The sequence below is a fragment of the Trachemys scripta genome, chromosome 2, assembly GCF_013100865.1.
Source record: "Trachemys scripta elegans isolate TJP31775 chromosome 2, CAS_Tse_1.0, whole genome shotgun sequence".
Lineage (NCBI taxonomy): Eukaryota > Metazoa > Chordata > Testudines > Emydidae > Trachemys > Trachemys scripta.
In genome coordinates, this window is record NC_048299.1 from 49927693 (window position 1) to 49999781 (window position 72089).

General features: G+C 42.0%; 1 protein-coding gene across 1 annotated transcript; it reads right to left on the reverse strand.

The window, feature by feature from the left end:
- Positions 1-42382: 42382 nt before the first annotated feature.
- On the reverse strand, positions 42383-47607 carry NDUFA4 (NDUFA4 mitochondrial complex associated). Its single transcript, XM_034760531.1, has 4 exons — positions 47450-47607; positions 46151-46239; positions 45735-45795; positions 42383-42612 (listed from the first exon to the last, which is right to left on the reverse strand). The coding sequence occupies exons 1-4, from the start codon at positions 47489-47491 to the stop codon at positions 42556-42558; spliced, it is 249 nt and encodes an 82-aa protein (XP_034616422.1). The 5' UTR covers positions 47492-47607; the 3' UTR covers positions 42383-42555.
- Between the last annotated feature and the right edge of the window lie 24482 nt (positions 47608-72089).

Below are 72089 nucleotides of genomic sequence, written 5' to 3' on the forward strand. Positions count from 1 at the left end.
ATATAGTAAGCAGAGATACAAGTATTAGGGAAACTAAAAAGGGGAGAAAGGTGCTTGTTTGTTAGTTTTAGATTTGTAAAACTAGTAAATATTTTAAGTAAAGAGCACATTATAACCATTGAAAACAGACTTTCAGAGAACAATACAACTGAAAATGCATATAAACCATTTTTTTAAAAAACATCTAAGAACTTTCAAATTATCAACCCATCCTAACTTTTTAAAACTACACTTCTGATCTATACTATTGCAGGATGGCTGAAGGACAAGTACTTAGAAAAGTTACATATAAACACATTGATACCCATTTTCAGATGTATGGTCTCTAAGAGCTGCATCCAATAAAAATATATTCAGCTTCTGCACCAAGTTTTATCAGCCTTGCCCTGTCTTCCAAGGTGTGCCAACTGAACATATTTTTTACTAAACCTTCCATAGAGGGTTTCTTACATTATTCTTCAGATCATTCAGACAAACATCAAATGTGCTGTGTATAAAACGCTAATATAAAACTATTTTTGATTTTGTTTTAGAGTTAATTCAATGACCATAGATAAAAAGCCTGTAATAAGTTCTAAATATAAATGGTATTGGCACTGACTGACTTTAAGCACAAGCAGTCTCACTGAAATCAGTTGGACTACTTGCATTTAGAGTCAGGCATGTGCTTCAGTACCTTGTAGCTACTTATGATTTTGCATGATATAATATGGCATAATCTAGTATATTTTTACAATACAAAATACATACATGTGTGTATTTCCCAGACACATTAATACCAAAGTGCAAAAGGTGCTCTACCATTCAGAATTAACTGAGAAATAAATTCTTATTCGAGATTAGATTAGATTTGAATATTTATTAATTTGGTAACTTGGATGCTGGTCAAGACTGATTTCCATATTCAGCTAGCAACCAAGAACTATTTTCCTAATCTTAAACAGTGAACTAGTTTATAGAGCTGCTTCAGATGATCCATAGAATAACTTAAAGCAGTTCAGCTAAAGATGTGTCTCTGCAATTTTGAACCCCTTTAAAAAAGGGCTGTTCTACCCAAAATGTGTGCACATAACAGCTATTAAGTTTAATGAGAGTTAGATGTGTATTAAGGGGGGAATATAAGAAATTTTAAGATTAATGCAATATTTAACAGGAAGTCAATGCAATACATTATGAAAGATTGGAGTAACATAGAAACACAGGGTCTGCACTGGTTCACTGGCACAAAGAAGCCATACACATGTAGATACAGTGTAGGGGATCTTCTAGTGCAGTGGTTCCCAAACTTTTTCCACAGCTTGTGCAGGGAAAGCCCCTGGCGGGCCAGGCCAGTTTGTTTACCTGCTGCATCCACAGGTTTGGCCGATCGTGACTCCCAGTGGCCGCGGTTCGCTGCTCCAGGCCAATGGGAACTGCTGGAAGCGACGCTGCTCCAGGCCAATGGGAGCTGCACAAGTGGCGGAACAAGTTTGGGAACCACTGTTCTAATGGTATAAAGATCCCATAGCAGTTCCAATGCCATTCCCACTCCAGTCCCCCATATATGGGGTGTGGCTGGGGGGAAGAAAGGTGCTCTACTTTAGGCCAATCCACAGTAGGGTGACCAGATATCCCGATTTTATAGGGACAGTCCCGATTTTGGGGACTTTTTCTTATATAGGCTCCTATTAACCCCCACCCCTCTCCTGATTTTTCACACTTGCTGTCTGGTCACCCTAATCCACTGGCAGCTGGACACTCCATGACTGGAGCTGAGGCCATAAAAGTGGCTTGAAACCCCCTTAGCCACCTCTTCTCTTGATGCTGCTGTTCAATCTGTGCCATAATTGCAAATAGAGGGTTTTGGTCACTATATTCCTTTCTTGTTGTTCATTTTCTATATACAGTTCTCCCCTTTCAGTAAATTGTTAAAAAAAAATAACAGTTTCTGTCCCTTGTAGATTACTTGGAGTCCTATAGGGGATAGAGCCACAAATTTTTGTTCTTGTTGCAGCTCTGGGTTTTTGATCCTTCCTCTCTCTTTCAAGATTCACTGAAAATTTCTGGGGTGAAAAATGTAATTTTTATCCATGGCACAGTATGTTGGGCTGTAGAATCTCCCTCTATTGCCGAAGTTTTTAAAAAATAATAATGATGACCGCACACGGGTTTTTACCATAGCCAGGATTCCATAGTTCAGAACACTGCAAGCCCAATTAGTACTAGGAATCAGGAAAATGCTGTAGACTCAGGTGGACCAAGTGGTTCTCTAAATTATCTACTTCTTTTGCTAGGTGAGGATAGTTCTCCATCTGTGTCTCACAGCCCTTGCTGACTCTGGTCTCCATTTCCTCAGAGCTGCTGACCCTGTTCTCTATATCAGATGGCCATTGGGTGCTAGCTGCCTCAAAGACGGACCAAGAAAACTGAAAACTTCATCTTTGTGTCATTAACTGCTTGCATAATCCCTCATCCAAGTGATAAGTATCCCATACAATGCTTATAACTACTTATGACTAAGTACGAAAGTCTTTAGCAGGGTGAGCTGCTCCAATGCAGAAGGAAAGCCTCACGTATTCAGTGATGTCCATTAAACAAAGCGCATATTTGTTTATTTGCTCTTTTCTGTAGCACCTATTGCTATAGTAGCTAGGCAAAGATTAAAAACTAATTAGGCATGGCAAGGACAAAAACAAATGCAGTCATTCAAATGATAAACAAAATAAGTGCCCTGCATTATGTCCTGAAGGTCAATATACTCAAGTTCTGTTCGACTTTCAAGGGAAGAAAATTCCAAAGCCAATGACAGCTCTCCACTAAGGAACTTACTTCAGGAATTAATATCAAGAGTCTCCCATTTTTTCTGAACTTTTATGATGGGGCTTCAGGTGACAGACAATCTTCCAGATGATTAGATCTCACCCCACCCAGGACTTTGAAGATCACAACCAAGAGTTTCAATTCCATCTGGAATAAATAGGAAGCTAACACAGAGATTTGAGCACAGGCTTTAAGAACTCAAGGTAGCTGAAATCACTTAGGTGGCAGGCAGCTGTGTTCTGCCCCAGATGGACCTTCTGGGTGAACTTCAAGTTTTCCCTAAGTAGAGATAATTGCAGTAACAACAGTACAGATGACTATTGTGAGGTCATCACAGAGAGGAATAGACACAATCTCCTGACCACCCACAGACCATGACAGATATTATAAGTCATTGCTAATGAGAATATAGAATCAGAAATAGATCTAATAGGTCCCTGAGGCAGCACACCATTTTGGCAGAAGTGAGTATGTTCCCTCAATCAATGCTGCAGACACTACTTCTGTCAATTCTTTTTTATACTTCCCCTTGTTGACAAGTATTGCCTTGGTCTTATCCTGGCTGGGATAGCCAGTTTGTTTTTATCCAGCTCCCTATTTCTGCCAGATCATGGGAGAGGCTCCTGGAAACTACACTAGAGGCTTCATATATACATTAAACAGGAGAGGGAATAAGACAGAATCCTGCAGTATCTGGCATATGTAGGCCCACAGAGAGAAAGAGCAATTCATCATTCAGCACTGACCTGGAAAGTAACAAATGAACCCACTGATGGGCCAGTCCATTCACTTGTGCAAAATCTTGCAGATGAGTCAGTAAAGACCTCATGGTCAATGATATCAAAAGCACTAGCGAGATCCAATCAAATCACCACAGACACATTTTGTCCATTACAACTACAAAATTATTAGACAAAAATATCTGTATAGTCTCAGTTCTGAACTTGCACTGCTAGAGGTAAAACAAATGTGTGGAATCTAACTCTAGCTGGAGATGACCCATTACCACCTTTTCATCCTTCCCAAAAAACTGGGGTCCAAGTGGGTGACTGGTGAGGTGTTAACATCTAAAGGTGGGTTTTTTGGAAGGGACTAACTGCTGCTTGTTTCAGTGTGATTGGCAGCTTGTCCTCTTGCAGAGCATTATTAACAGTCCTCATTCATGATGTTCCCCGGGTCTCTCCACTAGCTTCAGTCAGTCACAAAGGACAGGAATCTATATCATAGTTGATTGGTTACAATTCCCCAACCACACCCCAAAATTTAGTAAATGAAACTGGCTGAAGTCCAAGCAGTACAGGTGGGACATTTCTTACCTCCTGTTCCAACACAATGGTCCAGATCCTTAACTAGTGTAGATCAGCATTACTCTATTGAAATTTCCAGATGAGGATCTGGCCCATAGCTCTTATCCTTTCTCAACCTGGAACAAAGACCACAGCCAGAAAATTTTTTATTCTCCAGGGAAGCAAATGCATATTCATGATTATTTAGATTATTTGGAGCAGGGCTTGTGTCTTCCTTTGTGTTTTGCACAGTGCAAGCTTGCCGTTGGTGTTTAACAAATAATAAATAACAATGATGCAACCAAAATATGCTAGTCATTCTACAAACAAATGCAGAGAAAAGGCTGTTGACCCAAGGAGCTTATACTCTAAATAGGTAATGTACAGATGAAGGATGGGAGAAGGGATATAACAAAAACACAGCAATTGTGTGGTAGTTGAGCTCATCTTGCTTGGCTGGGTCATTCCCATTTGGACTGCTCTAGCTTCTTTAATAATGTATGTATAAAATAAATGATTATTTTATTTATTTATTTACTAACATGGATTTTGTTAACACTTGAATGAAGGGAAGGAAGGTGTCTATAAGGCTATAAGCCTTTTGGAAAGGTGTGTGTTTTAAGGAAGAACTTCAAGGAGGATTTGGGATGAAATTGTGTGACTCAGGGACACAAGGTTGTGAAATATGTTTCCAAGGAAAGGATAAGAGTAAAAGGCAGGAGAATTCCTGCAATGCATGATCTACAAGTCCATTATTGTAAAATCAAAGTATACATGCACTAAGTACAAATTCTGGGAGCCACTTATATACATACAATTTGACCCCAAGGTCTCTGTAAAAGATACCATCTGACCTTGATTCACTGGAGCCAGCGTAGAAAGTTTCCAGAAGTAGAAAGCCCACCTGCAGAAGGCTGAAGCTGTGCAAGATTTCTGAAACTCCCACTATGTCAGAGAACCCAAATGTGGTCAGAGTGACTCAGAAGTGGATGATGAAGGTGTCATGGCTAGGTAACCCTGGCACAGCCATGCACTGTTTCCATCTCTCTCCTGTGTAGCCTCTGCCAGCAGGGATTCATAGAAGCCCCAGCTGCAACTTAAAGCTGCCCTTCCCCGGTAGAGCCTGTGAGATAGGGCAGCACAGCAAACACTCCTTGCCCTCCCTTGCCATTAAATCCCCTAGAGGGTGCAGCAGCTGTTACTTGTGCAAGAGGTGAAATCTGCACTGCCCTGCTGAGGAGAAGCAAGCCCAGTGTCTCCAATCTTAACCTTGTGATTGGGCTTCCTCTGCTGCAGTGGTTCTTACTGTCACCACACCGAGGGCTTGTCTTCACTACGGGGAGATCGACACTGCTGCAATAAATGCAGCAGGGGCAAGGCAGAGCACTCTCCAGTCGACCTCGGTACTCCAGTTCTCCGAGAAGAGTAAAGGAAGCCTACCGGAGAGCGTCTCCTGTTGATGCAGTGCAGTGAAGACACCATTGTAAGTCGACATAAGCTATGTTGTCTCCAGCTACATTATTCAAGTAGCTAGAGTAACGTAACTTAGGTCGACTTAACCCGTTAGTGAAGACAAGCTTTTAGTATGCTCTCCAAGGACCTGTTGATAGACAAAGATGAAAGGATCTCACTGAGGGAAAGAAGCTAGAGCAGTCCAAATGGGAAAGACCCAGCCAAATAGCAATTTCTGTCTTTCTCATCATACAACTTATCCCATGGACTCCAGCAAGTAAAATAAATAGCAGCTGGGACCAGCCGCTGTGGACCAGGTAAATGGAAGAGCATCCCCCTTACTTTGCAGCCACTCCAAGGATGTCTAAGGCATCAATAATTCCTTCTTGCTTAGTAATGAGAACTGTAGATATCAAGATCTCCTATAGGCTATTAGCTGACACATTTTAAATAGTCATAGGCAGAATATTATGCACAAGCCATACAGTGCAGAACAGCCAAGTAAAACACCAGTATATTAGCCAATAAGAAGAAAAATTATTAGGCATGTGTGTAAATGTGCTACCCTTAATTGCATATAGAAGATTTACTTCCCTGTCATTTTCAGGGCTGCTGCTGCATATCTAGGCTTAGTATCTAATACAATGGGTAGAATATTGTGTAGACAAGTACACAACAATACAGCATATATTTTTCTCACAACTTTTTCATGAGGATGAAAGTTACTAAAAAATGAATAAACAAAAAAAAAGAGAATTGAACAGAGCAAAGTTTTTTGCCGTATGGTTCTGGAAGCAAAGTAAGAAAAATCAGGGAATCTTTGTTAATCCTGATGTTTTATAAATCTAGGTAATCACCTTGTTCCTCCCATCCTAAAGTTAATAAAATAAAGCTTCATTCAATGTATTTTAAAACAAAAATACTTTCTTATCAACAGAAAGAATTGTTTTGCTTAAAATGAAAAATGAATTGCTTAGATCATACATCCCGTAGACATTGACAAGTCTAATCTTCCTGATTATCTCTTCAATAAATCTTAATTTCAGAAGAAACTGCTATTACAAAGATTTCCTTTTAGCTATAAGGGGGCGGAAAAAGGATGATGGAGTCCTTATTTCATAAATCATATTGCAGAACATATAACAAACTCGAAAATAATGTTTTGAGGAAGATCTCACTAACCTTGTTTAAGATGGATGCATCCTTTTAAGACATTAGTGTATCCAATAATATATTTTGTGGTTTGCCCTTATATGTTTAATCATAAGTATATATGGAGCTGCTTTTAAAAGCAAAGTTCCTTTTTTTCTGCGGAAGTAAAAGAATCACATTTTAAATCTGAAAATAACAATGCTCTCAACAGATTGTAGTTCACGTTTTGAAGTCTCGAGGTTAGGTTACTGCACTGCCTTATATTCCTTTGTTACCGCGTTCCTGAAAATCTTAGTGTAAGAATCAGGCTGTGCAAAATTGTGCCATTAAAATATACCTCTCAAATGGCCCCCATTTGGAGGGTTATCCCTCATTTTAGTCCCAAAATTCCCTAAATCCCACCCTAATTTATCATGCCCTCACTTTTGTAGTTGAAAACTATTTATATCAGAAATAAAGAATCATGAAACTAAGAATATAGAGAGACTTATTTACACTACAGATATGAATCACTCAGTACTTTGTTTCCAGTATGAATAGATTTTTTTTCTTTCCCTCACTTTGGGCCATTCTTTCACATTGCATCTCACATTAGCTGATTGAAAGGTATGGCTAGAATCTTAACGCTTAGGGAGCTAGATCCTGGGATGCATTCAAACTGCTTGGCAAAGCAAGGCAGCAGGGAATATTTACAAAATAATTATCTTTGTACCACTTTAAAATGATCTGGAGTATTCAATAATAACTAGCAATCAGAAGCCAGTAAGCTACTTTGAGCTTGATTCTGCTTCCACACTGGTGTACACCTCTGACTTAATTGGTATTAATCCTGATTTGCCCTCATGTAATGAAGCTCAGATTCAGTCCTCTGTTGTCCAGGATAGTGTCTGAAGGATGAGCAATGGGACGCCACAATCAGTACTGAACCTGAATGAAAGACATGTACAAATTGTTGGAAAGCCTCAGCCGGGCAGATCTCTTCCTTGTGAAACACAGAGGTTTCCTTGGGAAAGTCAATTCAGTATAGCAACAGAACCTCACTAATACACACACCTCGTGAACCTCACACAGTCTCTCCTCGCCTCACAGAAAATGTTTAATATTACTAAGGCATCAATATTTTTACAAAAACATACTATCCAATATTTACTCCTAGAGGAAGTGTTATAATATACAAGTAAAACTGAACTATGATTGTCAAAATAAATGAACAAAGTCTATGTAGTAATGCAATATCCTTGCCTTTTTATGATGTCTATTCATTGACTTACTGGTTTGTAAATTTATGTTGGTTCTCCCCATCAGTGAAATTTTTCTTTATTTAAAATCTATGTATTAATAATTTACAGTACATAAACAAATAATCACCAGCTACAGTAAAATATCTACAATCTCATTTTCAGGCAACTGCTCATTTTAATAGACTACCCCAAAATTTCACCAAAGACAGCAATTACCAACTAGTGCCCCAGTCCTGCAAATGACTCTTCATGAGCAGACTCTTGCCCCCATGAAGAGTCACTTGCAAGATTGGTCATGTCCTGGAAACATAATCCACATGCACAAACCCTTGTACCTATGTGGAGGAGCTCCACTGACTTCAGTGATAATCTGTGGTACTCTCCTACAGATTCAATTGTAGGATCAGAGCCTAAGAGAGACAAGACAAATGGATCCAAGACCAGACACAGCTATGGGAAGGGTGAGGAAGAAGAGATTCTTTTTGAAGAGAATGGGCTTCTAGACTAAGTGGGCTAAAAGGGGAAAGTGAAGAAAGGGGTGTCATGTAACAATGCTAGAGAATCACAGAATCATTATTACCACTGAACATGGAATATGGAACTATAAAATTAGAAAAAGGGAAATAACTACTCTTATCCCTAAAACAGCTCTATCTATATCTTTCCACCTTACTGTAGAGCTTCTGACTACAACCTTTCCCAGCCCTTCCTCCTCTTGCCTGGCTTTTTGCAACTATATTAACATGGTCTGAATCTGGCTGATCCAATCCTTTAACAGGAAAATCCTTTGGGAGGAATTTGACATTTGGGGGAAGAAGGAAAAAGCCCTCTATTAGGGCTTTTAGTTTTTGTTTTGTTTTGAATTGCTGGCTGGGTGAAGCTAGTTGAAATGGTAGAATAAGTCCTGGGGAGATGCATTAATTGGCATATGAGGCACTCAGTGGTGCATAATAAATTTATTTTCACATGGTTCTGCAATTTATTGTATGGCTGTGCAATTTATCACATGGATATAACCTCCACGTATGTAGTATGCCTGTGTACATGCATAGAAACACACATGCTTCCTTATGTTGCAATCCTGACTGATTTCATTGCTTCTTAGTTCCCTTATAAATTTGTGGAGATTTTTGATGGGTCTATACATTCTAATCTATCCCATCATGATCATCCATTAACAATACCAACAATTCTCTATTTTAGCCCCTAAACTTTCAAATAGCTGCGTGGGATTTAGAAACACAATACCCATGGACTTTTATAGGCTTATTGAGATTCTACTGTGTGTAAATCTTTGGAAATTTAGGTGGAACAGTTAAACATTAATGACTAGCCACGAGTAAATTGAACAATTCAACTAATAATATTAAAATGACCCTTCAGAATTTTAAAATTTAAAAAAAGGTGGTTTTTTTTCTCAAAAAATAACTTAAGGATTTTCTCTTCCTTTCTCAGTATTTTCCTGTTTGATCTCCTGTCAGCCCTGAGAAATAATTCCCACAGAAACATTCTTTGCAGTATTTGTGCTCATATAAATATATATTTAAGACTCAGTAAATACTGGGGGGGGGGTATTTGTGTTGTTTACTCAGTAAACTGCAACAAATCCTTTATAGCTATTACAGTCTGCTGCTTAAGTGTGTATTATTGTAGTATAAACTGAGTTCCAGATGATATGCATATCTTGAGCTCTGAGAGGCCAGCAGAAATGAGACAGGAACTGAAACTGTTGAGGGGATTCTCACAACTTGAATGTTCACATTAATGATAACGTCTACATTGGAGATAGAAGGGGGAGAACTAGAGGGAGTGTAGTACTAATTGGCAATCTATTTATAAAAACCAATAAGGTTTGATAATGAAAAAGGCACTCCGAAAATACTTTGAGGAAGAAGCACTCAATTATAGAAAAGAAAAAAGAAACTGCAACAGGGTGAAAAAACCTCCACTATGAGGGTGGAGAGAACAAGACAGACAGTTCGAGGGCTAGTTATAAAGGAGCCAGAAATAAAGGATTCTGTACTCAGGGGAGATTTGAACTTTCCTGGGTGACACATACGTCAAAAAAGGGATCATTTAAGTGAGTCATAGGTATGTAGAAGCCAACATAATGATCCATAAAACTGAGAATCTAACCAAAGGAAAAGCCATCCAGAGATACAGATGACTTAAATTTCTGGAAAATGCTGATGGTGAAAGTGACATCAGCACCTCTATTTCTGCTGCTTCAAGAAGAACCTGGGCCAAGCCCGAGTAGCTGAGATAGTAGGAAGGAGCAGAAGGAGATAAGAATGGGAGAATGAGGAGCAGGAGAAAGCATCTGAGAAAGGGAATGTAGATGTTGCCCATAGTCCTCTCTCTGATCTTTTCTCCAACACGCAAATTTACCTAATGTGCCCTTCATGAGTTCATTTTCTTCTCTGACAGGGATATTGGCCTAGTGGATGGGGGGAAGCAGTAGATGTGGTATATCTGAATATTTAAAAGGCTTTTGATACAGTCCCAGATGACATTCTCATAAGCAAACTAGGGAAATGTGGTCTAGATCAGTGGCTCTCAACCTTTCCAAACTACTGTACCGCTTTCAGGAGCCTGATTTGTCTTGTGTACCCCAAGTTTCACCCCACTTAAAAATTACTTGTTTACAAAATCAAATCTAAAAATATAAAAGTGTCTCGCAGCACACTATTACTGAAAAATTGCTTACTTTCTCATTTTATCATGTAATTATAAAATAAATCAATTGGAATATAAATATTATATTTGCATTTCAGTGTATAGTATATAGAGCAGTATAAACAAGTCATTGTATGAAATTTTATTTTTTACTGACCTGGCTAGTGGTTTTTATGTAGCCTGTTGAAAAACTAGGAAAATATCTAGATAAGTTGTTGTATCCCTTGGAAGACCTCTGCGTATCCCAGGGGTACATGTACCCTGTTTAATCTATAACCCTGTTATAGACTAAATTACTATAAGGTGGGTGTACAACTGATTGAGAGACCCAGGGGTGGTTATCAATGGTTCACTGTCAAATTAGGGGGACGTATCTAGTGGGGTCCTGCAATGGTCTTTCCTGGGTCTGGTATTATTCAATATTTTCATTAATGACTTGAATAATGGAGTGGAAAGTATTTTTATAAATTTTGTACATGACCCCAAACTGGGAGGGGTTGCAAGCACTTTGGAAGACAGGATTAGAATTCAAAGTCATCTTCACAAATTGGAGAATTGGTCTGAAATCTACAAGATGAAATCCAATGAAGACAAGAGAAAAGTTCTATACTTAGGAAGAAAAAAATCAAATGCACAACTACAAAATGGAGAATAACTGTCTAGTAGTAGTACTGCTGAAAAAGATCTGGGGTCCCGTGGATCACTAATTGAATATGAGTCAACAGTGGGATGCCATTGAGAAAAAGGCTAATATGATTCTGGGGTGTATTAACAGGACTGTCATATGTAAGACACAGGCGATATTGTCCCACTCTACACAGCACTGGTGAGGCCTCCACTGGATACTGGATACCGTTCTGGCCACCATACTTTCAGAAATATGTGGAAAAATTGGAGAGAGTCCAGAGGAGAGCAACAAAAATGATTAAAGGCTTAGAAAACATGACCTATGAGGAAAGGTTAAAAATACTGGGCATGTTTAGTCTGGAAAAAAGAAAACTAAGTGGGGGACCTGATAACAGTCTTCAAATACATTAAGAGCAGTTATAAAGATGATGGTGCTCAATTGTTCTCTATGTCCACTGAAGACAGGGCAAGAAGTAATGGGCTTAATCTGCAGGAAGGAAGATTTAGGTTAGATATTAGGAAAAACTTCTAACTCTAGGGATAGTTGAGCCCTGTAATAGGCTTCCATGGGAGATATGTACCATCTTTGGAGGTTTTTAAGAATAGGTTAGACAACAGCTGTCAGCGATTGTTTACATGTATTTAGTCCTTCCTCAGCACAGACGATTTGATTAGATGACCTCTAGAGGTCCTTTCAGCCCAACATTTCTATGATTCTGTTATTCTGACACAATAGCTCACTCTGAAGGGAGGAGGTTAGACACATCTCTTCATGGTTTGAGCCATGGCATGTGATGCCACATACTTTCCTGCATCTGAGAGTAAATCAAAAGCCAGTAGCAGTCTCTGGACTACATGATGACAACAACTGGGGAGGAGGTTGAGCAGGTGCATATGTGTCTCTACTATCTTTCTGTATAGTACTGGTGAGAACACATAGAAATCTATAAAATACCTAAATACCTAAAAGCTTCTGGGTTCCAGGAAGCTCAATACATGGAAGGGAAAACAGAAAAGAGCAAAGGGCGGAAAGGACTCATTTATGATGAACTAAATTTGTACCTAACTTGGATAAATTCTAGACAAAAAAATGACTTTTGTATGTATGCATTTGAAATATGTAAACACCAAAAAGGGGGGAGAGTCATTACAATTAGAAGTACCAGTTTGTTCCCAGTGCTCTGCTCTCTTCTCTGGCTTCATGCTGAACATCACATATAATTCAAGGTTTTGATTCTCTTCAAAGCCTTACATGGCACTGGCCCAATTTACCTACAGGATTGACTCACCTGCATGATCATGACCTCCCACAATCACTATGCCCCACTGAAACAGTGGGACTGTCAGCCTTAAGGATGAAATTTGTGTGTGTGCAGAGGAGAGAGAGCTTTCTTGGTATCGGCCCATGAATCTGGAACTCATTCCTAGAAGAGATCAGGACAATTACAAACTACACCATCTTCAGAGCAAAATGCAAATCCTACTTCTTTGGTCCAACCTTCCCACAAAAATACTGTATTGGCAAAAGATTTTAAAATATTCATAAGCAAAATACACACAACAAACAAATGTTAAAGAAAATCCAGTCCCTACTGACTGTAGGCAAGAAGGAGTCAGAAAAACGTTATGTGTGGTGGTTCTAGGTGTTTATAAGTTTGGTAGATGCTCAGATATATCACTAATGATGGTTGTTTAAGAACCAAGGCAGAGAACTGGACAGGAAAACAAATGTAGGTTGAATAGTAGAAAAGATTCACAACTCAGTAATGAAGTCTATTAGACTTTTTGGTGTTTATTGTCTATATCCCCAATCATGCAATTTGCTGCACCTGCACAGAGACTCACTGAATGGGGATCAGTATAAGCACAACAGTGAGCCTGCATAGAGTGAACTGCAGGATCTGGAGTCATAGACTCTATGGGACGATGTTTAAAACAGGTCACTTTTACTCAGTGCTTTGCAGTTGTTATAGTTCACTGAGTAAATCCATATAGCCACTTTTTAATATGTAGTTATTTCTCCCATACATTTCTTTGTGTCAGTAAATCTACTTTCCATATGCAAATAACTGCCATCAATTTTTGGCTGAAAACAGTTTTTAATTTCCATAGTAACCATAGATTCACACATACAACTTCATTCAGGTGAGTCTAAAGTTATTTTTGTCAGCTTCAGTGGGCCTGCTCATGTGATTAAAATTACCACATGTATGAAAATGCTTACAGGATTGGGCTCCATGTCCGTATTTCAGTCATTTTCTCTGTCTTTATTTGCCAATATAACCATGTTTAATAACAGCTTTGAATTATACAAGCACAAAGCATTTCAACAGGTAAACCTCTTTATATTATTTATGTATTTATTTTTAAATACACACCTAACTTTAAAGCAGCCAAACTTCTTCTTCTTCTATTTTTTAACAAAAAATCTGATCAACAATATTGCTTCTGGACTGCGATCTTTTCTGTCACATTTCATTGTGAAACAAATCTTTACAAATGGGTTATAAACAAAAAGGATTTATACCAGAAGTGCCTACACAACCTTAACTATAGGTATGCACACCTACATTCTAATTGAAACAGATGGATAGCCACAAAGAAGTTGGTTTGGCTCCACAGAAATCACTTAAAAAGACAGCACAGCTTATTTATCAACTATATTATTTCTCCTTAAAATTGATTTCTACAGTGTAACATTTCATTTTTATTTGCACACAGTTTGTTTCTCACTGATTAAATAATTTCCCAAATTACCTTGATTCTGTCATCCCTGTTTATAGCTAAGCATAACAACCAAATTGTTTTTGCTCTATTTACATATTTAATGCAGTGCAATATCTTATTCCATAAGAAGTAACAAATATGGCTTTATTTTAATCCCCTTTCAAAGTATCTAAAAATGATTAATCCTGTATAAGTTTCTACATTCAAAAATAGGATCAGCTGTGTCAATGAGGCATTTTCTAGCTAGTTTAAATATGCTGATATTTATATTTCTGTCCTATTCAGTTTTTAAAGCACATGATAATCATTTACTCTTCAAATTCATTATTTACATGTAGGATTTCTGTTTTGCTAAAATTAATTTTCATGATGTTTTGGCCAAAGAACATCCATGGGTCTCTTCCTTCTCTTGGTTCCAGCATAGGTGCATCTTGGGTTAATTAAGTAGCAATCTAGGGCACAACATCTAAAGAGCTGCCAGACTACTGTTGGGACCACTTGGTCACTCACCACCAGGTAAGTTCCTAAATCACTCATCTTCAGCTGAGGATTTACATCCTGTCCCACATCACCTCCCTCCTGCTTAGCTATGTGCTGTGCAGTGGGAGCCTTTGAGACTCAAATGTGTCCCTGAATTTTTTATGTGTCTTGGCAAACCCTCCCTAGAATCAGTGCTATGCTTTGGTGAAGAGGATTCTGGAGTGCCTTTGGAAAGCACAGGTGTTTCGACTGATGGCATTGGAGAACAAGAGACATACTTTGGAGATAGAAATGACATAGAAAAGACAAAGACAAAGAGTTGTAGATCTGGACGAGTATATTGAAAGATATGTAGAACGATAGGGGGCTCTAAATGCTTTGTCTATGGTGCCAATGTACGTAGAACTCACTACAATCCCACAGGCTAAACTGGCTAAGTTAAAACAGGAGCACAACCATTTTCATACTAGGGATATATGAACTTGTTTTACTAAAACAAGGTTCCCTCCTTTCCACCACCCTCAAACCTTCACCCATTTTTAGAACCAAAATTTACTTTAACCTTTTTTGAGGTTCTGAAATGTTTTGATGAGTTCTCTTTTTCCCCATTGGTACTTCTAGCTGCTTTTCTACATTCTGGCTAGGGGTTGGATGCTGTGATTTGCTTAAACTCCTTGAAGACTTTAAGGCCATAAGGTACTATCATGAGCATCTAGTCTGACCTCCTGTACACTGCAGGCCACAGAATCTCACCCACCGAGTCCTGTATTAGGCTCATAACCCCTAGCTGAGTTCAGAGGCCATGAACACACTGCAATCCTGAAAATAAAATGAAACTTTATTTCCTGGCCCTATTCACATGACCTGGGCAGAGTTCCAAAAAGGAATACATTTATCCCATGTCAGGAGTCAGTGTTGACTCGAGTGGCTACTGTTATTTATGGAAGGGGCTGAACACCTTCCAGTCCCATTGTCTTTAATAATTTCATTTGTTTTTTAGGTTCTCCCATTGCTTGTTTGTGTGACCATGTGCAAAGATATAGGATGAAACTTTACTCAGTATCTATGGTGGTAACTTGAAAGTTCTGATTGTGATTATTTTGGCATTTTGGCATTTTTGCACAAATCTATTCAATTTAAGATCAGCTGCAAAAAAATAAAATATTTGGTATTTTAGGCTTTTTGAGTTCTACTGCATTGTTCTGTTTATAGTTTGTTATCATGTACCTTTCTTATTCTTTTTATCCCCAGTCTAACTGCATTGCTGAGTTGAGGGTTTGAGGTCATTTTAATTTTTGTCATCAGTACTAAGAATAAATAGGGTCAATTTGATATTTTCAGCTGCAAGAGTCCAAAGGTGAGAATTATAACCCACTGTGCTAGAGACAAGAGATTCAGTGAACTCTAAGCTTCCTTCAGGCAGAGGAAACTACACTCATGCTCGTCAAGGAGATTAACAAGAAATCTGATCGAGTCTGGAATACTATTGCTGCAGTGGATTACAAGTCTGATCTCCCTTTTTTCCTGAATAAATAAGCTCCAGGGCTAGGACAATGGTACAGAAAAATCAAATAGCATCACTGGCTATGAAGACAAAGTGTGTCTACGTAGCAGACCCAATAAAATGAAGATGAAGAAGTCTACTGAATATAATTATAAAACATATTATTGTATATAATATTTATAGCAATATTTTTCATTTTATATTATTCATTATCTATTATAATATATAATTTTATCCAACCCTTTGTCGGTCTTGTCTATTTAGACTGTATGATCTTTGGGATAGGCCAGTCTCTTACTAAGTGCATGTATAGTGGCATAATGGGGCCCTGATCTCAGTTGGAGTTTGTAATGTGCCACAAATAATTCATTAAAATTACACCATTGGAAAATATAAACCATTGCACCATATAAACATATGATAGTTACTGGATGTACCAACCAAGGGTTAAAGATTTCAAGGCATTTATGGAGTGTGGAATTTTTGAGACTGAACATAGAGAAAGGCGTCATACAAGTGGAAAGAGAATGCAGGATAATATAGTTTGCTGACAAAAGAGATTTAGGATGCTGATAATCTAATTGTTTGATCTTCAAGACAAGAAAAGAATTCTGGAGTTACTTGCTAAAATAAGATTTTATGTAGAAACCTTGGGATTCTCACCACTTGGACTGTTTCACCCCAGATTGTATGTGCTTCTAAAACAGAGCAGACCTTTCATAATGAGAAAATAGTTAATGTTCAGATACATCCAGGCTCTGTTGAATGCCTCTTTTTTTCCTCTCTGGTTTATTGTATCCAAGAGTCATAATAAGAAGGGGGGTGGGAGAGGAGAAAGCACAGCTCACTGTACATATGCATAGACTATGTACCTGTCCTAAGGTTACCTATTACCTGAAAAAGTACAGTACGATAGCAGTATCTGGAAAATGTACATTTCACTGACAGCAATTAAATCTACATTGACTGCAACTTTCTCCCTCCCTATTGAATGCCTTTTGAATAAAATCAAGAAAGATTCTGGTGACACCGACTCTGTCCTGGAGCAAGATGATTGCTGAGATGGATAAACTATAATCTGTTTAAAGCTTGTGATTTTTGTTTTTGCCATGGCTGCAATTCTTTGCAGCAGAGAGCAGCTGGGATGTTTCCTGCCAGTAACCAGACATCTCATGCATGTTTCATAAATATGTCTTGCTACTGAAACAGAAAGTATTAAAAGGAAGTTAGTGCAAGTTTGAAATGGTTTGCCCTTATAAACATGGTTGCCATTTTAAAGTAGCCTAGGATGAAATTCTGGCTCCACTGGAGTCAACAACAAAACTCCCAATGATTCCAATAGGTCAAGGCTTTCACCCCTAATCTTTAACCATGATGTAAACCCTTTCAATTTTAAATCAAAGTAGTTGTGGATGATACAAGTGAAACAAAATATGTCGTGGCTATTTTGTTACACTCATCTAATTTTAAAATGGTCAAACTGTTGACTTGTCATTCATTTAGGAAGTGCCCCAAGGACTGGACTTTATATGTCAAATTTAAACCTAGCTTAAATGTTTATGGTCAATTTATAACCCAAAGAAGATAGGGTTTATAATGGAAGTGCTGGAACAACTTAACTTGAACTATGTCATTAATGTTGCAGTAATACTGGTATATAGCAGAAATATTCTTAATATAGTACAGCAGCCCTCAGTAATGGAAGCATGTTTTAAAAAGGATAAATTCAATAATCCCAGCAGACATGTCAGCTATATTACATTAGCAGAAAATCCTTCCTAATAAGAGTATTGTTTCCCACTTTATTAAGCAATTCACAAACTATGGCAGAGAATTAAGAAATGCATATACACATGTATTCTGTTTAACTTGTATTGTTGTGGATTTTTCACTGTATTTTGTATGCTAAGTAAATCTTGCTTTATTTAAGATAACTTGGATTTATGATTTTTCCATAGGATAATTAGTGTGTGCCACTTCCAAGAGAGAAGAAAAACGAACTCCTGACTTCTGTGAGCTGTGGAAGGATGGTGTCAGAGACACCAGCTCAAGCAGCCAGTCAAAGGACCAAGGGCTCTATTTCAAATGGTGCTGCTGTTATCTTGGTTTATAGCCAGGTTAGAGCATCGAGAATGTTCAGAAGGCTGGATTTTCAAGCATACAGGAACAATGAGATGCAATATTAAGCATACCAAGAAATAGTTATTTCATGAAGAGCACTTAGAGTGAAATCATCTTCCCAGCACCCAGCTCAGGTAACTGGGCTGAGCACTGAAGAACTGAACTGGCAGAAATAAAGAAGGACTCTTTCCTTTAAGGCAACAGAATGGCTGCAGATCTGTTCACAAACAGCAATGGTGTGACTGTAGTAAGGGTTTGTGCAGTGGCAGATTATGTAGTCTTGTCCCACTTCCAACTCCAAGCTGTGCAGAGGAAGTGCATATCCACAAATCCTGCCTGCCCCTTGCATAGCATAACTGGTTCTACTACAAAGATTGGTTTTTCAGCATTGATTCTGCTGTAAGAAGACCCTCCACACTCATGGAGCAGGGAGAACTATGTGCCCGTAAGCACTACTAGAAGCAAGAGATTAGTATGCAACATAGCACCTGATTTCCAAAATATTCAGAGAAACCATTTTGTGCTCACAGTTGCATATTGATCAGTGGCCTTTTACCCATCATAACACGCATGTTTCCTTCCTGTTTGTGCTCTAATTTGCAGTATGTAAACAACTTCCCAGAGCACCATCTTCTCTGCAGGCAAGCAAAGACTGGCTTTTGGAACTGTCTCTTTAGATCCCTCAGTCTCAGCTTCCTTTTTTAGTTTTCAGCATTCTTAGGGTTACCATATCTCATAAATAAAAAAAGAGGACCCTCCACGGGCCATGGCCCCGCCCCTTTCCCCACCCCTAGCCCCGCCCCAACTCCGCCCCTTCCCCCACCCTAACTCCGCCCCCTCTTCCCTCCCACTCCCAGCCAGGGGGAAAGGGCTGCCCCAGTGCTACCAGCATCACGGTTTCCCGGGCAGCCCCCAGACCCTGCGCCCCCAGCCGGCGCTTCCCCAGCGCAGCTGGTGCCCGGGAGGGGAAGCGCCCAGCCGGGGCGCAGGGTCTGGAGGCTGCCCAGCAAACCGTGAAGCCGGTAGCGCTCGGGCTTTGGGCAGCCCCCATGCCTCCGGACCCTGTGCCCCCAGCCGGGCACTTCCCCTCCGGGGCTCCGACGGCTCTGCGTAACTTACACTGTATAAGTTACACAGAGCCGAAGAGGAGCAGAGCCCCCGCAGCTGGAGGCTCTGCTCCTCTTAGGCTCTGTTTAAGAGCCGGGCTGCCCCAGCGCTACCGGCTTTGGGCAGCCCCCGTGCCTCCGGACCCTGCACTGCTGGAGCCCGGGAGGGGAAATGCCCGGCTGGGGGCGCAGAGTCCGGAGGCAAGGGGGCTGCCCGAAGCCGGTAGCTCTCGGGCAGCCCAGTTCTTAAACAGAGCCTCCAGCGGCTGGGGCTCTGTGTAACTGACACTGTGTCAGTTACACACAGCCCCTGCGGCTGGAGGCTCTTCTCCTCTTTTGCTCTGTGTAACTGACACTGGGTCAGTTACACAGAGCCCCGGGGGCTGGAGGCTCCAGCCGCCCCCGCTCTGTTTAAGAGCCGGGCTGCCCAAGCGCTACCGGCTTCGGGCAGCCCCCGTGCCTCCAGATCCTGCACCCCCAGCCGGGCACTTCCCGTCCCGGGCTCCGGCGGCGCAGGGTCTCCAGGCACGGGGCTGCCCGAAGCCGGTAGCTCTGGGGCAGCCCGGCTCTTAAACAGAGCCTCCAGCCGCTGGGGCTCTGTGTAACTGACACTGTGTCAGTTACACACAGCCCCGGCGGCTGGAGGCTCCAGCCGCCCCCGCTCTGTTTAAGAACCGGGCTGCCCGAGCGCTACCGGCTTCGGGCAGCCTCGGTGCCTCCAGACTCTGCGCCCCCAGCCGGGCACTTCCCCTCCCGGGCTCCGGCGGCGCAGGGTCTCCAGGCACGGGGCTGCCCGAAGCCGGTAGCGTTCAGGCAGCCGGGCTCTTAAACAGAGCCGCCATTTTCCCGGACATGTTCCGCTTTTTGGCAATTCCCCCCGGACGGGGGTTTGACTGCCGAAAAGCCGGACATGTCCGGGAAAAAGAGGACGTATGGTAACCCTAGCATTCTACATGCTCCAGCCTGGCCATAAACTGAGATATCAGCAGCACTACTTAAAATGGAGCCCTTGGTCCTTTGACTAACTGATTGAGCTGGTGCCTCTCAGACTACCTTTCCACATCTCACACCAGAAATCAGAAATTCATTTTCCCTCTCTCTTGGAAGTGGCACACAGTAATTATCCCATGGAAAAATCATAAATCCAAGTCATTTCAAGTAGAGCAAGATTTACTTAGCATACAAAATAGAGAGAAAAATACAGAATGATACAATTAAACAGAATAAATGTAGCTGAGTCTAGAGACTACACAAAAACAGAACTTGCCAGGCTTAAATCTGTCAGTGTGAAAATATGAAATGGTACCTATAGTAAATATCTATAAAACTCCTCTCTGGTCCCCTGTACTTGGTGAAGCTGCCTGCTTGCCTGCCCAATGTCCTTGTGTCTGTGTGATCTGTCTATCTTAAGGCAATCACAGATTGTGTCTTCTTAGGGTTGCCAACCCTCCAAGATTGGCCTGGGGTCCCCCGGAATCTGCATCGATCTCCTGGTGACTATTGAAATCAATCCAAGAGATTTTAATTGGATATTTTAGGAAAATGACATTATGTCATGTTGGGGGGGGGGCGGAAATCTCAGAATACATTCAGTCAGAGTTGGCAACCCTATGTCTTATAGGTGAGTGAAATCCTGCCCCATTGAAGTCAATGGCCACACCCCAAGTGTTTTTGTTCTTCCTCTTTTTGCTCCAATTTCTTTCTGGCTGGTCCAAATTTATTTTACACATTATGAGCCTGATCCAAAGCCCACTGAAATTAGTTATCACTCTCTACAAAATTAGTTTGGAGCAAGCAAAACTCCAAAAACTGTTGACAAGTCATAGCCCATCTCACTGCCTCACATCTGTGAGGCCTACTTTAGTGATCATAAAAGAAAGAAGTACATAAGCCTATTTTTCCTTTTGCGGGTGCCTTTTAAAAATAAATCTGTTTTTGTGAGAGTCTTTTTTCCCATATATTTGGTGTTGACTTTGCTTGGTAATAAGAAATCATTAATTCTAAAAACTTCAACCAACAGAATCAGATTACAGTTTCAGGAATTCCATTTGTTGAATATTTTGCTTTGTCCATGGTATGATTTTTTTCTGCAGATTTTTTTTCAAAGAAGATCAGCTTCCACAATGTTCATTGTTTAGATGCCAGCTATTGTTTATATTCAGTCAGCCATTTATTTCAATTCCTGGAAAGCTTTACTTTGATCAGTTTGCTTTCTTGCCTATTTAAAAAGTTGGTGTCACAACTGTCATGACAGTTTGATGGGGAAGGTGCCATCTCTCTAACACAAAAGCAGCCAGTGGTCCTAACATGCCAGGAAATCAGGAAACAGCATAATCCAGCATGAGAAAGCATGCTGACAAGCAGAAGATGTATGAGTGAAGACTTCCCAGCCTCGTAAGCAGAAACTCCAGCTATCTAAATGAGGAGGGGATGAAGGAATAAAGACTGAAGACAAGAAAAATGGAGACCTCAGGAAACATAGCTAAACAGTTTTATATACTGCTGTCATTGAGTTCTCCTCATTTTCAATGGATGTAACACACAAGTAAAAATCCATCCAATTGTCAATGTTGACATTCATATGCAAAAACATTTTCCTATGCCACTAATTTACAATGCATGAATTTATTATACTTCCGCTGTACATTTTACAGCTTTCCATTCTTGAGTGAGTAGGGCCACTTGTCTCTGTCTCTTCACACTCCCTGTCTTGGGTATAACAAATCTCTGCCTTTTAGGCTTCCAAAAGGGCACTCTTCTTTCTCACCCAGTCATCTACAATCAAAAGGCAATGCAATAACATATATCTATACAGATTTGCAGATATATTGTTAGATTGATCATTTTGTATTGCAGGTATGTACGTGCATATGTACTGCAGTTAACTTAAAGATGGAATAGTCCCGTCAAATCAAATCCATTCTTCCTCAGCATTTCCTCAGTAGCGCAACCTTTTCCTTTTTTGGAACATTCTCACTTCAAACATCACATTTTTACTCTCTTACCCATTCTCCTTTTCATTATAAATTTAGTAGGAGTATTAAATTGTAAAACATGTTAAAGGACATATTTTATATTAAAAAATACATAATTGCCCTGGGTTCATGTATGTATAATTGGTTCATGTTTTTAGAACAAATAACGACTGAAGGTATGCCATAATTCATAAAGAACCAATGATTTATATGGACCAAAATTAAGAATTTGTTTTCAAGGTAAATCATTAACACATTTTTAATTTTTATTTCACACTTTTCCAAGCATGCAAAATTGGCATTAGTATTGAGAAATTTTGTACCGGAGTCACCAGTCCTTCTCCAAATATTAGTCACTCACATCTGTCACAGTTGTTGTTTTTAAGAAATAACCTCAATCAGTAGGAATATTGCACTCTTTTCTTTCCAGTGACCTAATTCTCACTGCATCCTAATAGGACAAAACCAGATGAACAACAGTTGTATCTAGTTACTGTGCATGGATTGAGGTGGCTTTTGCATTTGTCAAATATGTGTACAAACTGACAGACGTAAGCAGACTCCCATGGTACTAGTGCTAGAGAAGGTGGGGTGCTTATACCTGCTGCTGCTGTGGAACAAAGCACAGGCTACTGCTGCTCTGGGGCTTCCCTAACTTGCACCTCTGCTGTTATAGCCTCTATACATGGCTTCCATCAGCTGAAAATCACTGATCAACTGCAGCCATACCTATTTCTGCCTACTCTGTCTCTTCCATCCTCTGGCCTGCCCTTTCTACTAGAATAGCCCATGCACTGGGGCTTCCACAGTGTCAGTGCCCAGTTGGCTCTACACTGCGAGGAGTGTGCAGTCTGCACAGGAGGGAATTAGCTGGTGGATCCTCTGCCACTCTGAGCACAGCTGGAACAAAATGGTTTCAGTTCAGGGGTGAATTTTCCCTAAGGTCCCAAACTCACAGAACTTATGCACTAGTTCAGATGTTACATGGGAACAATAGCTGAACCAAATTCTTCTCTTAGTTACTCTAATGAAATCCCATAGTCTATAATGAGATTTCACAGGTGTGAGGGAAGAATTTGGCCCTCTGTGTTTAGAACTACGATAAAAATCAATAAATTTCTTCAATACTAATAATGTTTCTGCTGCTGGATCCAGCAAAAAAAGTATCAACACTTGTTACCAATACTGAGGAAACCTGAATTTCATTCCAGTTTTAAATAGTGAGGTCCAAATTCTCCACTCAGTTACACCAGTGCCACCCCATTAAATTCCTGGGGGAGCACCGGTATAACAGAGAGGAGAATGAATGAAGTAATGTTTTCTCATTACCTTCCCAGCAGTTTGTTTCATTTGCCTGCAGTAAGAAAACTAAAATTAGAAAGCATTTCATGTTCATAGTTTGCTTGCAATATGAAAAAAAACAAGCCTATAAATTTGTCTATGAATGTGTTATGCACTGTGCAGTTCTACTAAAAAGGAAGTTAGCTGTATATTAGTGTGATGAACTGAAAATGTCATAATGTACTATTTTGTCCAGAGTAATTCAGATTAATGTGCCTAGAAATATTACTTGAGGTGTCTAAATTGTAAACCATTGTCAATACATATGTACTCTTTCAAAAGAATTGTATTCCTATTTTACTTTATGATGCATGCTCTTTTAGGTGTTTATAAAACATCCTCTGTTAATCTTAAAATGCTAGTGCAGTTGGTATTTCTTTCTGCAGTCAGTGCACACCAGCATTTAGCCAATTGCACTTGCATGTGAGTGTCAGGCAATGCAGCTATCAAACTGTCAGAAGTTTGGGTGCAATTGTTCCCATCCTGTCTCATGAATCCCTCAGCTCTCAGTCTGCATTACCCAAAGTGGTTATAGCAGACAAACGCCTGATTCTTTATGTCTGAAAAGCAAAAAAGAAGGAATGAATTATCCCAGGAATCCAAAGGAGATAAAATAAGAGATAAGAAATGCAGACGATTGCCCTCAGACCTCTGAACAATCAGTAAGATGGTTTCAGAAACTCCTGCTGTTAGGAGCTTCAGCCTTAATATTAGCTCTGAAAGAAACGTCCCATCAGTACAGAATCCTAAAGATCTACAGTAAAACCTCAGAGTTACAAACACAAGAGTTACAAACTGACCAGTCAACCATACGCCTCATTTGGAACTGGAAGAACACAATCAGGCAGCAGCAGAGACAAAAAAAAAAAAAAAAAAGAGAGAGAGAGAGAGAGAGAGAGAAGCAAATACAGTACCGTCCTGTGTTAAATGTGAACTGCTAAAAAAAATAAAAGGGAAGCAGCATTTTTCTTCTGCATAGTAAAGTTTCAAAGCTGAATTAAGTCACTGTTCAGTTGTAAACTTTTGAAAGAACAACCATAATGTTTTGTTCAGTTACGAACATTCCATTCCCGTGGTATTCATAATTCTGAGGGTCTACTCTACTGTGTTTTTCAAAATTGACATGCTTTCCAAGAGTAACCATGGAATCCAGCTTCCTACTTCGTACTGGCTGATGTCATTGCATCATTATTGCTAAGGAAGACTTAGGCATACTGATTATAAGGAAAAGTGCCTCCAAGCTTGCAGTGTTAGAATTAACATGCATTTTGGGAAAACATGAAGGTGTCTGGAGACAAAAAACCCTTAAGTTTTTTAAAGATTGGAGGATGAGATTAAACAATTTGGATTTCACTGGAACTTCTCATGACAAAATGTTGATGACAAGAATACTTCTAAAGAAATTTTTGGTTAATCGTTTTTCATAATCAAAGGCTAGTGTAGTGGGGCTGCCCCACTCCTGTAGAAAAGGGGTTAAAAGCAGCCCTAGAGAGGGTTGCAGCTGGAAATAAGGGGAGTGAGAACAGCTGGGGGAAGCCGACTATGTTGCTGACCACAGGTGTGGCCAGCTCAATCAGGGCCCAGCTGGCCCTGATAAGAGGGCTGAGGGCCAGGGACTGGGAGACACTCTCTCTAGCTCCAGAAGGAGAAAAGGACCTGGGTGCCTGGAAAGCTGAAAAGGGTATCTAGGGTGGAGCAGAGCTGGAGGAAGGGCAGAGGGAGCTGGGGAGCTCTGGCCTAGCAAAGCCCCAGGCTGCAGGCCAAGTTAAAGGCCCACAAAAGGGTACTAGGGCTGCAGAGGGGCAGCCCAGATATAGGCAGAGGCGGGGGTCCAACCCTCCTTGCTGATGATGTGTGGCTTACAGACTGCCGTCCGCCCCAGTGAACGGGGGCTAGATAGTGACTGGCAGTAGCCACTGAGGCAAGGTGGGGATAGGAGGTTGGGGTTCCCCTGGGTGGGGAGACCCAAAATGTGGGTTGCTGTGGTGGGCAGAACCCCTGGGCAAAGGGCACCGGGGTCCAGGAGGGACATGGGGGCCAGCGGCAAGCGAGACATCAGCCGGCAGAGGGCACTCCAGAGCTGAAAAAGAGCTAATTCCCTGGACAACCAGCAAGAGGCGCCACGCCAGTGAGTTCTCGCCCCACCATAGCTAGACATAAAACAAACCTTGGATTTCAAAAAAATTATTGAATAGAAAGCTTTTTCTCAAGAATAACATATGAATAAGCAATGGCCTCCTACACTAAGGTGAGTGAATGGCTTCTTTTTTTTGTGCTCTCTGAGGCCTGGTCTACACCACATGGTTAGGTCAGTGAAAGGCAGCTTACGTCAACCCAGCTATGGATATGTCTTCACTAAATTTGGCTTCTGCCAACACACGTGCCCTGCTATGCCAACTTAATAACACTACTTCTCTGAGCAGCATAGAGTTATGGTCAATGTAGATAGGTCGAGACAGTGATAGTGTAAATACTGCATTAATTACATCGACTGCTACTGGCCTCCAGGAGCTGTCACACAATGCCCACACTGACTGCTGTAGTCACCAGTCTCTGCTGGCCAGGGCTCAGGTAGACAGGAAGTCAACTCTCACCATTAAAGCCCAGCAAATTTTTGAAATTTCTTTTCCTGGTTGCCTGGCTTGGTGAGCACACCTAGCAGCTCTCCACTGTTGAATGTAACTGCCCAGCTGACCATGCCGGCTACACACTGCAGATGCACTTCTGCCTGGTGTGTGCAGACAGACCTCTTATCCAGCTGTAGAAATGTCAACATCTATGAGCAAATTACTCAGGAGATGCAGGAGAAAGGCTACAAAAGGGACCAGCAACAGTGCCTTGTGAAGCCAAGGAGCTGCGGCAGGCATACCTGAAGGCCAGGGAGGCCAACAATTGATTCAGTGCTGAGCCGCAGACCTGCTGCTTTTATAAAGAACTGCAAGCCATCCTCGGCAAAGACCCCACCAGCACCCTGAAAAGCACCCTGGATACTTCTGAGGACCCCGAGTCACAGACTTCTGCCATGAACAACTAAGAGGAGGAGTATGAGAGACGGGTGACCGGGGGATCCAGCTGTGCAATGAGTCAGGACATGTTTTTGACTCCACCACAGTCCAGCCAGTCAAGCACAGACAAGACTGATGCAGGGGAAGGAACCTCTGGTAAGTGTGCCATTTGCTGTGGAAATTACAGTAATGGAACCCCCAAAGTAGCAGGACACATCTGTTGATTTATTCTTTTACTTGTGCTAGAAGAGGTAGTGGAACAACATAGAGAAGTACAATTGCTATCTGCTTTTCATTCCCTCCTAGAGTTAGGCAGAGAGTGCCATGCAGAGTAGTTTGTTTATGTGCACCAGGATGTCCTGTGAATCCTCTATAGAGATCTCTGTGAGGGGTGATTACCCCACATTCGCCTTGCAACGTTAATGCAGGCCAGATGGGCCAATTAACCCATTAGGCAGCTGATTAAGGAGGCTCCGCTGGGCAGGAATAAGCGGGGCCTATAAAGCCCAGAAGCTGAAAGCAGGAGAGGCTGCTGGGAAAAGGCTCCTAGGAGAAAGGGAAAAGTGAGTGGGTATTACAGCCTGCAGTTACTCCCTGGGAAGAAGGAGGCTTTTGGGAACTGGTAGGCCTAGGAAGAAAAGGAGAACCAGTAGTAGGAAAAAGTCCATGGCTACAGCAGTGAGGCCTGGGCTGAGGGTCCCTGGGCTAGAACCCAGAGTAGAGGGCAGGCTTAGATTCCCCTACCAGTCACTGGATGAGTGGCACCGAGGCAGTGAGCAAGAGGGCTGCCTAGAACTATTGAGAGTTAAACTCCCCCAGATGCAGCAGGGAACACTGACAGTGACACAGCCGGAGGGCTGAGCCATGGAGAGAACACTGTGGTTCCTGAGGCTGCGAAAAGAGCTTCAGGCGGATGGAGTGACAGTGTGCAAAGTGCAGACAGGGAGGGAGTCGGCCTCAAGCTAAGCCCCAGAGTACCAGAAGGAGGCGCCAGTCCTGTGACAATCTCAATGAAACTTTCATGGAGGTACTCTGCAATCCTCTGCCAAAGGTTTTTGGGGAGGGCTGCCTTATTTCTTCCACCATGGTAGGACACTTTCCCATGCCACTCAGCAATTACTTCAGCAGGCACCATTGCAGTTCACAGGCTAGCAGCATATGGACCTGGAGGCATCAGGATGCCAGCAGCAGCTGTGCTCTCTCTGCCTCTGTTACTCTCAGGAGTGAGATATCCGCTAAAATCACTACCATCTATGGAAAACAGTACTAGTATTCAGTTCCATTGCCCTATTATCATGCCAGCAAGCTATTCTCCCCACCCCACACCGTGAGCCATACTCAACATGGCTGGTGCTGTGGCTGGCTCTGTGCTGTATCAGTCCCAAGCAGAAGTGAGAATGTAGTGCTTACAACTTTTGGGGAGCCGGGGTGGGGGGTTAAGTATCTTAAGATTCTATTTACGTTGTGAATACATTGACAATGGTACTTGTGTGTGTTGTATCTGCAGCTGCCATTGTAGCCTTCAGGGTCTCCCGCTCCTCACCTGCAGAACACCCGAGCCAGATAAGAAGGAAAAAGGGGAGGACTCAGGATAACATGCTCCAGGAGATCCTGCAAGTCAGTATTCAATCACAGAACGAGCACAAGGCTCTGAGAATCACCCTTGCAGACAACATGGAGAAGGATAGAATGGAGAGGAGAAAGGCACAGGAAAAGGAGAGGGACGTGCAGCAGGAGATGCTTGCACTTCTCAGACAGCAGAGATGCTGCAGACTCTGGTAGACATGCCGGTTCAACAATCTCGTGCTTGCCTCGCTCTATAGCCCATAAAGAATTCAATATCAGGACCTCCCTATGCCACTCCTCAACATTCCACATGGCATTAGGGGTCGGTACACACTGTGCTTACCACTCCACCCAGGGGGACATTAAAGACAATCATAGCTTCACATACCCTGACCTCTGATAGCCACAGTGGGTGCATGTGTACCTGAAATGGAAATGACTGTTCTTTCCCCTTCATAAATTCTGTTCCCTTAATTCATTAAGTTCTAAAAAAAAAATTAATTGCCTGTTTCATGTTACAGAACACAATTCTGTATTTTGGAACATAATTCACCTTTATTAGTTCACAACATAAACTTGCTGGTGCTGAGCAGGCCTGAAACCTACCAATTTCTTGTTACTTCACTTTGACAGAATCCATAACATCATTTGCAAACAATATTAATAGATACATTGACAATGTTATATTCCTACATACGTAGCAATCACTACAAGATTCATATTAGGCTGCAAAAGAGCAGGTCCAGGAAGAGCACGTTACAGCGACACACTCTACTCTGGCTCACAATTCAAATGTTCTCTCAAAGCCTCTCTGTTGTATAGCTCCGCATTAAGTTCTTCTAATAGCCCTTGTATCTGGCTATTCAAATTCAACAGACTGTAATTCCACTTCTGCCCTCCACCCCAGTGGAAAAGTTTCCCCTTTTGCTTCACAGATATTATGCAAGACACAGCAGACAGCTATAGCCATTGAGATATTTTTCTCACTGAGGTCGAATCTTGTAAGTAAACAACACCAGTGACCCCTCAAATGACCAAAGTCTCATTCAACTGTCATTCTGCACCTGTTGAGCCTGTAGTTGAAGCACTCACTGGTGCTGTCGAGGTGGCCGGTGTATGGCTTCGTGAGTCATGGAAGCAAGGGGTAGGTTGAGTCTCCCAGGATCACTACTGGCATTTCAACATTCCCAATGGTAATCCACCAGTCAGGAAAGAAAGGCTCTGCTTGCAGCTTTCTGAACAGTTTTGTGTTCTTAAAGATACATGCATCATGCACCTTCAATGACCAGCCCACATTGATGCCAGTAAAGCGCCCAGCGCTTGCATGACCATAGAAAAGTAGTCCTTTCTGTTGATGTACTCTGGCAAAGTGGTCTGATGCTAAAATAGAGACATGCATGCCATCTTTTGCCCCACCACAGTTCGGGCACCCCATTGCTGCAAAAACATCCACTATGCCCTGCTTATTGCCCAGAGTCACAGTCCTGCATAGCAGGATGCGATTAATAGCCCTGCATGCTTGCATGACAATTGCTTCTGTGGTGGATTTCTAAATTGATTCCCAACTGACCAGTAGCAATCTGCTGTTGCAAGTTTCCACAGTGCAATCGCCACTTGCTTCTCAGCTATCAGTGTGGCTCTCATTTTGGTGTCACTGCTCTGGAGGGCTGGAGCAAGTTCAGCACAGAGATCCAGAAATGTGGCCTTGTGCATTTGGAAGTTCTGCAGCCACTGCTCATCATCCCAAACCTGCATAACGGTACAATCCCACCAGTCAGTGCTTGTTTCTCAAGCCCAGAAGTGGCCTAGAATCGTCATGTTCCCCACGGCTCCTCTTGCTGCTCTGCAAATACTGCAGGATCATGTGCCCTGTGCTTGCAATGCTCATGACAATAGTGCAGGGCTGTGCAGGCTCCATTTTTCTGTCAAGAAGGCGGACACCAGGGAGGGACATGTGGATTTGTGGGGATTTTGAAAAGAAGACACAAAATATTATGGAATGCAGATGAAATTATGGGGTGAGGAACACTGCATTATGGGAAATTGACCCCATGCTCCCAGTCACCCCTGCGTGACTCGTTTCAGCCCCATCTGGCATTGCACAAACTTACCAAAAGACCTTGCACTGGATGGTGGCAAGTTGCACAGTGGGATAACCACCAGGGTGCACTGCATTCTGCATCGATACAAGAGCTCCTGGTGAGAACATGCACCACCGACACAAGGAACCAAGCATGCACTCATACAAGTGCTGTAGTAACTGCGAAGGCTGGGTGCCGATGTAACTTAGGTCAACATAATTTTGTAGTGTAGACATGGCCTTAGACCTGGTAAGCATCAGTTACCACTGTCCTAGGGCAAGTGTCTTCTGGTTCACACAGTTGCCCTGAAAGTGATGGCAGGCCTATCATTGAGACGGAGAAATGATGACTCCCTGCCCATCTGAAAATACCTCTGACTTTGTAAAGTGTCTGTCATTGTGCTTTATAGACAAGTTTCAAGAATCCCTGTAAAAACACCCCTCAACTGCTGACTCTCTGAGAAAGTATTACAGTCCAGTCAGAATTAAACACAGCATTCAGTTTAATAGATTATTATGTAGCATTGCAACCAAGCCACCTAATTTTAAGATAAGACAGAGCTGGGAAACAGATCTGAAATATGCTTTGTCAGATGCCATTTGGGAAGAAATCCTATGCAAAATTGAAGTATTTTCTTTCAGTACCAGGCACAGATTAATTCATTTTAATTTTCCACAGGGTGTTTTTTGTTTTGTTTTGTGGTTTTTTATATTTATGGTGAGACTGTATAAAATAAATCCCTCTTATATGTTATATTATAAATAGAATCACAGGTTAATACATGAATCACATACATTTTGCAATATTATTTCAGATGCAAACTTTTTGGAAATATGTAACTGGTTTTATCTTAGATGGACAGTATTAATTTAAAACTTGATCACCCTGCTGTTTATCAGGATCACTGGAAGAGGAGATAAAGAATTATTATTGCACTAACAGAATGCTGGTAGTGGCAGACATATTGCTCTTGGCTCAAAGAATAATAGACAAATCCTTGCTGTGCAGCTCATTAACAATCCCCACAGGCCAGGTCTACATTGATAATGCTAAACATTCACCACCACCACAAACACTGGTTCAACTCCGTCAGTGTTATCAACAGTGGGAGCTCTAGTATAGGATTGCCAGCTGTCAACAGTGTTTTTAAGACTGTTTCTGATTCCTGCTTTGAGCAAAATTATGTGATATGATGTTAAAAAAAAATGGGCCAGTGACCCACATTCCCTGTAAGCTGTGTGGCTGCGCAGCAGCCTATTTAGTGCCACGCAGGCACTCAGGGAACCAGCCTGGCTGGGACCTGCATGGCTGGGGAGGGGCGACCCGAACCTGCTGTGGCCGGGGCACCCCCCTCCGGCCACAACTCAGCCCCAAACCTGCTGTGGCTGGGGGAGGGGCTGCCCGAACCTGCCGCAGCCAGGGCGCCCCTCCTCCGGCCCAAACCCAGTACCAGCCCAGACCTGCTGGAGCAGAGGCACCTATCCTGCAGCCCCAGCCCCGGAGCTGCTGTGGCCGGAAGAGGGGCGCTTCTCCCCCCCCAGCCCATGTGCTGCTGCTGCTGGGAGAGAAAGCTGGGGGGGAATCCTCTCTCCCTGCCATAGCCTGGAGCACCCTCCTGCACCCCAAACCCCTCATCTCCAGCCCCACCCCAGAGCCTGCACCCCGAGCTGGAGCCCTCACCCCCACATATACAGCCCAACCTTCTGCCCCAGCCCTGAGCCCCTCATCCCTGGCCCCATCCCAGAGCCCACACCCCCAACCCTCTGCTCCAGCACTGTGCCCCATCCCACATTCCGAACCCCTCAGTCCCATCCCCAACACGTGAATTTTGTTATGTGCACCGATATGAAGGTGATGTGTCACACATCACCTCCATATTGGTGCACATAAAAAAATTCATTCTGCACATGTGTGGGAAAAATTAGAGGGAACACTGCCAGTGACCCATCTATATGAGGGCTCTCAACATTGCTATTACTGGTGGACCTTAACTGGTTTTGCAACGACGGCAAGTTTCTAGAAATTTTCCCTAGGGTGGGCAATGCCTTAGGCCATGTCATCCGTACGGTGCTGCAATGGTGCAGCTTTACTGGTACAGCCATGCTGCTGCAACGTATGTGGTGAAGACACCTAAAAAAACCACCTCTGCAAGCGGCATGAGCTCCCGCCAACATAGCTCTGTGCACACAAACGTTTATGTCAGTGAAACTTATGTCACTGGGGGCGGGGTGTGTGTTTGTGTGGAATATTCACACCCCTGAGCAATATTAGGTTTTTTTTATGTAAGCTATAGTTTCCAATCAAGTGATCTGATTCTTACTTTCACTGTCTGTCTTCGGGGCTGTGACCCAAGGATTACTTGATGCCAACTTCCATGGGGCAAGAGGTACACAGAGGTACAGGGATCCCCTGAGTCACTAAAAGAATGTTATGGAAGGTCTCTAATGAAAGCCTATGTCACACTGGTCATCATAATCATTGCAAGATGTGTATATGGAAAATATGTTAAGAGTTATATATATATATACATACACACTACAAATTATGTCTGTGAGTTAAGACAGGTCTTCAATAAATAATCTTGGCAGGCAGGGAGATACATATCTCACTCTGGCTGGCCATATGCAAATTAAGTATTGTATAGTTCACTATGAATGCCCATTTACAGCCTGAGCAAAATGCTAATCAATAGACTGGGAGGGATGTAGTTAAAAACAAAATTAACAGGAGTTGTCCTGTTTAGGGGTAAGACAATGAATTGTTGAAACTATATCTAGGGTACAGAAAAACCCCCAGGTATCTCTTCAATCTGTGAAGACAAGCTCCCAGTGTGCTTGATTTTCTGAGAAGGGGTCTCAAACTGGTTGAAAATACTGGGGAAAAAACTTGGGATAAGCTTTCTTGTAGGATATAGGGGAATCATGCATTGTTAGTTAAGTCTTGAGGAAGTGTGTTACATATGTTTTATATGTAACCATTTGTTTCCAACATTCTTACTCATTATCTCTTGAATCCCTGTTATTTAATCATAAACTTACTGTTTTCACTATATTATATATAAAGTGCTATGTGTTAAGCAGGCCCTCTCAAAGGCCCAGAGAGGCCCAGGCCACTTCCAGCTTTTGAGGACCCTACCCATAATAAAAATAAAAAATGACGACACATGGTCTAATCTTGTGCCATCAGAACTGATATATTTTCATTAATATTTATGAACATTTTTAACTCTTTAATATGACAAAATCTATATCAGTTAACAAAAAAAAATGTCTTTTACCACATCGCATCTCTTATTTGCTTAAATTTGCAGCTCTAAGCTGAGAGAGTGGGTCACATTTTGGTCCGATGGGGATGCGCATAAAAACAAGTTGCAAAATTATCAAATGCCAAAAAATTTACAAGTGTCTAAATTTGAGGCCCCCTTTGAGCTTGAGGCCCAGACCAAATGGCCCTCCTTGCCTCCCCCCGATTGGCCCTGGTGTTAAGCAAAGTGGTGATCCTGAGTTGACTCTGACACTTAGGGATCTGGGGCAAAATCAGTACTTGGTCCTGCTAGTGAAGGCAGGGGGCTGGACCCGATGACCTTTCAAGGTCCCTTCCAGTTCTAGGAGATAGGATATCTCAATTAAAAAAAAAAAAAAAAAAAAAAAAGCTGCTGTGTACTATTCCCTTGGGAACAATATTTGTAAGAGTTCTGTGAGTGGTCAGTGGAACAGGGGCTGAGCACTCCAGAGGGAAGCTGAGAGAACTCGGGGGTTGGTGTATGTCTATCCTTAACAACCTGTACAGAGAGGGAAAGGCCTGCGAAGGTCTGGAAGGTAGTGCCTGTGTTGCCAGAGGATGGTGGGTTAAGAGAGCTGATCCACAGCAGGCCCAGACAAGGTTCTCTCATGCTAAAGGCAGGTGACGGTGAGATGCTTCCTGGGTACCACTGAGAGGCATGACAGGGAATTGGATGAACCACACAGTGATCATCTCTTCCACTCTTTGGTGGACAAATACTAGATTTATCAGTGAAAGTATGTAGAAGCTATTGGCTTCCAATTAGTAAAACTCCACTATCAAAGACCTAGGCTGAAAATACGGACAAGGACATACAAGCCTGATGCCTTCAGACTAGCAGAGTCCAGAAATACAGATAGTACTTATAGAGGCAATATGGGCTTTAACAATTATTTCTTGATAATATATTGCTCTTGGCTCAAAGAATAATAGGAAAATCCTCACTGTGCTGCTGATTAATAAGCACTACAGGCCAGGTCTACACTAGATACTCCCTTCTCTGCCTATTTGGAGAGAAACCAGATTTTTTTTTAAAAGGGAAAATGAAAATGTCAATGTACATATATTAAGTACAGGTGTGCTAATACCAAATAGCTACAAGTGGTAGTAAAGGTATTTGTAATACCATTAGAAGAGTGGTAATAGTTGAGAGGAATAAACCATTATGGTGAACTTGCCATTCCCTAACTTGGGTGATTTTGAAATTTCCAGAACTCTGGCTATATGGAATATGTGAAATATGTGAAAAATACCAATGCCTGAGAATATCAACAGGGTTTGTATATTCTTATGCTCACTTAGCTCTCAATTGTGCCAAAAGTCAAGCACATAACTTTTTGAGTAGCCCCATTGGATTCAAAGGCTCTATTCAAAGTTAAGCATGCTTTTAAGTCTTTGCAAGGTTGGAGCCTTAATAAAGAAAAACAGGTTGATGTGAGAATTTTAAAAAATGGAACCAAGGAACAAAGTAATACAGTACTTTGATGCTAATGCTGTATTATTGGTTGGGCTGATATTTTCATTCTAAACCATTATTCTCAGTTATAACTTTAAAAAAATAGCTTTAGGGATAGAATTTCTCATTTGTAGACTCTGCACGGAACTCCTTTTTAAACATTTTATAAAAATCACTTCAGCCATTTTGGAATTTTTCAAATATGAAAGGGGGAAGAAAAGTTTTACAGACACTATTTTATGCTTGGATGGCAAAAGCAGCTTTCTTTTATAACTTTAAACTTCAAACATGCATAGTTCAGAAGAAATATAATTTGAAGACATTTGTTTTGGAAAAAAAATTACACTGTTATTTAAATGAGGAAACAACTATTTTTGTGTACTGTACAGCACCACGCATGGTGCTGTACACCATATAAACAATTAAGAAGGTTGGAATGGGCTAGCTTATCTTTTGCAGTCCAGTGGAACAATGTTTTGGGTTTAAGTATATCCCATTAAACTTCAAGTATATCCCATTAAACAATTTTTATTTTTGAAATATTGATAAGAGTTGGTAATTTAGTTTTTCTTAAATTACTTCACTACAAAAACCTTGAACATACATGCTCTGTGATGTTGTGATTTATAAAAGGGCTCCTCAGCCTGGTCTTGCTAGGAACCAGGCGTACAATGGTCTTTCTGCGATCTCCATATCACATTTCCTGGATCAAAGAACCACAGTAGATGATGCTTTGTGTACAGTAGTAATAGACACATTCCTATTATTGTACTAGTGAAAGCCTGGCAATCAAAAACTTAAAGGGTTACTAAAGCGTTTTCTGGGTTTTACATGTCTGATGCTTTTGAAACTCAAAAACAAGCGTACTTGGAACTGGAATGGTTTAATGCTCCAGTTGCATTTGAAGGATGATTACCATGCTTTGATTCTGAGAGCAAAAGGTTCTAAAACCCCTGCAGTCTCTTGAAGATTGTGTTGAGTACACTGAACCAGGTTTTACACATCATATTTTCTTTCATCTTCAGGACACTCTCTGAAAGTCTCAGAAGCGAGAAAGTGGAAAACAACCAGAATTTAGGGAGGGGGAAATAACAAATGAAGGGGAAAAAACAGCTGACATTTAAGTTAAAATGCAATCAGATCTTCTGTTTGTAAAATATGAATCATTAGCAAAATTTATGTTTGGCTGTAAAATACAGCTTATTCCCTAGAATATTCTCCCTTTCTCTACAATACAAATTCATATATTATTCCTACTGCTCAATTCCCTTAAACCCATCCTTCCTATCATAAGGACTGTGGTCATCTGGTATTCACTCAACTACATCAGTTGTCCTTCTAGCCCAGAATTATGTCTCTGGCTGGGGCTAGTACTAGATATTCAGAGAAAACCCTAACCCTAACCCTAAAATAAATAAATACAAACCTACAGTAAGCCGTTATGGCATAACGTGACCACAGGGATATTTCCTCAAAACCCCAGTAGTTGGATGTTGACATAAGACCTCAAGCATGAGGATTTGTCTCTCTTCTGAAAGTCTTTGAGACTATTGTTAACGAAAAACTACAATAAAACCCCAAAGAAACATTTAATGATTTCTGATCCATGTTCTAGACAGGGGGTGGCCAACCTGAGCCTGAGAAGGAGTCAGAATTTACCAATGTACATTGCCAAAGATAGGGCTACCATACATCCAGGTTTTCCCGGACATGTCCGTCTTTTCGCTCTTTAAATATCCGTCGGGGGGGGGGGGGAATTCCCCCCAGTCAGCTATTTATCGACCGAAAAGCGGCTGACAGGGCGGCCGAGCACCGCTCACATTGGGGCCTCGGCAGCCAAAGCCCTTCTCGGCTTTCCCCGTCCCCTGGAGCCTTAGCATGCCGCCCGGCAGCGCTGGGGGGGCGGGGCTGTGCGCCTGTGAGGGAACGCGGCGGCGGGGCTGGCAGCGGTGGCCAGAGCCCCTCCCCTGATTCCCCCCTCCTCCACAGCCTCAGCACGCCGCTCGGCAGCGCTCGGGCGGGGCGCTCCTTGGGGCGTGGAGCCAGACATCTGCTCTAAGCCGAGTGGCACGGTAAGGGGGCTGGGGAGTTGGAGAAGGGGGGCAGTCAGGGGGAAGCGGGGGGGCTGTCAGGAGGGCAGGGGTGTGGAGAGGAGTTGGGATAGTCAGGGACAGGGAGCAGGGGAGATTAGATGGGTCGGGGGTTCTGGGGGGGCTGTCAGGGGGCGGGAAGTGGGAGGGAGTGGCTAGGGGGTCGGGCTACCCCCCCAATGGAGTGTCCTCTTTTTTGAAAGTTCAGATATGGTAACCCTACCAAAGAGCCACATTAATACATCAGCAGCCCCCATCAGCTCCCCACTCCCAGCACCTCCTGCCCACCAGCAGCCCTGCCGATCAGCCCTCCCGCCCCCCGCACCTCCTGATCAGCTGTTTCGTGCCATGCAGGAGGCTCTGGGGGGAGGGAGGGAGGAGCGAGGGCATGGCAGGCTCAAGGGAGTGATAGGAAGGGGTGGAGTGGGGGCAGGGCCTGTGGCAGAGCCAGGGGTTGAGCAGTGAGCACCCTTGGCTCATTGGAAAGTTGGCGCCTGTAGCTCCAGCCCCGGAGTCGGTGCCTATACAAGGAGCCCCCACATATTAACTTCTGAAGAGCCGCATGTGGCTCTGGAGCCACAGGTTGGCCTCCCCTGTTCTAGACTCATCATTCATCTTTCCCTTATAAACTTATCTAAAGGAAAATGTATGTCCTTGTAAGAAAGGCCTATTTGGTAAGACTTCTAACTTTAGTCTCTAATGAAGAAAGTTTCAATCTGGAGTTCATATGTTTATAATCAAAATTACTACCATGTCACTCCAGCCATCAGCACAGCCTGGACCCTAATATAAAGCAGCTTGAAAGAACATGTATTGAAGATTTGACTATTAGTGTATAACAAGTTAAAAGACATATTCAAGATTCTTGGAGAAGTTGATCTACATGAAACTAGCTTTCATATAAAAGACATACTTCTTATTCTGAAAATAAAAGTACACCTCTACCCCGATATAATGCTGTCCTCGGGAGACAAAAAATCTTACCGCCCGGCAAGATTAGGTGAAACCGCATTATATCGAACTTGCTTTGATCCGCCAGAGTGCGCAGCCCCGCCCCCTTGGAGCACTGCTTTACTGCGTTATATCCGAATTCGTGCTATATCGGGTCGCGTTATATAGGGGTAGAGGTGTATGCAATTCCCTGAAAATAAAACACCATACAACACATTTGACTTTTTAAACAAATATTAATAACTATAATAAATTTTCTGCTTTTTAATGAGTAAAGACAATTGTTTTCCAATTCAATAAAATCACCAAAATCAGGCCATATGGTATATAAGAAGGAAGTTTGATATAATACCTTCCCCTTTAGATTGACTATGATACTGTGTAATGTCTCAAACAAGGGACGAGTTCATTTTTATACCTGTTAACACTTTAGTTTTGGTACTAATGTGGCAATTTGCTGATAGTTTCTAAGTGGCTAGAAAAAATATACAAAGTTTATGTTCAAGCACAATAGTATTGCATTATTTCACCTGAAATTGTCAACTAGGATGTCAAAAATAAGTCCCTTCTCAGATGGTCATCCCCACACAAGTAGTGGGTGAATCCGCCAATGAAGTACTTTACGATAAGGTGGACGCAACCCATTTCTGTCCACCAAAATAACTACCTTCCAGTTTACAAAGCTGCTACAAAAAGCTTGCTTCACTGTCCATCCCCCAACTCCCTTATCCTACTGTACCCCTCAATCAGCCATCATAATAGATCTTTAAATTTAATTTCTCCAACACATCTAAGTGTGGTTCCCCATTAATACTGTTGTGCAATTTTCCATTATAATTTAAGAACCTTAACAATAGTTTTGTGTTTACAGCATATACAAAAGCTAGATTAAAATAACTAATCCATCTGATTAACTTTGAATCTAGACCTTTCTTTGTAAGACAAATCCATAATTGTGCTATGCTCAAACTGTAACACTTCCCAGTAGTAAACTTCATAAGTAGTTTTATATGTTCATATCAGTGTACAAGAATTCCATTAGACTTAGCATGGCCACAGTATACCTTTTGGAAGCATATGAAGAATACATAGCTTGGTGTATTTAAACAAATAGTAAGAGGTGGTATTTCACATTATCTGGCTATAGTGTGGCAAAAAAGCATTTCAATTCTCCCACAATTAGTTTTTTCCTCTTTGTATCAAGCTACTTTGGAAACACTTATTTTAAGGTTGGTAACTTGCATGCTAGTAAGAACTCAAAATTAAAATTGTAAAGCTTGAGAACAAGTTGGTTTTAAACCACAAATAAAAAAAGGAACCATATAAAAATATATATAACAAAAACCCAATACTCTTTTTAGAGGATATGTGGTACACTTTGTTTCTTGTACAGTGGTACTTCAAGAACTATTGCTAACAACCTTCAATGGCTAATAAGAGTATGAAGATCTAAAAATCAGAAAGATTTTTCAAATTCAATGGATATAGAATTAAGGTAATTCAGAGGGATTAAGTACCCTACTTTTCAGCATCCTGGGACAGTTATCCAGTCTAAACAAGTAAAGTTTACTTATGGCCCAAAATAGCAAAGCATATGCTTAACTTTAAGCCTCTGAGTACTCCCTTTGATTTTAGTAAGACTGCCCACATGCTTGAAGATAAGCACATATTCAAGTGCTTTGCCCAACAGGGCCCTACCATTCAAACTGATCTTTACTTAAATTCTGCAGGCAGTCACTGAACAGCATGCCTCAACCTGAGACTGAAGATGAAAGACTATCTACCTCAGTTTCAGAGTAACAGCCGTGTTAGTCTGTATCCGCAAAAAGAAGAACAGGAGTACTTGTGGCACCTTAGAGACTAACAAATTTATTAGAGCATAAGCTCTAATAGATGCATCCGAAGAAGTGGGCTGTAGTCCACGAAAGCTTATGCTCTAATAAATTTGTTAGTCTCTAAGGTGCCACAAGTACTCCTGTTCTTCTTTTTACCTCAGTTTCCTTTGCTAAATTCTCTCTGATGCTGCTCCCTCAGATGTACCCCACACTAGAGTGTGGAAGGAGAGATAACATGAATTTATGGAAACATTCTCCCAAGAGGGAAGTGTTGGTCACAACTACCCTGAAGCACATGAGGTGTCTCTGTAATAATTTAATACTATATGTCTAAATGTTATAAAGGTGTTTATTGAAAGAAAACATGGGATTTAGAAAGAGGGTGACTATTCTAGGCAGGAAGTACAATGGCTTCAGATTGCCATCCATCTGCCACTATTTAAAGGACAACAAAAGAGTCATTTTCTTTGAAGTTCCACCCTGCAAGAACCGGCTGAGGTTACCAGACTAGTTTCAGGAAGGAGAGCCCAAAGGCCCAGGAAACAGACACAGGACTTTGTGCTGGACAGAAGTGGCTTTCTCGGGAGGAGGTAGTTGCTTGGGAGACAGGGTCTCTGCCAAGAGATTGCAAGCCTCCAGGTAATTTAGGTAAGAACATAGATTGTTTTTATAACTTCTACTGTGCTTCCTTCTGACACGTTATTGACATGAACTGTGATCGTATAGATCATTGTTGCAACCAAGGTCCGATAGTGGCACCAAATCTAGTACAAAAGAGGTCAAGTAAGGTGTTTATGAAAAGGTTGTAATGTACTGGTTATGATTATGCTGTATTTGTGTATCATTTTTGTATTTGAAGTTATGAATATTGGCTATGTACTTGTATCTCAAAGTGTTTAAGTCTAAGTAGCACCAGTGAAACATTTGGCCAGCTTATTGAGAAGGACCTCTTCAGATTAAGTGCCCGATCAAGAAACACTTAACTGACAATGGACCTTGGGAGACTCCAATCCACTAGGAGAAGCTTTCCTGGGAACATTCAAGGTAGCATGTGAGCAATGGCTGCTCTACCTGTAAAGAACTAAGTCATGCAGGGACATGTGACTTGCCCATGTGATTCCCGCTTGCTGCTGTGATTTTCCACAGTAAGAACAAAGGGGTATCCTTCTACATGGCAGAGGATATAAAAGGCCATGGAAACCCATCACTTTTGTCTTCAATCCTGCTTACCTCTGGAAGAACTTTGCTACAAACTGAAGCGTGGAACAAAGGACTGAAAGACCCATCCAAGCTGTGGCTGTACTCCAGAGACTTGATTTGAACCTGCAGTTTATTCCATCACCGCTACACACCTGAACCAAGAACTTTGTCATTACTGTATCTAATTGATTCCATTTAACCAATTTTAGCTCTCATCTTTATTTCTTTTTATAAATAAAGCTTTAGACTTTAACTTCTAAAGGATTAGCAACAGCATGATTTGGGGGTAAGATCTGACTTGTATATTGAGCTGGGTCTGGGTCCTTTGGGATCAGGAGAACCTTTTTCTTTTAGGGTGATATTGGTTTTCATAACCATTCATCCCCATAAGAAGTGGCAATGATAGTGATACTGGAGTGTCTGAAGGAATTGCTCGTATGACTTCTGGCTAGCTAGTGGGATAAAGCCAAAGTCCTCTCTGTTTAGTGTGCAAAGGACTCCCAGCCTTGAGCTGTGATTGTCCTACTCAGTAGTGTCCCACCAAAGGCCAATTTGTTAAACCTTGTTAAGCAATCCTTTGGTTCGAGAAAGCTGTCCAAGCATTGTTTACCACTGATCACAAACTCCCAAGGAGAATGGTAGGTGCCAAACCCAGCAAGGGCTGCTGGGGGAAGCAGAGTTGATCCAAGGAGTACTAGAGGCCAGGATGCTGTTTAAGGATATGTTTACATTGCAGTTAAAAGACCTGTGGCTGGCTTGCGCCAGCTGACTCAGGTTTGAGCTACACTGCAAGGAAACCGCTCCACGGCCCAAGCCAGCACGCAGTCCCGCCATGGGATTTTATTTGTAGTGTAGACATACCCTAGAGTGAAACCAAATGCAAAAATGCCAATAGCTGTTGGAGGTACACTAAGGCTTGAGGGATCAGAGCTAGCTGTACCTCTGATAACTGCCAGCACTGACAAATTAGTTAAAACTTGTGTTTGAGGAAAGGCCATACAAAAGAGCCTCTCACCTATAAAAAGTTGCAATACTTATATTTTCTTTTTGGTCAGTCAAGTTTGTCTGGCAACTGTCTAAATCTTAAGTTACCTCTTCAATATGAAATGAGAGGGTATCTGCACTTGAAACAGTTTTTTGCTGGTACTGTACTTCTACAGAACCCTGCAGAATACATTACTCAGAGCCAATGAACTTCTGAGAATACCATTGACAGAGGATATTGTTTTTAATCACTGTTCTCAGTGGGGTGGGGGGGTATTTTCTTAAAAAGAAAAGCCAACTGCTTTATTTCAGAGGTTGTTTTATATGAGCAGAAAAGCCAGTTCTATTTTTCCTGAACATTTGACAGGCCGGATATCTGGACTATGCAATTGGCAGTGTCAGCATCAATCTATTTATTTCATGAACTAAAACATTAGACACCCCACAAGTTTCAGATGTTTATTAAGCCCCAACAAGCTACTTTCCAGGACATGATTAAAAGTGCAATGTGAGGCAAGCTTAAGTAACATTTCCTGGATGATTAAGTGTATTAGTTGTGCGGACAGCTTTGGAAGACCTTCATTCTGTGCAGCTTGTAAAGGGAGAAGAATTTGTTCTTTAGAAGTCAGGACGATCCTTCTTCAGTTTGCTGTAGTCCACATTGACCGAATAGAACTAAGAGGGGGTGGGAGGGAAAAAAAAGGTTTTGATCAGGACAAGATCCAAGTCTGTACTGGGGAGAAGACTACTTTCAATTTAACTGAAAACACAGTTATTGCTATATACACTACTTGGTTTTCTTCAAGATATTATAGTCAAGTGCACAGATGGATTTTAGCACTAGAGCTGCATGTTTTTAAATACATTTCTAGTTTAAGTTCTGATGGTACATGCTTTCTAGTTAAAGTGAGTCTGAAAGACACAGCTTCACTGCAAGATTTAAACCAGTCATTTTCTAACTGTTGCCCATCAAGAACCCACAGAACTTCCTTACCCTCCCCAGGATTAAATATTTGAACATTAATATACAGAATTTGGAAGAGATAGTCCATGGGCTGTTGTACCTCAATTTTAACATATCACATTATAGGGAACTAATTGTTTGGACAGGTTCACTTTGAAAAAACAGGGGAGCTGTTAGTGTCCTTTCTTCTTCAGTCATCTTTGACTAAGTTACTATGCTACTGCCATACTGGTCCCCCATCTTAGCACAAAAGTGGCACAGAGGGCTGCTTCAATACCAGGTAAAAAGTGATGGTTTAAACCAAGATTAGCCATGGAGGACTGATTAGAAGCCTCCATTCACACCAACACCAGTTATTCTCAGTGCCATCAAATATAGATTCCTTATCCTATTGAGTAATACATTTAGAGCAGTTGACAATCTCTAATGATCACCGAGGCCCTCACAGATAGTATGAGGGATTATTTCTCTTCTATCTTGCAAGGACCAAGATATAGGGGGGAAAAAAAAATCAAAGGTAAGATTGACCAGCTTTGTGTGCAGCAGCCTTATTCATACACCAGATGTTGCTAACAGGGAGAACTGTGAAGCACTAAGTACAGCAATACAAACAAAAGAACATGAGAGAACATTCATAAAGTAGGCAAGAGAACATTTTAGAACAGTATTAGTAAAAGCTGCATGGTACCAAGTGGTTTTCTGGGTTCAAAGATTGTAGCTCAGATCACAGTCTGGACTAGTCCTAAAATAAATGTTACTGCAGTGCAGGACAGACAGGAAGGTACAACATAGGTAGAAGATCTATTCTCTCTTTCATCTTGTATTAAGAGCTTAGAGAACGCGTGACAATGAAATAAGTTAAATACTGAAGTATTGGTCAAATAGTGACTTAGTAAGGCATATTTTAGCATCCAAGGTTGAATAAGACATTGTTAAACATATGATGTTTTGACTAAATAAGCAAGCAGTGACTTCAGGACAGCAGGAGTGGCAGTAACCATTACAGCTAAGGTATATAAAAACATATCCGTTCTAACACTGTCAGTCATAACTTTTAAACTGAAAGTGAAATTTTACAGGCCTGATCTTTATCGAAAAGCAAGCTTTTGGAGACATTTGAGTGATTCAGCTCTTGGGTACAAAAAAATAAACCACAAGACTTAGCAGCCCTCCAGCCAGAATACCTGGAAATATAAAAGTTTAAATTTGACAGGGAAATGGGGACTTTCTTTAGTGAGGGCTTTGAGCATTCCAGAGAAGAGATTTGAATATTTACAATCCTTTGACAAAAAATTACTATGAGTACTATATTATGCTCTGGATTTCTCATCAGAGTCCTGACCCACCAAGCTGATCTGTGCATAGAAGCCTGTGCAGAACCAACTGACTTCATTTGTATTGGTTCAGGGATATACCCATACAGATCAGTTTGGAGGATCAGGACTTCAGCTTGTACAGTTGTACAGCTAAAATATACAAGCTCACTTGAGCTGTGCAGTGAAGAGTGTACTGCATATAGATCTTAGCTTGAACCCTGCAACTTGAACTTAAAGCACTGGAGCCATTTTTTAATCCCATACTTTAAAATAAGTCACCTTTGGTCAAAGACCAAACCCAGGAAGTTTTAGCAAGTTCTGAGCAACTAGAATGAAGGGGTTAAGATTGCATAAACACATTCATTCTCACTACACGCTTCCCTCTTACTCACTATAATCCTGAGATTCTGCATATCTAGTTTGGAAAAGAGTTGCTTTCCTTGACAAATCTCCCTAGAGATCTGCTTTAAAAAGAAATGTTATTGTATTTATCAGAATTATATGCCATCAGCCACTGTATCTTTAATTTCCAATACTTTCAACTACTTTAGTTTCCACAACACATGAGGAGTTGTTTTAGTGACACTGCCAGGACAAAATGCTAACAGTACACAGGACCAAATATGGTAAATCTGGAGATTTCTGCTTCTTGTGCCTGTACGGGCTGGGAACACTTCTGAATAACAGTATAATTTCTGTAGAGGACCAACCTATAGCACATTTTTAGCATCAAATACAAGCGTTTACCTAGGACAGTTTCCCATTAACATAACTGATAAAGAATATGCAAATATAGGATTTCCTATCAAATGACGGAACCTACAGTACATTACTAAGTCATAAAAAAGGAGCATAGTTGTATTAGTGAAGTACACTGATTTTTTTTTGTTTATTCACAAACTGTGTGCTGTAAATACCCTGCTCTCTGCAAGTTAACAGGGTTCCACTGTACTTATTTGATCATCCTAATAGAAGCATAAACAATTATTTTAAAAAACTTTTTCAGTAGTAATGAAATCAAAATAATTGGATTCCAAAACTGATTTTAGCATGACATCTATTCTGTCTAGCTTACAGCCCAAAGCTCTTGCCCTCCTCCCTCCAATATCAATTTAACACTGATTACTGAGTAGTATATTCGTCCTTGTTGTTCTGTATCAAGGAATTGAAAATAAATATTTATTTTCAGCACTACTTTCCTCATTCAACACTTTGCCCTAGGTAATGAGACTTCTCCTACCTCATTAGACACTGCCTCCAAGCAAATGTAATATCTACACAGGCGGTCTCATTTTAATATTCAAATCTAACCTTGCCTCCCAAATCAAGTCATCACTTCACTGCTGATTCCCAATCCAAACCTGGGCGGAAAACTGACAGCATATTCAGTCCTCCCTGCACCACCTCTCACTCGTACCTCACACGGAGCTGACCCTCCAAAAGTAGCCAGGCCACAGATAACATACATCTGTAGATTAGCTGATGCCGTAATGGCTAAAAACCTTTCTGCCTCTTACCTTGTACTGATCAGTGGGAGCCAGCTTATTCCAAGGTTCAGGGTTATTCTTTTTGTCCCAACTACAAAGAGAAATACAGTAACAGCAGAAGGTATAAATCAATCACACTGCTTTTAACATGCATTATATATTATAGAACTAATGTTTAATTACTTAAAGAACATTAATGCTTGTCTGTCCTGACAAGTTTCCACATAACTACTATAAGTAGTCTCCAAAATATACTTCATAAGCATGGAATCAGAATTTCCTCAATCAGAAATGCAGTCCTTCAAACTCAATTCTGAAGCACACTGAAGCTCCCCTAGAAACATGGGCCTCCAGGAGTGCCAAACTTTATATAAACACCAAAGTTCGCTTGAAAATTATATATTTTTGTGTGTATACACACACACACACAGAAGTTTACTGCCTACCAGACATCAGGGTTGAACATTGCCAGGCGCATAATGTACAGGGCTGCACCAGAACCTCCAGTTCCAATAAAGATGAAGAGGGGGATCAACTAGAACAAAAGATTTGGAAATGAATGCGATATTAGAACATAAACATAATGCCACTTACAAAACAAGGTTGGAAATGAAATCTTGCCCAGTGATCACACATTTGGCTCATCAGTTTTGAGGCACCCCACCGAAGGACCTTACTCTAAGTAGTTTAAGTGCCTAGTGATGAAGGACCCAGCATGCCTGTAGGGTGTCCTAATGCTAGAACAGGGGTTCTCAAACTGGGGGTCAGGATCCCTCAGACGGTCACAAGGTTATTACATGGGGGGTCACGAGCTGTCAGTTTCCACCCAAAACCCCGCTTTGCCTCCAGCATTTATAATGGTGTTAAATATATTAAAAAGTATTTAATTTATAAGGGGGGGTCGCACTCAGAGGCATGCTATGTGAAAAGGTTCCCCAGTACAAAAGTTTGAGAACCACTGTGCTAGAAGATCCTGCTTCTCTGGAAGAACAGGTACATGCCACTACCAAGTGCCCCACAATGCCAAGAAGAAGGCAGAAGTTAACCCTCTGACTCGAGGGCAACATTGCCTGCACCTGCGATTCCCACGCTAGTTCACAAAAGTCAAGAAAGCGGGTTGAAAAAAATCACGTGGTTACCATGACTGGGCTTGGAAAGGCCCCGCGCTCTAGAAGGGGGACGGGGACCTGGTCCTGGTCCTCTAAACTAATCTCACTCTAGGGCCCTGCGTACATGCCCAGCTTCCTCTTGAGGAACGGGGACGACGGCAGCTCCGCCCCGCCAGGAAGGGGCTGTCACAACAAGGCGGTGCTAGTCCGGGTTCGAGGGGTCCCACGGAGCCAGGGGAGGAGCTAGAACCGGCGGGGAGGGGCGGGGAAGGGCAGGAGACCGCATGAGGCTCGAGCGGCCGTCAAGCTCCTCGGTGACCGAGCTCTCCCCGGGGAGCCCTGGCGGAGGGATTAAGCCCATGAGGGCGGCAGATGGTGGGATTCTTGCCCACGCAGTCCCCTGCCAGGAGAGTCCCGCCGTTAACCGATCCCTATAGCGCTGAAGCCGCCTCCCTCTTTCCCCCCCCTCCCACAACCCGCCCGGCTCCGGGCTCCAGATGCCTCTGCCTCCCCGCCAACCCGCCCGGCTCCGGCTGCCTCCCCCTCCCCACAACCCGCCCGGCTCCGGCTGCCTCCCCCTCCCCACAAACCGCCCGGCTCCGGGCCGAGCCGCCGCCGCTGCCCTCCGGGACGCACGCTCGGATGTTTCTTGGCCTGATTGAACATGAGTCGGAACATGGTGACGGCTGGGTGGGGGGTCTCGCGCTCTGGCAGACCCGGACTCGGCCTCTCAGGAAAATCTCGTCGTCTCTCTAACGCGTTGTAAGGCCCAATGTCATTCAAGGACCCCGCGTTGCAGGTGCCAGATATAACCACCCAGATGGGGCTGTCTGGCTGCCTGCGTTCACTTTGCCATAGTGAGGCGGCCCTGCCTCAGCCGCCGAACAAATAGACCCTACAGAGAGGTTTGTATGGAGTCATCTATGCGTCCCCCCCACTGCTCCGTCTCCCCAGGACTTGTAGCCCAGAGTCAGAAAACAGGCAACTTCCTAGTCACCTATACAGTGGAAGGGGGCGGGGGAGAGAGGAGGTGGCGAGTCTCGCGCATGCGCCAATTGAATACTGCAACCGCCGTGGGTGGGGAAGTGGCTTCGCCTCTGCTGCAGCGATTGCGCCCCACACCGGGGCTGGACAGGCATCAAAATCGCACCCCCCCCAGGGCCTGACGTTCTGAAAATAGGTGGTCCCGCAGCGCCTGCGCTTGGCGCCTGCTATCCAGTGTTGTCCTGTCACTGTGTCTCCTGGAGCTCACTGATGGAAGGACCCAAATCCTGCAAATGCTTGTGCACGGGCTCACATTTCGCTTTGCCATGGTGTCTCAGCCAGTAAAAAAACCCGTCCCCCCGTCCCCCCGTAGAATCCGAGGTTGGCGTTTCAAACCAAGAGCTTTACTTGGGCCTTGGCTACATTTGCAGCTGTACAGCGCTGTGAGATAAACCTCTCTTCGTACAGCTGAGTAGGGAAAAGCGTTGCAGTCTGTCCACACTGACAGCTGCCAGCGCAGTTGTGTGGCCACACTTGCAACATTTGCAGCTGTGTTGGGAGCGGTGCATTATGGGCAGCTATCCCAGCATTCATGTGGCTGCAACGTGCTTTTCAGAAGGGGGGGGTGGAGTGTGACAGGGAGTGTGAGGGGAGAGCGAGTGCTTTTTGGAGCGTGTCAGCATTCTATTTTGCAAGTTCCGAACTATCGGCCCCCTCCTCATTCATTCATTCACTCACTCAAAGCAAACAGCAAAATGTTTGCTTTTTCTCTGTTGTAAGAGCTTTGAAACCTGCACTTCCGCATTCCTGCAGCCAGTCACAACAATGGAGTGGATTGGCCACTTGACAAGGTGATTAGTACAGCCCTGCAAGCGTTTACACTCACACCCGTGAGACGTAGCCACTCGCTGTATCTCTTATGCTTCTCAGGGAGGTGGAGTACCTGCAGTGGTGTACCCAGGGAGATACAGCACTGTAAGTGCCCTGCCAGTGTGGACGGGGAGTGAGTTACACCGCTGGGGGAGGCTTTACTGTGCTGTAACTCGCAAGTGTAGCCAAGGCCTAAGTTCTGTGTTTGCACAGCCATCTAGCACAACAGGGCGTGGTGCATGACGGGCTCCTGGGTGCTGCGGTAATACCACTACTACTAATCAAATAAACGTTTTTTTTATTTGCCTTCTGGGTTTTGAGCCTTTGGTGTATGATTACTTCGTGATTTTAAAACTGTTCTCTGCAACCAGGAGGACTAGAAATTTGAGGGGGTGGTTAATGAAAACTCAGATTTTCCTGATTCTGGCACAAATCTTCCAGAAAAAACTAAAAATCAGACAAAATAAAATGATGAGGCTGTTAGGTAATCACAGGCTGTGAGTTTGTTGTGCAAACCACAACTTTTAACACACTGCAGTTTTTTGTAGTTGCAAATTTGAGTGACATTGAGACCCCATGCACCACATCAGAGCACCACTCACTCATATTTGACCAGGCCACTCATTTGTTATGCTTGCCTTCTGTGCTGTTGTCCTGCTTTGGAAGGTAAGCTGCATGTCTTGGACTAAGTGCTGACACTTATTTGTGGGTGCACATGCAGGGCTGATTCTCCTTGTAGGAGTACCCAGGGAGGGTCTTCATTCCTCACCAGAAAACAGGTTGACAGGAACCCTGAGATAGACCCCCAGAGGAGCACCTGCCTAGTGACATGTTGATGTCTGACCCGAAACCGCAAATTTAACAAACTGGCCACAACTTTTAAACCAAAAAATTTTTTAAAAATCACAACTTACAACGTCAATCATAAGAGATGACAACACTGCTTTATACACGAGTCGTCTCACCAAAGTCAATGCATAAAGTTAGGCATACATGTATGTGCTTGATTGGGACCTTGGATTGTAAATTTCCTTTTAGGAAGTCTGTCTTTATTTTTTCTGTGAAGCACTGGGCACACCTATGGAGCTATTTAATACACAATTTAGGGCTTTATTTTCCCACCTTCATATGCTTCTGTATTTTTTTTTCCTCTCCCTCCTACTCTTTGCCACTGATCTGCTTTTTTTCTCTGAACTGTGAGAAAGATATTTACCAAGGAAGGTTTTAGTGAAAAAATGCATCTTGCAGTTTGGTCAGGATTGGGTTTAGTCTCATCTCATTAGGTAAATAATCCATAATGGGGGTCATACCATTAATGGTCAGTGAGACTAATCATGCACTTAAAGTGAAGCACGTGCTTAAGTGCTATGCTGGATTGGTCCAACTATGGCATATTTATTGCCTTAATACATAGAGCCATAATAGCTAGGTTGTGACAATGTCACCTGTCACCTTGGTATCCGAGTGCTTTACACAAAAATAAACCAAAAAATCTTTCTTGCAGCACAGTTAATGTTGGGAGATAGATATGTATACAACATGCAAGTGAAAGCTGTTATTGTATAAAATATGTCAAGAATCACATAGATTTGTATTCTATCAGAAAGCTATGAATATTTTTGTAAGCAAGTTAAAATTTCCTATACCTGACCTCTTCATGTGAGTTTGTTTCCCTCAAAGTTTGGCAGAGAATGGGTACGTCTACACATGCATAAAAAACTCATGGCTGGCTTAGGCAGCTAACTTGAGCTCCAGTGCTTGGACTCTGGGCTGAAGAATTGCTGCATAGACATCTTGAGGGTCCCAGAGCTTGGGCTCCAGTCCGAGCCCATATGTCCTCACAGCAGTTTTTCAGCCTGGAGCCTGAGTCAGCTGACCAGGGCCAGCCATGGGTTTTTTATGGCTGTGTAAACGTACGCAATAAGATCAGTTGCATGTACTCAGTAGGCTACCAGCTGAAGACAGAAATAATTCTATTTCTAGGGCAGGAGCAAGATTATGTGTGAATATTTTCTTAAAACAGGTTAAGCCTCGCAGACTTCTCAGTTGCTTGAAATGTTAGGACTTCATTTATGTCCTTCAGCAGCCACACAGAGTGCAATACCTTGACCAAGGATCCATGATAGCTACAACTACAAGTTTAAATGCAGTGTATGTGTAGAGTGTATGTATTTATTTATAGTAGTGATACTGACCTTACTTGAAGCACAGTTTCCTATTATGCAAGTGTCTAGTATAAATCCATACCACTATAGCAAGTAAATGCTAAATTAATCCAGTGAATTGTACAGCAATATCTATTCAATCTGAATTTCTTTCTTTTGAGAGTTAGGATCTTTGTAGTCATGCCTGTCAATTTCATTTAACACTTTAGTTAGGCTAGTTCCTTCATTTACTCTGAGTAAAGTTAGTGTTGTGTCGGTTGATATCATTTAAATAACTGAATCCATAAATCTACACAATGATTTTGGCAAGGTTTTGTGATGAACCAGTCCATTAGTAACCTAGGGGCTTGATTTGCCATTGTGTACTACACTTCTGAAAATCAGACCCTCAGTTTTATTTTCTCCTTCTATTCTCCTGTACACATACACTTCCATGCCTTCTTTTGTCTGTTTCTCAGTTCTTCTCCCTTCATTAGTAGCATTTCTCTTTTACGCCCAGGCCCATTTGATCTTTCACTTGCGTTTCTCATTTCCTGAAATTGTTTTTCTCCTCTCTTGCCTTCCTGTTGCTAGTGTCTTTTTCTCAAACCTCCCTATTATGAATCATATAACTGCAGGTTTCTATCATGTTTAACATCAATCATAATGTGTTTTAAGTTTTATTTTCTATTGAAAAGATGAAATTGCAGCCACTAAAATAATCACCTATCTGATCTCTTGAAGAATCAAACTACACACACATTTGCTAGGTTCAGTCAATTATTTTTCCCTACAAAAACATATTTCCAACCACTTTCAAAGCTAGAGATTTAAGGCAATCAACATGTTCTTTAACAGAAAGGAATTAAGATGTGAGTCACGGAGAAGTTCCAGTTGTTCCTAGAACAATGAAATGCATTTTTTCATCATGTGTTGGCCTTACATAATCTTGAACATGTCTCTGTTAATCAGACTGATTCATAAGCTGGAGAGTCTCTGTAGGATACAGCAGACTGGGCTGTACAGTAGAAAGGCAAAAACTGAGAAAATATTTCTAGGTGAGAAAATCTAGAGAACATTAGATGGAAGCCAAAATCATTTCAAAGCTTTGGAAAAGTACATAGATGCAGACCCTAAAAGTCATGCCTACAAATACACAAATTATATTTATTGTGACAGTTCTTCAAAAGACTATTTAAAAGGTAGATAAATCTAATATTTGGAAAAATATAATTTAAGCTCTGACAGAAGAACCTCAGAGTTACCAACACCTCGGGAATGTTTGTAACTCTGAAATGTTCATAACTCTGAACAAAACATGGTTGTTCTTTCAAAAGTTTACAACTGAACATTGAAACTTTACTATGCAGAAGAAAAATGCTTCTTTCCCTTTTTTCTAAGTAGTTTACGTTTAACACAGTACTGTACTGTATTTGCCTTTTTTTTTGGTCTCTGCTGCTGCCTGATTGTATACTTCCATTTCCAAATGAGGTGTGTGGTTGACTGGTCAGGTCATAACTTCAAAGTTCATGACTCTGAGGTTCTACTGTAATTTTCTTATCTTTCAAAAGATAACTGAATATTGGTGGCATCATAGCAGAACTTTCAGGAGCCTTCCCAACCCATCACTAGTTTCAAACACTCAGCAGCTGATCTCAAAGTGATTTGCCACAAACTATCCTCTCTTTGCTTGTAGTCACCTGCTATGATGACCCACCATCATCCCTTTCATGATAGAAATAACCACTAAAGTTATCTCTATGCCTGATGTGACCAAAGTACATAAATGCACATACTGACTTCCAACAGCAGGGTCTGCTCTCCTCAATAATACTTCTATCAAGAGTTACTCTTCTTTTCTACCTAGAAGATACACAAGAGTCTTCACCAACACCACATCTCAAAGGCTTCAAATTTCTTCTTGTTAGCAGCATTAGTTTCTCATTATTCACAACCATAGGAAAAAATATAATATTAAAAAATTCAGCAAAACAATAAATATAAGTGCAAAGGGGAGGGATGATGAAATGTTTACAAATTGTAATGTAACCCTTCTTCTAGTCAGAGTTGGCAGCAACAAGGGACAGGTTCGGTATCTAGGGGTTCCTTTTCAACAATACAACACAAAACCAGCTCGAGCCCTCACCCTGTGACCTGGGACAATTACACACTACCCTCTGAGTGCCTCTTAGAGCCAATACTTCCCCTCTAGCAAAAACAGAATCTGAGTGTAGTAAAAAACAAACAAACTTTTAATAAAAGGAGGGAAGTAACTCAGCGTTGATTTGGGAAAACATCGCAAATAGGGTTCATAAACATAAATCACGAGCAAAAGACCCACTCCCACATAAGTTGGGCAGTGTCCTTTTCCCTCAGGTTCTTATGTCCAGCAACCAAAAGTCCCTTTAGCCCGTCCCTTCTCTGCAACCGACTCACAGTTGTTGTCCTTGGTCAGTGCAGACCCAGAGTTCAGAGGTGTATCTGCAGAGTTCACCTCCCACCCTGGGGGTGGAGGAGGGAGTAAGAAGGCACCTTACTCACTCTGCTGCCTGGGCATTCGCTTGCCGCTCCTCTTCACCAGCCGCCCTGCTGGCTGATCAGCACACCTCTTTGTGGGGCTCAGCTCCCATCCCCTCCGACAGCCGCCCTGCCAGCCGATCGCAAATCTGCCAGAATATCTTCAGGTCCCCCGCTTAACACAGGTTTCAGTGATTTCAGCTGTTAGTGGGGTAGCCTCATTGCTGGTGTACACTGGTTAGTCTCTTGCATCAGAGACACTGTCCCAAAGCAGGTCTAACACTTAGACCTAGGTATCAGTGATTTCTGTTCTGCAGTGTGTAACAAGACTTTCAATTGAGTCTAAATTAGTTCTTTTATTACACAGTGGAAAGAGGACAAGTCACACAGTTTCTAATACCCTTAAACAGAACCCACCCTTTCTTAACTCACTGGGTTTTGGAACCCATGTCCCTTGCCTAGGAGTGTCGTTTAGTTGAGGATGAGTCCCTCAATTGGGGGTATGCCAAGTACAGTTCTGCTGCCCTTTATTCACACAACAAGGATAACAACCCTTTTCTTACTCCTGCCCCAATAGCAAGGAGACTGGGTATCCAGCACCAGCCTAAAGTGATCATTTGTACGTCATGTTGAGCACCTAGGCAGGGTGGGTGTGCCCATGCAAATGAGATCAACTCCTGAAGTCCTCTTCCACAGCTCATCACTAGAGGTTGGGGGGACCTCATTCAGACTCTGCTTACAGGAATACTATTAAAAAATAAGAGTTTGAAGACTGTAAAAAGGAATTGAAGAAAAAAAGTACTGAACAACATAATATTGCAGTAACAGATGCTCCAAGTGTTGTCAGAACCATTTATTCTCAAAATATTTCAGTATGCCTATAGTTCTTGTAAACAAGTGCATATTATCTAATCTAAGACCCAGACTCATAGACTTTAAGGTCAGAAGGGACCATCATGATCATCTAGTCTGATCTCCTGCACATTGCAAGCCATATCCACTCCTATAATAGGCCCATAATCTCTGGCTGAGTTACTCCCCTCCATAAACTGATCAAGTTTAGTCTTTAAACAAGTAAGCTTTTTTGCCCCTTCTATCTCTTCTGGAAATACTTTGCCTAATGCATCTCAGGACTGCATTCACCTTTTTCATACCTGCATTGTATTAGTGTCTCATAGTCATCTTGTGATCAGCTAGTACACCCAAGTCTTTCTCCTCCTCTTCTACTTGCAACTCATAAGTACCCAGCTTATAGCAAAAACTCTTGTTACTCCCTAAGTGCAGGACTTTGTACTGTTACATTTTGTCCCACTTCTACTCCAGTTTTCAAGGTCATTCAGATCTTCTTGCATGTTATTCCAGTCCTCCTCTGTTTTGGCAATACCTCCCAACTTCATATCATCTGCAAATTATTAGCACACTCCCACTTTGTGCCAAGGTCATTAATGAAGGTATTAAATAAGATTGATCCCCAAACCAATCTTTGAGGAACTCCACTAGTAACCTCCTTCTAGGCTGACAGTTCACTTTCAGTATGACCCATTGCCTTTAAATAGTTCCTTACCCACCTTTCAATTCTCATATTCATCCCCTAAGTTTTCAGACTGCCTAATATTTTGCTATATTTGGTCTCTCATGTAAAACTCCAATGGTTTGTTCGAGTGTTCTTTCCTCAAAAGCTAGTTCTACAGATCCATCCCACACACAGCCTTCAGACATGCAAGCAAGAGTTGGGTAAGAAGCTCTTCCACTCTTACTGTTGAGCCCACTCCGGGCTTGGAAGCTCAAAGACATACTGTGAAGAGCACTGGCATCTTTTAAATTAATGGCACCAATTTTGGTGATGAGCACTATGCTTGGTAGTGTTTGCAGAGTCAGACCCTTAGGCTTTTATCCTGAGCTGACCCCCTACACCCATGCAGAATCCCAGTGAAGGCAATGAGGCTCTGGGTGGACTCAGGGATTTGCCCACATGCAGTTCATTGCAGGATTGGGTCTTAGATTGTAAAGACTTCAGAGTAAGTACCTTGTGCTCATTCTCTATCCCATTATACCTTTGTAAATAGGAAAATAAGGCCCCTTGTCTTTGTACTTACCTGAAAAGCACTAGTACAGTCCTGGCTCTGTATAAATTATAACAAAATAAATTGAAGTTCAGTTGGTTTAAAATTATCCAAGCCCCCTCACAACATATGCTGCTAGCACCCACGTAAATGAAATTCCTGTAAAACAGGGCCCTCAGAGCATCAGACCAGAAGAAGTTGGAAGACAGTAATTATATTATACTGTTAATGTGCTACAGGAAAGAAAGAGCATTTTAGAGTGGAATAATTATTTATAATAATGCAAACGTAGTGATTTTTTTACTACATAATATATTTTCTGGTACATAAACTGACATCCAGAGTTGCTTCTCCAATAAAACAAATACAAATTACACCTTTGATTGTTAATCAAACATAGTGTTACCTTTAAACTTAAATATAGAGATATTTGTGCTACAGTACTAAGATTGTTTAGAATATAACTCTTTAATTGTAGAATTTAATTAAATCATTTTATTATTTGGTGATAGTTTTCTTTTAGTATGATAATTTGTAGGGCTATACAAATTGCAGTCATGTTAAATTAAAGACCAAAAACAATTTTATGCAGCTAACACTGACTTTCAACTAACAAAAAGTACAATAATTTCTAGGAAAATGAAATTGGTTCACTGCAGACCTTTAAAGAAAGAAGATTACAGAACAAAACTATCTTTTGGCAAAATATGCCTCTAGTTACAAGCTTTTTAAAATAAAATGTTGAATTGTATTCTTTAAAATAAATATTTCTGATTGCTAGAGGGTCAGATCTTCAGCTGGTGTAAACTGCTGCACAGCTCAACTTCAACAGAGCTCCAGAAATCTCTAGATTTTTCCTCATGCAGTGTAACAAGGGTTCTGTTAGCAGCATGTTTTAAATCTTATGAAGACATGTTCCTAAACATTCCCTACACTGATAAATCTACTACAATATATATTTCACAGGGGGTCCAGATTGATGTCTCAAGTGCGGTAAAAATGTAATATTGGACCATTTTTACTTCTTGCCTAACAGGTTCAAATCTGGTACAGTTCAGTAAGTGACTAAACATCTTTTTTTATTTATCTGATAGGTTTGGAGCACTGTGGACTGAGCCATTTGAAAGTGCTTCAGGTAACACAGGAACAACTGACTTGAAGCAGGAGTCAGCTGAAATAGGTCTTTCCCATCCTGCTGAGAGATAATTGTTCGGACAGAAAATGTCGTGGATGGAAAAATAAAACAGAAATGGGAAACAGTGACAAATGAAGTTCTGAGAATAACAAAAATCCTAGGCACATACCTAAGTATTATTTTTTTGTTGAATTTTTGCTCAGTGTTTTCAGAATGGAGAGATGTTGTGAATGCCAAAACTATAGCAGAATTCAAAAAATAACTGGATAGGTTCATGGAGGATGGGTCTATCAATGGCCATTGGTCAGGGATGCAACACCATGCTCTGGGTGTGCCTAGTCTCTGTTTGCCAGAAATTGGGAGTGCATGACAGGGATGGATCACTTGATGATTGCCTGTTCTATTCATTTCCTCTGAAGCACCTGGCATTGGCCATGGTCGGAAGACAGGATACTGGGCTAGATGGACTATTGGTCTGATCCAGTATGGACATTCTTATGTTCTTAATGCCATTTTAGAGGCAGTAATGTTACCCTCTGTTTGTCAGGCACAAAGAAGAAACTGAGGAGTGTTGTGGAAAGAGTAGTACAACCATGAAGCAGATACATTTATGCAATAAATTGTGGGCTTTATTTACTCCCTAAGTTCTGCCAGCAAAAGCTGATAGAACCCAGTCTATAGGTCTCTAGTGGGCGTTATTTACGTAAAAAAATATTCAATAGTCATATTTGAGCTGGGATACAGTGGCATGAATCTTATAGAACTCCCACTCTGCCAGAGGGTGCAGCGCAGTACCAGAACTACTTGGGGCTAGCCTAGTTTGGGTGGGAGGCCAACTAAAAGATGTGCTGATTCGGAACATCTCTCTAAACTGCCTCTGCCACTATCCCATTCAGGGGTAAATCACCCTTCATGCAGCTGGCCCAATGGTTGCAGGAGTAACTCTGGCCCACTATCTGATTTAGTAAGAAACTTTCATCTCACTTCCGTAAGCAGGGATTCAATTTAACCACTGCAGATCACAGGAAGTTTAAACAGGGCTGTTACTTAGAGCTCTGTGACCGTTTATTTGTGTGCTGCTTTTGCTATCTAATACCTGACTATGTACATCCAGTTGGTTTTAGGAGTGCTGCCTATAGTTAAGATTGCCCAGCACTTTCCATCATAAGACTCTATTTTCAGCTATCTATAACTTTGCCAAACTTTAACTCTTCAGGCTGAAGTTTTTCATACCGGTGTCCGCCTCAGGGTTTTTAAGTTTCATTAAAAACAGTTCAGTCATTCCCAAGAATAGTATTTAGCCCATGTTAAACAAATTCTTACAATTCTCTTGTTGAGAAGTTCTAGCATCCCCATTCTTTGGAGCAGGGATTTGGCAGGGGATAACCCTAGTATCAGGACTTCCCTTTCCTGTCCCTGGTAAAATCTGCCCAAGTGATAAAAACTAAAAGTCTCAATTTGCAGATGCTCAGTAGAGACTTTTTAGAGTTTGGCAGCTAAGTTCTATTAGTTGCACGTTCCTCAGTTTCTGAGTGCCCAAACTGAGACATCCAAGGCCTGATTTGCAGAAGTGCTGAAAACTCACAACTATAACTGAAGTCAATGGGAGCTCTGTACAAATAAAGTGGTATAAAGTATTAAATATTTTGAAAGATCAGGCCTTAGGCATCTTAAATTGGTCATCCAGAGTTACTTGACATTTTGACTTTAACCTCTCTGCACCTCAAAGTTTCATCTGTAAAATGGGAATAATACCAGTCCCACACTGCATGGGGCTGTTGTGAAGAATTAATTCAACTCTGGGAAAACCTCAGATAGCACAGTGATGAGTGTCATAAAAAGTTTGTGAGAAAATTAATAATTCTGTATTCAGAGAAATGTCTGAAGGAAATCTGACATGCACACAACACAATGAATGATGAGGATAAAGTAAAATATTAAATCTCTGCTCACTCACTTAGCATTGTCCATCCTATGTACTGATGGGGGGTGTGGGTCTTGTATAAATAATAGCATATAATCGTGTAACTATCACCACAACTAAAATGTCAGAATGCCTACAAGAAGTTAGCTCTTGGATGAAGAGCAGCTGGCTCAAGATGTCAGGCCTAGTGGTCAGAGGTTAGAATCAAAGTTGGAGTCCAAATGCGTGAGACAAGGGTCAAGACAGAGCCAGAACCAGTAGCTAAAGATCAAGACAGAATTAGAGCTGAGGGTCAGAATCAGACTACCTGGAGTCAGGGAAGGCAGGAACAAGATAAGGTCCAGGACAGGCTCTAGATTGGAGCAAGGCTTGGAGTGAGGAAAGCACAGGAAGACAGAAAATCTACAGGAATGTGCATTGAGCTGCCACAGCTCCTATACAGCTGCTGGGTTTAAGAGCAAGCCACCTGATTTCTTTAGCCTGGACGAAAAGGGACCCTGGTGGCGTGGTCAGCACTGCTGACTGGGCTGTTAAAAGTCTGGTTGGCGGCGCAGTGGGGCTAAGGCAGGCTCCCTGTCTGCCGTGGTTCCCTGCAGCTCCTGGAAGCAGCGGCATGTCCCCCACGGCTCTTCCACATAGGGGTAGCCAGGGGGCTCCACACACTGCCCCTGCCCCAAGCACTGGCTTCACAGCTCCCATTGGCCAGGAATGCGGCCAATGGGAGCTGCAGAGGCGGTGCCTGCAGACGGAGCAGCACGCAGAGCCACCTGGCCATGCCTCCATGTAGGAGCCGGTAGGGGGACATGCCGCTGTTTCTGGGAGCTGCTTGAGGTAAGCGCTGCCCAGAGCCTGCATCTCTGATTCCCTTCCACACCCCAACCCCCTGCGCCAGCCCTGATCCTCCTCCTGCCCTCCGAACCCCTTGATCCCAGTCAGGAGCACCCTCCTGCACCCCAAACCCCTCATCCCCAGCCCAACCCCAGTTCCCGCTCCCCCAGCTGGAGCCCTCACCCCCCTCAGCTCCCCCACCCCTTGCCCCAGCCCTGATCCCCCTCCCATCCCTGGGCCCCGCATTCCCAGCCCGGGGCACCCTCCTGCACCCCAAACCCCTCATCCCTAGCCTCACTCCAGAGTCTGTACCCCCAGCTGGAGACCTCACATCCCCCCATGCCCAACCCCCTGCCCCACCCCGGAGCCCCCTCCCGCACTCCGAACCTCTCAGCCCCAGCCCAGAGCCCCCTCCTGCACCCCAAATACTCATCCCCGGCCTCACACCAGAACCTGCACCACCAGCTGGAGCCCTCACCCCCTCCTGCATCCCAACCTCCTGCCTCAGCCCAGAGCCCCCTCCTGCACCCTGAACTCCTCATTTCTGGCCCCACCCCAGAGCCCACACCCCCAGCCGGAGCCCTCACTCCCTCCCGGTGAAAATGAGTCAGTGAGTGAGGATGGAGAGAGTGAGCAACAGAGGGAGAGGGGGATGGAGTGAGCAGGGGCGGGGCCTCAGAGAAGGGATGCGACAGGGACAGGGCCTCAGAGGAGGGGCAGGGAAAGGGTGTTTGGTTTTGTGCGAGTAGAAAGTTGGCAACCCTCGTGCCCAGCTGTGCTCTTCAGCTGTCTGTTGACTGGGCAGGCACAGCTGCAGGCCTTCATTCATGACATGCTTTCATTCATGACACAAGCTGAACTCAGGCAAGACCAAAGTGATGCTATTCAGAAAAGGGAAATGCTTTGAAGACCTGGCCAAGACATTGTCTTCACATTCCATTGACGGCATACAGCTTCCACTCAATGAAGCAGTGCAAAACCTCAAGGTCCTCTTTGCCTCCTCACTAAGCTTAGCTTACCAGGTAGTATCATTTCCCAAAAATGCCTTTTTTCATCTCCAGCTTTTTATGAAATGTCATCTCTTCTTTCCAGATGAGAACTGGATACAGTGATTCATGCATTTGTCACCTCCATGTTAGATTACTGCAATTTGTTGTATCTGAAGCTGACTATGAAGATGATGCACAGTGCAGCTGGTACAGAATGCGGCTGATTACTTTATCCATGGTTTAGGCCACCAGCAGCAAATTAGACCCATGCTCAAGGCTCTACACTGATTCCCAGTCAGCTTCTGATGCCAGAATAAGGCCTTGGTCTTAATTTTCAAAGTAATTAGTAGATTAAGATCAGCTACCAAAGACTAAATTTCAATCTATGAACCATCACACAAAGCCCAGTATGAAGAATGTAAGAGGGAGGAACAATCTTTCAGAGGAGATCAGGCCATTCTAGAGTCTGACCATCTTTAGGAAACATTGCAAAACCTTCCTCTTTGAGAAGGACTTTCCATTATAAGAGATGCTCACAATATGAACATTTATTCCCACAAAGGTGTTTTACACGTGGAGTGGAGTCCAGATCTGCATGGGCTCTCTTTGCACAGGTGGGTAAAGGCCGAAGTGTCTGCTGTTGTGTGCATCCTCATGTTCTCCTTTTAGGGGGAGTGGAACATATAGTTTCATAAGACATTGGGTTGAATAACTCTGAGTGGCTCCACACCTATTCTGTAGATGCAAGGGAGTGGAGAATCAGGATTGTAAAATTAAGACTCGGGTTATATATATTAAAAAATAGAAGTAATACACTCTTCAGAACTGATAAGTTGGGAAACTGAGACAATCATGTGTGTTGATGGCATAAGGGAACTTATGATGAGAAAGGTACTGGGCTTTAAATTCAGTGGATCCCTAGCCAAGGGAGTAAAACTTCTAGTTAAGCAGTGGAGTAGGCTTCCAAGGGAGATTGTGAAATATCTGTCATCAAAGATTTTTAAAAACAGGTTAGACAAACACCTGTCAGGGATGATCTAGGTATACTTAATCCTGCTTTAGCATGTGGGGATGGACTAGATGACCTCCATTCCAGCCCTACATTTCTATGATTCCCAAACCCCTACCACACGAAGTAGAGTTTTGACCCCCAAAAGGGAGAAGTGCTAGAGACTCTGTGAAGTCTACTTTGTGGGACTTTGTGATGGCTATTGATTTTATGTGCAAGACGCTCAGATATGTCAGTGATAGCCAGCAGTATAAAACCATAACATGAGATGAGATAAAGACTGTAACATAATGCATAATGGGGACAAATTAAGATTGCACAGGTATTTTCTAATTTTAGAGACCTTGAGTTTGCAGCCTTAGCGTTCTTTTATCTTATTATTTTACTATAATTGTAAATAAATTAGACTGGATAATGTATCCTGTGCCTATGTTTATAAATTTCTCTGAAAACAAGGAATGTGCTTCTGGAGTCCAGTCCTTCCTGAACACTTAGAGGCTGTGACAAGTGTTATGAGAGTAGGATATGATGGGAATATGGGCTAAATAAATGTCTTGGGAAAATTTTCTTTCAAAGAGCACGGGCATTTGTATTTTTTGAGCTGGAAGAGATTGATGTCATGCTTCTAGGCCTTTGTGCTCTGCAAAGAGTTGTTAAATTATTAGAGAGTGGTGCAACAGAAATTAAAATCTCTGTTAAAATATTTATCTTGACCAAAGCATCTTTATTTTCTGATTTTTTTGGCAGCACTCTTGTAGATAGTGTCACAAAAAAATCAAAGGACTGCCTGGTTGTAGAAGCATTGTTGAGGCTATGTTGGAGCCTGTATCTATATTGTGGATGAAGGATATAATTGTTTAGTACTATCAATTAGGAACCTTTGTCAAGAATTAGTAAACAAGAGCCAATAAAAATGGTCACTGGTTTTCATATGCCAAAATTATCAAACAGAGATTTATTTAACCTCTTTGGTTCTAATTTAGGTATTAAGGATGTTTCTAAAACATATTTTTCCAAAGTGCCTATACCTTTCTAGTATTTCCTGATTTTCTTTTCAGTGGAATAGATATTATCTAGAAAATTGCAGCCATGGAAAAATATAGGTTACAGTCAGTGATGCAAGTAGAATTTATTTTTTTATTGGTATGCTGCGCATAGGCGACTCATGGGAGGGACACAAAGGGGGGGCTCCAGCTAAAGGGGGGCACGTGACCCCCCCACGTGACTCCTCGCTGCACCGCCCCACCCCGCCCCCAGCCCAGGGCCTCCTGCACTCTCCCTGTCCCCTCCCCATCTCATGTTACCTGGGGAGGGGCTCTGTCCCCCTGTTGTGCCTGATATAGACTCCTGAACCACTGAGCTCTCCAGAATCGCAGCGACAAAAGGAGCAGAACGTGGGACCATGTGGTGGCCCCACACCAGCAGCTCATCTGGCACGGCTGTACTTCCCCTAACCCCTTTTGGCGGGGCTGTACAGACCCCAGACAGGAGATGCAGCTGCATGGAAAGGCTGGTGGCGGCTCTGGGGGCGGTACAGCCGTGCCAGAGGAGCTGGTGGCCTGGGGCTGCTGGCGGCCCCATGTTCTGCTCCTCTGTCTTTCTGGTACGGCGTATCGGCAATAAATATCTTAATGGTACGGCGTACCGTACTGCCCTATGTGCACCACTAGTTACAATGCAAAGGTTAATACCAAGCAAAGTTCTCTCTTAATTGAACAGGACTGACAGTCCTTTGCTGATCCATCAGTACAGCAGTCCATCCACCATCTGTATAGATTGTGAAAGTGATGAGTGAAAAACAAATACTGACTGCTGGCAAAGCTGATAACAAATCATGCTTTTGGGGGATCACAGGATTTATAACTTATTTTCCAAAGGTTTTCTCTTGCAGTCCCTATTCAGGCAAACCTCCTCAGGTTTGCAAATCCAATCTACTTTCGACTGTTCTCCCTGAGCCAAATATCCTATCACTTAACCTCTCTATAAAACTGGAAAAGAAAATAGAAGCAAATAATGCATTCCTTGGTGACTATCTGAGCAGCAGTCTGCAATGGTTAAAGTCAGTTTGCTTCTTACCTGCCAATACTGCAATAGCTAATTTCCCTTTCAGTGCAAGAAAAAATGCATAAATAAAGAGAATTGCCCTTTACTTCTTGTATTTGATAGGCCACCGTATAAAAGACATATTAGATGAAAGACAGGTGAATTTTTTCTTATTCAACATAGGTTTGGGGAAAACAGTGCAATGTGGTCAGAGAATGGGGTCCTATCCTCCTCCAATTGAAATCAAATGAAAGTTCTACCATTGACTTCAATAGCAGCAAAAGTGCAGCTATTGTTACTTTGAGATTTGAGAGTCTTATTCTCTCCATACAGTGTTTCCATTAAAAGAGAAACAGTCTCCACTGAAGTGAAAATGTAGAAAAATAAATTAGAATGCAAAACCTATTTATACTTTTCTAACTGCATAATCCTTTGCTGACACAGCTTGTGCAGATAACACCACAGCAAGGAGAACTACACTTTGTAAACATAAGCTGTTTTCTTTCTCCTTTGCTAGTACTGTATTGTTCTCTTTAATGTTTGGAATTCATTGTGAATGTGGGGTCTTACCTCTCCAAGCCAACAGTCAATTATAAAAATCTCCTCCCACACACATTTTAAAAGCTGCTTATAAGGCAAAAAACTGATAAATGAGACACCCCTTATTCTGTGGGCAGCTATAGCAATTGCTCCCAAGTAAGGATTTACCTCAGGGAGGACAGACAACAGCAGCGCCTTGCTCTCCACCAGAGACCAGGCTTGTTTAGAGGAGAAACTCTTGCCAGTGTTCTAAAGCATCTCTGTTAGTGGAAGATGAAATATAGTTCCTGGTGGTCTGACACTAACCCCTACCCTGCTAGTCCTGTCTAATTTGTGGGCTGAACCAAGAAGTCCCAGATTCCCCAACAGAGTAGCAGTTGCAAGGAACTTGTGCTATTAGCGCTCCACTCCAGGTGCATTTTAAACATCTGGGAGCCAACAGCCTAGTGTGCACAGGTAGAGCTGGTGGAATCCAGGCAGTTTGTTTGGCCTGAGAGCTATGCAAATACTGGGCTTTGCTTCATGAATATTCATATGCAAGAAGTGATTGTTTTTACAAGTATATTTGTAAGCTTGGTCCCTGCCAAAGTTTTGCTATTTCTAAAACACAGATTTTTGTGGCCAAAATGCTCAAATTCCACCTTCAGGGCAAGATTGTGAATTTTCTTTTATTTTCCTGGATAGATAATTTCACAGTGAAAAATCCAAACAAAAAAACAACCAAACAAAACCAAACCCTGCCCCTTTAAACTTGCTTTCATTTCACCAAAAACTTGACATGAAAATTCATTTGGTTTCCAATATGCTTCAGGGATTGAGGCAAGAAGAGATGATGCTTAACCCCAGTTGTTTACATCTCATGACAGAACTGACTATTTCTTTGGGAATTTTCAAATTTTGTGGCAGATCTGGACAGAGCTGGTAACAGAGCTACATCTCAGGAGGGTGTAACAGAGCTACATCTTTTTGGTCTGAGTTTGAGTGTGTGACAGACATTGAGGTTCTGGAGGTGCTGAGGTATGGAGAGGGGCTATGCCAAGCGATTTAGATCTGTTCTTCTTTGGGCTCGTGAAGTCTGATGCTAGGGCCCTTATTAGAGTTGATTGGAAATGTCTCTGTAGGAGGACATGATGCCAATTTCTCTTAAAGAAGGAATTAATAAATCCTCAAGAAACTATCTCATTACATTTACAGTATATGCAATTATCATACTCTCTTGAACCTTCCTTTTGTTAGAAAGAGTTGGTGAGGCAATTCTGTCAATTTCTGGAGCATTCTGGTATCTTTGAATCCAGTAGCATTGATTGTAGGTGTGGGTATACTATCGAGACTATGCTGGTTATGTTGGTATCAACTTCTGGTGATGGAAGAACATCACAGCCCATACTGATTCTTTTAGATCTGTCAGCTGGTTTTGATACTGTTGACCATTAGGTATTATTAACACAAGCAGGAAGAGATGGCGTTACTCCTGAATGGTTCCAATCTTCCTTTCAGTTGCTCTTCTTTCCCAAGTGTTCTCTTATGCAAGGAGCCACCAGGTTCTGTCACTCTCATGTTCCATGTGTACATCTGCCATTAGAAAGATTAATACAAAGTGTGATCAGCTATATAGGTGTGTTGAAACAGTAACCGCTAGAGATAGTCCTATGGTCACCATGGGGACCAAGAAATCCTGAGCTGGGTTCATAGGATTTGGTATCCCATAGATATTGGTCACCAAGCTCTATCAGCTTTGTCACCTCCAGCTGTCACGAAGAACTTCATTAGTTTATGCAAAGAATTTGCCATGTAGCAGTGTGATTGGTTCACCAAAACCAGTCTCAACTTGCTCACCTTTAGGGACCCACACACAAGGTAGAAACATTGTATTCAATTCATTTTTGATGTAGGAGATCTCCTCCATTTCAGGTTGGATGCAAACAGCAGAGCCACATCACCTCCATTTTGTATGTGTACCAAAACCTGGCAGGAACCAACTATACCAAAGCTGGTCCAGCAATATTGCACAACCAAGTTTCAGTAGTATAGTACTTAAATGATACAGGTGTAGACTGGTACAAACCTCAGTGTCTTGTGGCTCAGCATATAAGGAATCCTAGTATCAGTTCTAAATTTTAAAAAGAGGGAAGAGTCCGGGGGGAGGGGGAGGAGCAGATGTGGCAGGAATTGTCCAGGCTATTCTCTTCATTTTTGCTTGTGGTTTCTGCTCTATTAAAATGTTATCAAGTGTGATTTACCACTTATTAAGACAAAATCTTTCCTTTTTCTTACTCCAATACAATTTTTTTCTTTAAAAACATTTTCATTTAAATGTGGGAGGTTGTATTACTATATTTTATGTATGATAGAAAGCTAATGAAATGTTTTGATGTGTGCACTGAGGCCCATCATCCTTCATTGTGTGATTGCATGTAATTGATAACTGTGATAAGACTTCTAAGCCAGAATTTCTTATCTTCCTTTATTTGATCAGCAGAGTCTAGATTGAGGTGAAAAGTATGTAATAAGGAAAAATATAGCATATTTTGATTTTGTACTTTTGTACATGTAGTAAGACATCAAATGAGGCTTGATAAGAGGCTGAACATACAAGCCAACACACAAAAACAGTGAGGAGTTTCATAAAGTATGTAGGTGTTACTGTATGAAATAGTGTATTCATGTTATGTTTCACAAGAAATCAGATGGGTTAAAGAGAACAGAAAGTTCTGTTTGTTTACTTGTTGTTTCAGAGCATCCTCAGTCCTGAAAGTTGATGCCATGAGACCTCCTGTCTTTTACTAACCTTATTTGTCTGACTAACTCACAAGACTGTACACTTTGTGATGTTGCTTCACTGATGCTGTCTCTGCCCATCTGTTTTTCCTCCTTGGGACTTGCCCCTTAAGAAACACCTCCTCCAGACTGCCATCTCTATTCAATGAGACATGATCAAAACACTACCACTTGTCTGAAAGATCTGTCTAATAAACATCAGTTACATTCCCAAACTGCTCAAGCACCTACTTCTCTTGTTTTTTCTGCATGGAATGCAAAACAAACACTGATAATACCTTACATTACCTTAAAGTTTAAAGACTGGCAAGCTTATTTTCATCAAGCATATAGTTTTGACATGCTGAACTACAGTACACCTCAAATCCAATACATGTGAAAGAATAAATCTGTTAAAGTAATACATTTCTTGCCCCACCCCTTCAAATACTATAACAAAATGAAAAATCATGTCATTAAATCCAGTGAAGTCCTCCTAAAAGTGAACCACAAAGATTTTTCAGAAGTTCAATCAAGAATTGTCCTCTGCAGTGTTTCTGTCGCACATGTGGTACTGTCTCCTTCATACTTGTTTTTGTTCTCTCTTCCCCTCCCCTTTGGATCTAGAGAAAAATCTTTATGGCGATGGCTCTCTTAAACCTGCTTGATAGCGTATTATTTCATGAGAGCCTGGGATTTTCAAGACAGCTGAAAGTGTTGTCTCGGAGGTGATAGAGAATACTGGGATGTGGATCCTTAGACTCCACTTTCTATAGTCACTCTAGGGGCCTGCATTCCCACTCATAAAATAAAAGTAAATCTCAGTGAGAGTACATTGAGGTACAGCTTCATTACCTAGAGCAGCACTGAGCATGTGGCAGCACTGAGAAACACTGTGAGTTTGGAAACATTATTTTGGCTGTTCAACATCTTCTCACCCTCTCCCCCCCCCCCGCAAAAAAAAGGGCAAAAAGTGCTGTTTCAGCTAAATTAAAATGTTTAAATTGAACTGTTAAGTGAAATGGTTTCTGACAAAATATTTTGTTTTGGTTTGCTGAGCTGACTCACAATGTTTCATTTTGAGTGAGTTTAGCATTAAACTACATTTCCCTGTGATGCTGCATCTCTTCATGAGAATTGTAGTTTTGGGTGCATGGTGTCATAAGAACATAAGAATGGCCATACTGGGTCAGACCAATGGTCCATCTAGCCTAGGTTCCTGTCTCCCTAGAGTGGCTGGTGCCACATGCTTCAGAGGGAGTGAACAGAACACAGCAATGTATCAAGTGATCCATCCCCGGTCATCTACTCCCAGCTTCTGGCAGGCAGAGGAATAGGAACACCCAGAACTCGGGGTTGTGTCCCTGTCTATCTTGGCTAATAGCCATTGATGGACCTAACCTCCATGAACTTATTTAATTCCTTTTGACCCAATTATACTTTTGGCCTTCACAACAACCCCTGGCAATGATTTCCACAGTGTGGAATGTGTGAAGAAATACTTTATGCATTGTGTGAAGAAATACTTTATTTTGTTTGTTTTAAACCTGCTGCCTATTCATTTCATTGGGTGACCCCCTGGTTCATGTGTTATGTCCCCACTCTCCCCGGTGAGCCAGTCCCAGGACAGATTACATCTTCCTTGATGCACCTGCAGTCGTATAACTCCCAGGATGCAATTCCAGAATGCTTGGTCAGAGGAGAGACCACTTGCATCATGGAAGATGTACTCCAGCAAGGGAACCCAGCTCATAAGAGAGAATATGGGGCATGAGACACCTGAACTACAACTCCCATGATACAATGCAGCACCACAAGCAAATGTAGTTTAGTGCTGAACTGACTCAAAATGAAATGTTCAACAAACCATAATATTTTGATCCATGTTAAACTGACCCAAACCAAAATATTTCATTTTGTTTTTTCTGATGGAAAATTGAAAATTCTCAGCAAAATTGAATTTTTATCTCAGAGAGAGAATGCTGTGCTATGTGCTTCTGGATGCTGGAACTAGGGGTACTACCACACCTCTGGCTTAAGTGATTTCCATCACATACAGGGTTTACAGTTTGGTTCAATGGCTTTTAGCACCCCCACTATACACATTGTTCTAGCACCCCGGCACGTACCTGGTGTGAGTGTGGTCTGTGGGAGCAAAGCCCAGTCTGGTTCTCTCCTCCCCATCCTGTAGGAGCTTGGGCAGCTCTCTGGTATTTCCAGGGCAGTGTATAGTGTTACTACTTTGGCCACAACATGGGGCCAGTTGCATTTAGAATGTTCATGTTCAGTTTGTAGGTTGTTGTCATTTTCCTGAGGAATGCAAGCTACAGCAGAGAAATGGTGATTTTCAACAGTTTGCAACAGTTAAACCTGAATGGAATATCATAGGTCAAAGATAAGGCATAGCTCTAGTCTGAGGGTTTTCTTACTGCCAAATTTCAAAGACCTGCAGCAAATAACAGAGGTGTTTGAGCTTCTCAAAAAAGGTCAAAATATTTTATAATTCAAAGTATCAGGTACCCTAAATACAGGAATTGCTACCAGCTCCTTCTATAACGGTTAAAATGTACTTTGCCTAGCTAACCTATGAAACACAAAGAAACACAGCACAGTAGGGTATATATTTTCTGTTAATATATTCATTAGCTTGATGTGGTAGACACAGGATGGGCACATGAGTTCCATCTATATCTCACCATGTTTCAAGAACTCCAATTGTTCAAATCCCTCAAGGATCTCTGGCATACTGGTCACCTTGAGCATACACTTCTACATCACTCAATGCATTGCCAGGCAAACCCCCAGCACCCACGGTGGACTTCTCAGCTCCAAGCTGGTACCCAACTGACCAGTAACAATGCAGAATAGTGAGCTTCTACAATCAGTTGCCATTCTCTTTCCCACATCAAGTGGAATTCTCTTTCTAATGGTACAGCGGTATAGAAAAGTCGTCTTTCTCTTTTGGAAGTTTGGCAGCCACTGCTACACAACCCAGGTTTCAAAAAAAGCTATGCTACCAGAATGGTGCAAAGCAGCTGGAGCAAGGCTGAGAATCTGAACCTCAAAATAAGAAATTATTATCATTACAATAGCACACAGAGCCCCTCATGAGGCTACGCCATGCTAGGGGGCTGTTACCACAGATGAAGACACAACCTTTGCCCCAAACAACATTTCTATTTTTCCAACACAATAATTGAAACTCAGTTTCAATCCTGTTTTCAGGACTCTGTGTTTTCCTTGCAATCGCTGATGACATAAGAAAGGCCTATGACAGAACAGAGTATATGCTGAGGCTTTATTGTAGTCAGTTTCCACATTAGCCATAGAATGCACTCAGATCTACTGGCTGTTGCTGCTCTTTCTGGGCAACTTGCCAGTGTGTCTGTCATATGCGGATGCAGAAGCTGACAGTGGTACACTTGGACCAAGATACATATCTTGATGTCTGTTTTCCTTCTTAAAAACAAAAATAAGAAAAATTATACAAGTATCTTGATGAAATGAAAACCTTTCCCTGATTAGGACTGTCTGGATTCTGGTGATAATCAGGATATTATAGCTCAAAGTTCTTAATGAAAATATTTCAATAAAAGGCTGGATATTTTGGCAAAAACAACTTTAAAAAATTAGATTAGTTTCTATGAAATCAGCAAGGACACTGAAGAAATCTTTTGTACTGCTCTTGCTGCCCATTGAGCTGACTAGTGAGATAATGAATATCAGAAAGGAAAACAAATGGTATGCTGAATGTCACTATTTTGTTTAATAAGATAGAGAATATTTGAAATGTAAGGGATGCATTTTAACATTTATTTTATTACTTTTTAACTGAAGATTTTTAATTAATAGAGTCTCATAAAATCCAAATCAGTTCAATTTCTTTTGTACACAATCACATAAATAGATAATTTAAAAAAAAAAAAAAAGGAGAGAGAAAATCCACTGCTATACATTTTATTTTAAAAGCAGATTCACAAAGATTTCATTCTTTGTAGCCGAGGACTGTATTTTCCTCTGTTCCGGCCACATCAGCAGGATTCTGTGGGAAAAGCTTTATGTGAGAAGGGTCATTGACACTCGTATTCAAGTAATTATTCTTGTCTAATTAATTAACTTTCTTGGAAAAAAATATGCAAGTGCTTAGACTATTTTCCATTAGCAGCAGCAGGTCTATGCTTTTTATATTTGTTGCAGCAGATGTCCTTTACATCCCAGATTTCTTCAGAACAACAACAAAAAAATCCATCGGAATAATTTGTTGGATGAAGGACTGTGTTTGTTGTTTTACTGAGAAATATATACCACTCAGAAATAACTTCATAAAGGGCCATAAAGATCCAAAGCCAACTGAAGTCAGTGACAGTTTTTGGATTGGGTACATAGTTTCCATATCTAGTTGGCTATTAGGTAAAGAGCTTTTCCACTCAGATAGCTCTTTTCTTTAATCATTCATTTACTGTTATTATTCATTATTCTTATTTGTTTATACAGTATGCCAAGGCAGATGTGCTTTACCAACAAAGAGAACCTGCCTGACCTGATGAATTTACAATCTAAGGGCCCTGATGATGATGGCTATTGCTTTTGTTAATAACACTTACTCAGTTTAGACTATCAGTGTGAGTAAAGGACTGTGGGATTGTGACTTAAATTAAAACATTACATGTGAACAAATGATTACAGACACTGAGAGCAAAAGGGCGGGGTGTTAAACAACTAGACGAATTAGGGTATGATTGCATTCTATGCCTGAAGTAGGACCTGACTGGAAGACAAACTCAGCATGTATCCTATTCACTTACAGAATTGTGTGATGTCATTAACTACCATGGGAAACAAAGAATCCTGAACCTTTGCAGGTAAGGGAAGGCAATACATTTGCTTTGACGGTTTACAATTTTTTTAGAGATATAATTATTATGAAGGGAAGCTAGAGACTTCAGACCTCATAATTAACCAGCTTCATTTCTTTCCCCCAGCTGTTCTCAGGGGAGGATTAAGGTAGGATCCCTAGAATGTGGTTTTACAGTGAGAGGAGGCCCTGATGCAGTGACTAAATGGCCACCAAGTGATATGGCATACAGCTAATTGCTACCAGATGGACACCTGCTATTGGTACAGGACCCAGAGAGGAGACTATGATCCTGAGTCAATGGCTCCTCAACCTGTGAAGTCTCATCATAAAGTATTGTAAGTGAAAGGAATAATTGAGGCAGTTTTATGGTGTCATTTGTGTATGATTTGGCTACCATCCCCAGCTATTCTGTTAGAGAAGGGAAGATTGTCATGGACTGGGAGACCCTCCCCTGTTTCATTAGGGAGTGAAAGAATGAATAGTTGCAGTTTGCTGCCTGAAATGGGAAGAGGCAGAATGTCATGCCCCTTGTCATGAGACCTGCTGCCCACATCAGTGAGTGAGAGGAAGGATTGCACCTAACTTTGACCTTTGATTGTTACAGCAACCTTAAAT

What these genes read in the sequence shown, in the direction of transcription:
- NDUFA4 (XM_034760531.1), bottom strand. Translation starts at nt 47,491, where the DNA reads ATGTTCCGACTCATGTTCAATCAGGCCAAGAAACATCCGAGC. An exon ending in AGGCCAAGAAACATCCGAGC is followed by an intron (nt 46,240 to 47,449) that starts GTGCGTCCCGGA and finishes CTTTTGTTCTAG; the next exon opens with TTGATCCCCCTCTTCATCTT. An exon ending in CTCCCACTGATCAGTACAAG is followed by an intron (nt 42,613 to 45,734) that starts GTAAGAGGCAGA and finishes ACCCCCTCTTAG; the next exon opens with TTCTATTCGGTCAATGTGGA.